The sequence below is a fragment of the Corvus cornix genome, chromosome 3 (genome assembly GCF_000738735.6).
Source record: "Corvus cornix cornix isolate S_Up_H32 chromosome 3, ASM73873v5, whole genome shotgun sequence".
NCBI lineage: Eukaryota > Metazoa > Chordata > Aves > Passeriformes > Corvidae > Corvus > Corvus cornix.
Window position 1 is genome coordinate 71,708,856 of NC_047056.1, and position 72,089 is coordinate 71,780,944.

At 36.9% G+C, this 72,089-nt stretch overlaps 1 long non-coding RNA gene across 2 annotated transcripts; it reads right to left on the minus strand.

Moving 5' to 3' along the window:
• Positions 1 to 8,536: 8,536 nt before the first annotated feature.
• Positions 8,537 to 35,125, minus strand: LOC120411796. Of its 2 annotated transcripts, XR_005604325.1 has the most exons (3): positions 34,801 to 35,125; positions 17,227 to 17,304; positions 8,537 to 9,761 (listed from the first exon to the last, which is right to left on the minus strand). It is a non-coding gene; the product is annotated as an uncharacterized LOC120411796 (long non-coding RNA). The 2 variants fall into 2 exon arrangements; XR_005604324.1 differs by lacking the exon at positions 17,227 to 17,304 and having other exon boundaries at positions 34,801 to 35,123.
• Between the last annotated feature and the right edge of the window lie 36,964 nt (positions 35,126 to 72,089).

Consider the following 72,089-nt stretch of genomic DNA (forward strand, 5'->3'; position numbering starts at 1 on the left):
GGAAGATACCTTCTTCTGTCTTTCAGGTCTCTGCAGCTGGAGCAGCAGATAGCCTCCATCAGGCGTCAATCACATCACTTTCATATTTACAGAGATCTCCTGGATCATGAGGATGTTCTCCTTTCCTGGATTCATCAGTCTTTGCTGCTTTTTAGTTTTGGGAAAGACTCAAGTACATGAGACATTAGATACTTTGGTGTTTTTGCACCATGCTTCCAAGCTCAAAGATTTAGGTATTAAAGTAAAACTAAAAAAGTGGGATACTAAGACTAAATCTCTTGTCTGCAAATGTCTTTTCAGCCAGTTCCTGGCATAAATCAACTCACTGTGACAAAAACATTGTTGAAGTTTTATTTAATATGTGTTTCAACTAATACTTGTTGATTTAGTTGGTCCATTAATGCAGGTCTGAATGTGTGGCTGTTGCTCTGTCATTTCAGTGACATGTCTTGCAGCTTTGCGTGGACTTTAGTAGAAGATAGTTTAAAGTAGAAGGCTGGACTTGAGGCACTGAAGTACATAGGTATATGCATCTGTTGCAAATCACCAGATCACAGGCACAGTACCATCCAAAACTACAGCAGCAAAATTCACCAGATTTCAATTCTTACTTATCTAAGTAAATTGAAATTCAAACCTAAGTTGTGGCACAAAAGAGAATTTTACCAGTTAAATATCTGAAGAATTTGGAAAATCTTTGCTTCTTCTCTGATACTAAAAAAAAATATATAATAAAAGATTGTATCAAATAAGTCCTAGGAGTGAAAAGAATTGCCACATGGTGAAGGAAGACACAACCCTGATTAAGTCTGAAACGTTTCAGTTTCTCTGTAATCGTTCTGTTTTCGATTCTACAGAGGAAGTCTGAAGTAAATAATATTGGTAAAACTCCTTAGGCATAAAACCAAAAAGGCTCAGAATTATATTCTGTTTTTTTAAATGGTGCATTTTCTTTATGGCTTAAGTTCAGGAGGTACTTTATCTGCACATCATGTGAGTCATTAACCACAGCTGCAGTGATATAAGATATGACCACTGCCTTTATACAATCAAGTGCAACATCCAGCCAAAGTACTTGATTCTGTTATCATTGATTGTCATTTCCCTTCAAGAACAATACTGAGACCCCAGTGGCAGATTAAAAAAAATAGTATATCCACTTAGCGCACTTGATGCTGACTTTGACAATGTCTGATTACACTGACTGCCGAGTTTTGTTTTAGCAATGACTTCTGATTGCAGTATCTTGCCACAAGCTGCAGCAAATGATCATGAAAAGGACTGACCAGCTTATCAGGTACTGCATGACTCTTGCTGATCTCAGTGTTAAAATCTCTGGGACAATGAGTGAAATTGAATTTTCTCCCATCCCATCTGGTAAGCAGAAAAAAATTATGACTAGAAAATACCATTACTTTTATCCAACAGTCAAGAGTGTCTGTTTGGTTCAGTATTATCTATAAATCACCTTTGGGAGCCATGGACCTTTCAAATTACATTTGTGAACACTTAATTGCTTTCTTCTCCATGTTCCTAGCAGTTGCACTTTGTATCCTTTTATTATAGTGAATTATGCCTCTTGTCAAGGAGGCAACTGTTTGCAGGAGATAAAATGCAGAGGCACAAACATTCAGGCTGCTGAACTTCTTGTATGTGAAATGCTTCTTTGTCCTATTTTTAGATATTTTTAATATATTTTAAAGCAGGCAAGACAAACAAAAGTGGTATCAATAAATAAAACAAGAAAACAAAGAAAACCCTGAAACATTTCTGATGAATACAGCTGAAAATTCTAGTAAGTGAAAATGGGATTCTGAAGAAAATTGAGCTGTGAATTTTAGAAAGCTACTTCTTTTCCTAGAGCAAATACAAGTTGTGTATTATAACATTTACAAGAAATGCTGTGGGCTTATTTTAGTCTATGAATGATCACCGTTTCTTAGAGTTTATTTCCTGGCAGTATGATTTACAAGAAACAAGTTTTGTGGTTACTTTGTTACTGGTATACTTGTGCACTTCTCTGAAGTAGTGAATAGTCTTTCAGTTAGTCATAAAAATAAACCTAGGGCTAAAGAGTGAAACATATATTTTAGGCACAAAAAATTTTGGTTGTGCGCAGAAATCTAAAGATTTAGCTGTGAAATTGGGCTGTAGGGTTGTTTACTTTCATTTCTTGGATTGGGAAAATCCATGTATTACATCTTTCTCATTAATTACAGCACTTATAAAATGACAAAAAATCAGATCCTTGGAGACTTTAAATCATATAAGATATTTATCATTTGTTGTATAGAATGAATGCACTGATACCCTGTCTCCTCCAGTGAGGGAGGTGGGGTGAAAGGAAAAGGAGGCTTGTAATAATTTCCTACTGTGTTCATTTAACTTTATGATGGTTCCTCTCAGGAGACCATAATGAAAAGATGAGAGACTAATGATCCATAAATTTAACAGAACTCAGATTGAACAATCTTTCAGTCTGATAAAATTAATTAACATTAAGACACGTTTTCTTGAGATGAGTATGTGTATATGTGTATGAAATCAAGCCGCAAGATAAGAACATTTCTTAACTTTTCAAAAAGTTTGCTTTTAGACTGCCACTTTAACCTTCCAAAACTGACTCCTTTCTGCTTTCACAATCTAAATTTGCTATTTTCAGTTTTATTCATGCTTTGTTTTCAAAAATACAGTTGTCAGTGCTCATACTTCATACTTGATCTTTTACTTGGATATAGAGTCACAACTATTTATATAAGTAACAAAACTAAGGATTTTTTAATGATTCCTTTTATTCTGATTATATCTCTAGTATCACTAGTAGCAACATAACCAAGGTCTTGAATTTACTTGTGGTAAAGCTAAACCAATCTGTAACTTAAACATAGATTTTATATCAAGTCCCATCCCAGTACTGACAGCTTAAATTCTTGTATGGAGCAGTTTTTGAAGCTGAGTGGAATGGCCTTGTCACCTACTCTCTCATGACTCTGTCATATCATAGTGTGGACACCCTCACTAGTGAGTATGAGAGTATATTCAGAATTAAGTTTTCTCTAAAATTATTTTTAAAGGAGGTTAAATTTCCCTCCTTCTTCATAGTGAGTTGCTAACACAAGCATAGGCAGAGCAGCTGAGTGCTTGAGTTGCACCACTGAGACTGATCTTGACAATGTCTGCCCACAAATACAGGCTCACTCTATCTCATTATGATACATGCATCTGCATAAAATCGGTGTAACTGAGGAACTTAGGAACATTTGCCAAGATTGTATCAATGCTTGTGTGAATAACACAATTTGTGCTTACACTGTAAGTGATCACACCCTGTATTATCTTTTACTTAGGAACTTCTGATAGTAATGAATCCTTGAGGACTAAGCTTTGGGTTTAGGCACATACAAGCTGAACTGTCTTGTCTCATTCACAGGTGGCTCGTTCATACTTGCCTAGCTATATTCATACTCTTTTATATGCCTGTGCATGCTGAAATCAGATTTCTGATGACAATAAAGAAAAGATCTGTATTCTTTTTTACTTGTGATTTTGGTGGGATTTGTTTACATCTTTTTCTCTGTGGCAGAAAAACTAATAAGACTGTAAAAGTTATGTATTACACAGATGACAGACACAAATTTCACAGATAGGAATTTTGGTTAACAGACAATAATTCTAACTTGATCAATCAATAAGAGTTATTAATATGTTGTACAGCCCTCTGATTTTTTTTTTTTTTTTTGCCATTTTGTTTTGTTTTTCCTCTACATAGTGTGCTGCATGGCAGAAAACACGTGAAATTCTGATTCTGTCATTGCTTTCATGCCTTTTTCTGCTTGGTTTCTAAGGAGCAGTTTCTTTCAGAAAGAACCAGTTCATTTTGCTGTGTAAATTCATAGAATCTTATCAACATTTTGCTTATTCTGTCATCACTTTTCAATGTGGCAGCACTCCATATACATGCTGGAAGCACTGCTCTTCATAATCATTCCCTCTTCAGTAAAAGTCATTAAGCCTACATTGTCAAATCTTACCTTGATTACAAATGTACATATTTTCCATACTGCTAATTTAAAATAAATGTCACGTATTTTTATTTGCAGCTCTAGCAAAGTGGTTGATATTAAGGAACCATTAAGGAAACCTGAATCCCAGATCATTATTCATTCAACAGTCAAAAAAAGCATCTGTGCATTAGATGCTATTAGCACATGCAGAATGCCAGATATAATGATCCCATTAAATCAGACTTGATTAATAGTTTATAAATACTGAATTTGTGTTATTTTTGGAAATACAGTTTATATTATCCATTTGCATTATTTTTTGGAAATACCATTTCAGTGAAGAACAGCCTGAAGGCCTTTCCTTGGCAAGTGTTCCATCTATTCTGATCCACTTTCACCTAGACCAGGGAGGTAGGAGGTCATTATGCAGAGAAGATTGGATTTCTCCAAGCTTGTGTGTACAGAAATATGCTTTTATTACCTGTCACAGCATTAACAGTTCTATGTACTTAAAACTTCCTCAAGGATTCAGCAAAAGTTTCTACTTTCTCTATCTGATTGTCAAAAACCAATGTTATTGTGTTTATAGTTTTAGGAGTCCTGTATTAATTCAAGTTAATTGCAGACTCATCCTATGCCACTTGTAGGATCGAAATGAAAGAACTTAATTTCAAAGGGACTTAGTCCAGTGGGTATTTTCTCTTGCTGCTTGGCCTGCAACACCTGAGACAATGTCTCTGTCAGGATCTTGGGTTCCCTTGTTCCCACAGAATTCCCCAACCTGAGCTTTTGTTTACGATAAGTGGCTAAATTTCCAGGACTGCCAAGAGTGACAGAAAAATATCCTGTTTTTCTCTCTGGGCTAAAATTGTCTTTGCCTTTAGCAAATCACTTGGTGACTTTCCAATGCACCTTGGTCCAGATGAGTTGCACAGAAAATGTGAAGGCTTGATACCTGTTTTTGGTCTACCAGCCTTGGCCATTGCTACATCCTCCTTTGCTCTAGCTACAGCTTTGCTTAGCTCTGATTCTGTGTTACATGAGGAGTGTGCATAGCTTTAATTTCTCTCCAGAGCATGGTAAAACCTTTATCAAGTAATTCTCATTTTATAGATTGATATGAGGGATTAACATTATCAAAGATCTCATCTCTTCTAATCACAACAGGGAACATTTTTTTCCCCCTAGCAGTAGAAGGAATTGTAATTCCTGTATTTGGGAAATTATAGCTAATCTATACTCTGTTCCTTCAAAGGAGATCTTGATCTTTATCTTCAAGCTTAAACCACACACAAAGATTATCTGTCATTTTAGAGGAGCTGCAGTCTCAAATACCTGAAGAAGTTTCTAAGGGTTTTTTTTAATTCAAACTTCCTGTCCAAATGTTAAACCCCTTTGTATTCCAACAGATATTACATATTTTTATCATATTCTGAAAATACTTTTTCTTGTTTAGCTATTTCAGCTTTTCATTGTCCTGAAAGAAGTTGCTGCTAAGAACTGATGCAAATTTAAACAAAGATGCAGTTCATAAAAACAGCGGATGGACACTCTTGTCAAGGGGAAAGATGGACTGTTTCTGCAGGCAACACACCCCTGACTGTTTTAAGAACAAGCCCTTCAGGAGAACTCTTACTTTTTCTCACTGAACCACAAAATTGAAGTACCATGGAAGAAATCCAGACATGCAACAATGCCAAAATATGTATCACACTATACTGAAAGGCTTCAAAATTACTGTATTTACACAAGGGTATTACTGACAGAATGAATGAAAATTTTATGGTCTAAGAAAAGAAACACAATTTTAGTTAACTAGCATTTTTCTACTGCTCTAGAGCTTTTATTGGGAGCAGAGGGAATTTGTACTCAGTGAAGTAGATCAGTGAAATGATAATTTGTCTTTGAATGGAGTAGTTTTATCCCATTAATTTCAGCCATTATGGTATGAGATAAGATGTAAGCCAGTGACTAACTGAAAATTAAAGTCCCAAAAAAGAGGCAATGAAACAAAAGAGTATCTTATGCAGTATTATATGAAGCACATGGTAAAACTAATTTTTACTCAACCTTTTATTGTAGCCACTTTTAACCTCAATTCTTTATTCACTTAATCATGAATGCTTCTGCTATATTTAAATATGTTCAGTTTACTCATCAGATCTCCTTTTAAGAATATTTGATTAAAATCCTTTCTTTTGCAGTTAAGAGAAAAAGTGCATTGCAATGGAGATATGTCTTGGGTGAATGTATGGCATTGAAAATTTTCCTTCCTTTCCTATACTTCAAATGAAGGAATCATTAGTATATTACAGAGAAGCATACTTTAGCTTGTGTTATTTTCAAAATTAACTTGGCATTGTACACTGACTATTACTGACAATAATCCTTTTACAAAAAAGTGAAATCACTGTGATGTTTTGAAAGTACATTTGAGGGTAACAAGAAAAGAGGAAAGGATCGTGGACATAGGTTGTCAGAAGGAATCTCCAGAGTTCAACACATTTCGTTCCATCTATTGCACTGAAGCTGGATCATGTAAAACTACCATATGCTTGTCTAATCTGTTCTGAAAAACAGTGAAGAATGGTTCATCACATCCTTGGGTAGCCTGGTGAAGTGCCTCATTACTCTTCATTAGAATTTTTTTACTGCTCCAAACCTAAAGTCTTTGCTGATTTCTACTTGTCTTTCCCTGATGTGTATGGAGAGCAAACCATCTTCCTTTCCTCTAACTGCTTTTAAAATAATGTTTTCTACTAGCCAGACAATTCTTTTCTTTTGGACTGAGCACATCTCCTAATTTTCTCCTAAGTCATGCTTTCTAAAACCCTTTGCATGTCCACGTTTTCTCCCATTTTCCCTGCTGGAATCTACAGTTTGCCAGCATCATTCTTAAGATATCCAAAATGAGCTTGAATCCTTCAGGGACTTCTTACTACCAGTAAACAGGGCAAAGATAGCTACCTGTCTTGCTCTGTGTAGGACCTCCTAGGACACATCCTGAAGACACCTGTCTGTAAAACAGCACTCCCTTATGAATTTATAGTATGCCTCTGATCTTTCTGTGTCCTTAATATATTTTCTGCCTGACAGATTTTTTGCCACTGGGAATGATCATTTTGTTGAGTTGTGGCTATTATCTTCCTTGAGTACTTTCTGCTAGATTTTTGAATTTGTCCTGTTGAACAATCTCGTTAAGATTGTCCAGCTAAAATTTCCCAGTATCTATGCTTTGAAAAAGCAAGAGCTATCCTTTCCTAATCCTTTGGAGATTGCAAGTAAATCTTTTCATCTGAAAAGGTGAGAAAATTCAGTCTGAGCTTTTAGAGGTGCATCCTGGGATGTCCACCCTTAATGCCACAATTCCACCCACAGATTGTCTTTGCTTTTCTTCCTTCCATAGTCTGTCAGATCAAAATTCTACATAAGGACTCTACAGGTTCTGCTGTAATGGAAACAGAAAGAAAAAGAAATTACTTTAAAATAAAACAGGTTTCCCAGTTCTATGTTTTTCAGGTTCCATCAGATTAATTCTCCACTGTCACCCACAAAATTTATTTTTAAAGAGTGATCATTATTCAGGGATGCTCTTGGCAGAATTTCCATCTGCTCACCAGATCTTCCCACTGATATTGCTAGTTAGCTAAAATATATCATAACATCATCACCCTCCACATGTCTCAAGATGATCAGATTTAGGGTTCCCTGGATAGTTTCAATATTCACTGGCAAAAAAAGTGACGGTAGAAAAATTCAAGGCAGAACTGAGTACTGGGAGCTACATGACTCTGCAAGTGGACCACTTCCAACCAGACAAATGCACCTGGCTTGCATGCACACAGAAGGCAGAACAAGACTAAGAGGGTTTCTTGCCCTGTCCTCAGCCATTCACTCCTTTTTTCTCTGTCAGAGTTGCGTGTTGCTCCACCTTTGCAGACTGACCAGCTCACTGTCTGTGTTTGCACCTCCTGAGAGAGAAAGCATAAACTTTTCATAGAGACTGCAGCTTAATCAGAAGTTGGAAAGTTATTTTAAATTGATAATAAAAAGATAAATGTATGATCACTTGTTAAAGTGATAATCAGGAAACAATAAGCACTAATGCTTATTATCACAAAATCCAAGTCTAATCAGCTTTTAAACCAGCTTTTAAATGTATAATTAAATTTATATTTCAGTAATTTTCTGAATCTAGACTATGTTTTAGTTGGGAAACCCTGTGAGATTGCCAAGCTAAAAATATATCTAAGGGACTCAGAGCTGATGTGGAAACAGTACCGCTGCAAGGAACACAGAACACTCTATAGAAGGTTCTATAGAGGTCTATAGAGTTCGTAGAGGGAAGTCCAGAGCAGGGTTTTCAACAAAAATGTGCACATGCAGCTGCGATCTGAGTTGTATCACTGAATGCCAAGAGGCTAAAGCCAGAGCATGGGTTTTACAAGAAAAGCCATTTGTGTGCAGGATCAACATTAAATGAATTATTTACTTCTTCTGAGGAAGAAACAGAATAATAATGGAATCATTGATACAATCTTGGGAAAGGCTTTATTTTGTTTTGTTCTCTTTTTCTGCAATAGCTCATAAGTATCTTCAAGATGTATAATTTCCAGAAAAATAATTGAAAGGAGACTAAAGAAGAAAGAAGAAAGAATTGTTCTTGTCATAGCAGTAAAAGCAATGTTGTGGTGTATCCACCACAAAGAGTAATATTATAAAGCTCAATTCCGAAATATGGGGTTTTTTTTGGTTTTTCTTTTTTTTTTTTTTTTTTTGGTAAATGAGAAAAACCCAATAGCCTTATTAAATGCTTTACACTGAGTTTCAAAGAACTTTACAAATTAACCTGCTATTAAGTTAATTCTTGTATTCAGTATTGACTGGGAATAAGAACCCTCTAGAAAAAGAAGTAAGGGGACAGAACCAAAGAGAAGACATTATACTGCAGAATCTTGTGGTGTAAGGCAGAAATTAATGTAACTTATTTTTGGTGGTGGCAGCATACATGGTTTACAGTAAAACAAAAGGCCGAGCTGGGCTGTTTATTCTATCACATATAGTTCAGTCTGTTTTATTCAGGCTCTCTGATATGGGTTAGTTTTTCTAATTCCTCTCTTAGGTTTTGATCCTCACAAACAGATGAGGGAGTAGAGGCAGTATAGGAGGACATAAATGTGTGAAGATACTAGGTCTCCCTTTTTTTTGTAGACGCATCCACTAGGAATATCTCGAATCTTTCAATCATTTTTATTATTTTCCTTTTTCCTTTTCTTTTTTTTTTTTTTTCCCCCCCGCTGTCTACCAGCTGCAAACTCTGGGAGTGAAACATTTCCATTAGTTCCTAGCTTGAGTGCCTTGGCCCAGCTCTTGTTAGACCTGACCGTGTGTATGAGGTTGTGGAAGTGTCAAAACACAGTATTTGTTCTTATCCCAGTCATTCCCAAGAGAAGAAAGAAGAAGCAAATAAAAATGCACAGAAAAAGTGACCTGGGTGATTCTCAGTACTGTCCAGGGAGCAGCCGTAGTTCCTTTGCTGCTATGGAGAAGGAGAGCAGTCTGATCAATGGAAAAGGTCATTACAGAGTCAGTTACCATGATGCCTTACAGTCCAGCTGACTTCTATCCCCCTGCTGCTGACAAGTGAGAAAGTTTGTGTGGGACCTTCTTGAGGGTTGCCTTGTATATCGTCTCTTCTGTTCCAGGCTTGCTTTCCATTTATTTCTCTTATCTGATGAAACAGATGGGTACAATTACCTACAAGCAAAACAAAATTAATGATGAATAGCCATTAAGGAAAAAAAACCAAACAACAGCAAAATATGAAGAAAAAAATGTATCCCCCCAAATCCTATACTAAGATAAATATTTTTAATGCTTTGATATAACTGCTGCAGTTAGCTGACCTCTTAAAATTAAGAAGAAACATGTTCTATGTCTTAAAAAACATAAACCAAATACAGCTGTAAATGTATGAGTACATTGTTACAATGGGTTATGCAATATTTAATGTTTTTCAAAAAATGAGGAAGAGAGACATTTTCCTTACATGCTTCACATTATCTTAAAACAAAAAGACAATTCAAAAATTAAAGAAGTCTCTCCTCTTCCAAAAATGATGTCATGACTACATGACTGGAATATAAATTTATACTATGCAGATAAAAGATGGAGTGGATAGGGATCTCAAGCTAGGATTTATACAATCAAGACCAAATGTAATTTTTGTTTTTTGATTACACTAATTCCTTGCTAATAATGCTGCGGTCTTCTATGATTTCTCTTTCCCTTTTATGCCAATTAACTTTTAAATATAACAGAAAATTAAAAGATGGAAATATGCCATTAATAAAAATACTAATTTGGAAAATAAAAATAGTATTTAAATACTGACTGTCAGCATCCTCCTGGTATGCTTTACGATGAGCATTGTTTGCCGGTTGGAGCTGGTGATCCACCTACTCTATTCAACTCTGGTGAGACACATCTGCTGTGCTGGGTCAGTCTCTGGGCTCCTCACTACAAGTAAGATGTAGACTTACTGGACTGAGTCCAGTGATGGGCCATAAAGATAATTAAGGAATTGGAGGATGTCTTATGTAAGGAGAGGCTGAGAAAGCTGGGCTTCCTCAGCCAAGAGGTGGCTTGTGGGGGAGCTGTGTATTGTGTATAAATACTTTTATACTCAAAAGCAGTTGTTTGTCTAGCTCAAAGTAATATTCATACAAATATTCTGTACAGCATCTTAGTATTCATATGTTCTACTGCATTGTCTGTTATTTTAAAAATTTTAAAGTGCTAAAAAATTGGAATTAAGTGGGATTCTAAAATATAACTCCTGTGAATGGCTCAGCAATCACAGAAGTCCTCTCCAGAAACTCAAGAAATTCAGGGCAAGTCCTTCAGTGTGTTTCATACTACCCTGAGATCAGTAGGATGAGCTGGTTCTTATTCCACTCTTAAAATTAAGATACGTACAAATTTGTTTCTGGTCTTGGAGTATTTGTTTGTTTACTTTTTGGTTTTGCTATTTAAATTTTTTTTAATAAATTTTTTTCATCTTCCTGGGAGAATTGGTTTCTTTCTTTGTTTAGCTGTTGTTATTTTAGTTTGTTTTTGTTAGCTGTTGCCTCTGGAATACAAATTTGGAACAGACGAAGTAAGTTTAACTTAAGTGTAGCAAAGATTTTTAGACGTAGCTTTCTTCTGTCCTCTTAGGAATAGTCTGGCATCCAGTTCTTCATCTGGCAAAGAGCAAATATGAAATAGTGTGTCAGCCCTGTGCAGGTGCATGAGACACAACTATTTCACTAGAATAAAATAGAATGCTAATATCCATTATACTTTTTTAGCATTTAAGACTACAATCATGTTTGTCTTTAGACCTTATATTTTGAAAATATTTTTCTTTAAGCTCTTCTGTGTCATTTTGAATGTTTTATGTAGTATATAGGTATAGTGGCTTTCAAAAGATACAGAAGTAAGGTGTACACTCAAGTCAAAGGTCAGAACTCTCATACAGCAAAAGATTAAGTAATTAATTATGAAAGCTAGCACATCAAGCTGACATCAGACACTTTAAAACAGGACCTTATTTCATTATGCTGTGTTGTCCTTACTTATTTTATGCTAGAACTGTTGGACCCCTTAATTTAGCTGACATAACACACATAAATACTGAAGCATAAACATTTTATCATATAAACTTCTGGTATGAGACCTGTATAAATATAGAACTGAATAAGGGACTGAGTAGCCTGGCTTAATCTCCCCCCTCCCTAGCCTTTGCACTGCTTTTGCACAGAAGACAGGGAGCAGAGCTCTGATACACAGTCTGTCTTCTGGGCTGTACCTGTGGCTCCCAGTAACACAACACCTCTTTGCTGTGCTGGTGGGAAAACTGCAGCTGGTCCTGTAACAAGGTTGATGCACCAGGTTCAAAGCTTTCCATAGATAGGAAATGAGCTCATTGCTAATGGAGGAAAAAAATTAGAAAAATGGTCTGAAGGAGACTTCTAGGAGGAGGGCTTTCTTGTCAAAGTTTGGGCATGGAAGGGGTGATCCTGTGGAAAGTAAAGCACTTTTGAAGCAGCTTTCATAAATTTAATTTTCAGCCTATGTCTAGATCAGCCCTAAATCTCTAATGAAGGAAAATCAAAAATAGCATTCTATGAGCTCAGTCACAGCTGTTGTAAAGTTGTTTTTAGGTTCTCAAAGTTACAGAGACAAAACTGAGTCAAAGAAAGTTTCGATTGACAAAGAAGAGAAATGAGGTTTGTTAATGTTCCTAAGGCAAGCCATTGTGATAAATGAACAGTTTCTTTCCCTTATGCTGAATAACATTACATTTGTTGGTATTTTTCCTACATATACATTTTCTACTCATGTATTCAAAATGCTTCAGTGTTTTACAGGAATTAATGACAGTTTTTAGAGGGTCAGGACATTATTTGAAAAAAATAGTCAATGAGATGAAAATGAGCTGCCCCTACTGTCAGCTTCTGTGCTGTGTGTGGCCCCAGAGTGCAGAATGCAGCAAGCCAACACTGATCCTGAGTTGGGCATCAGCACAGCTCCTGCAGATTTATACAGCACCATCAACTCCTTCAGGAACCACACTGGGGTTTTGAACCAGCCATGGTAACACCTGATTATGTTGTATGTGGCATCCTACAGAGAACATCAGTCTGCTCTTTCATAGTGTTAAACTCTGGCCACAGCTTAGTGGCTGGGACTGGTTTCCAGACCACTGTTTTCTTTACACAATTTTGGTCTATCTCCTGGCCACCTTTCTATGTTCTTCTTAGGACACCAAACCTCTTTGCAAGGTACCATGGAGTCACAGCAGTTCCTTCCCATGGCAGGAGTAGCTCATTGCTGTTGTGTACAGAGCCAAACAGGGTCACTTTTGAACACGATCTGTTTGAATAGCAATTACACTTAGATGTGGAATAGCTTTTTTTAGTAAAAGCTGCCAACAGCTGAAACAGTAGATTGGTTTTTAAGTGTTTATTTTTCTCAATACCTGGAAGCTTGGGTAGTTTATGCTCATGCCTTGCAACTTTTAGTAAGATTTTTTGGTATCTCCAAAAGAATTATATCAACTAAATTTTAGAGGAGACAGTAAAGTTTCTCAGTGTCTTTTTTATTTTGATTTCATGAAAACACTGGAAAAGTTACATGAATATCAAACCAAAATTTTTTTTAGAGCCTAGAAATATTAAGTATTTCATCAAGCTTGCTTTTATGTGGCAGTATCGAAAACTTTGTTGATTTTAAATACTGCATTGTCCTAGAGGCAAAGGAAAAAAGGTTTTATTTCCTAGAGGAAAATAAAAATGTGACTGTGCAAATTTGGCCATAAAATTTTCCAAATAAATAAAATATTAAATTCAGTGATTTGATATGATGGCAATAAAGTTTAGGGATTTTTCTAAATTTTAGCAGTGAATGCAATCTTTCTTTCACTCCAGGAACGCTGTAAAAGCAGGTCCCATCACAGGCTACTTTGCTGACAAATTACACTTATGACAAGAAATCCATTATACAAAAGGTGCTTACTAACCAAAGGAGTGATTTAAGAAAAAGTAGGTTTTCCTCTTTGTACTCAAACCCATGATTTTGACACCTAAGGCAATCCTTTCACTCCCATAGTGACACTGAGACACAGTGAGAAACAGACTTAGGGATGAACCCCTCATTCCCAATATCCAATAGCTTGGTCACCCCAAAACCTAAACCAAGGCACCTGCCTGACGGGGCACTATATGGGTATTGAATGTATTCTCCTTACGTTGTAGTAGAGAGGCTTCAGTTTTGGGTGGCAGCTGCAGGGCTGAAATCTCAATGGCCAAGTTTCTCCCTGAACCTGCCTTCCACTGTCAAGCTTGACCTCTCTACTTGTGTGAAAACTGTGCTCTTCAGTAAGGTTTTTATCTACAGCTCACACCTCGGGCATCACAGGAAAAGAGACAAGCTGTGGGCAATGTGACTTAATTCAAATATAACCATATTTAAGCAATTGCCATGTCATGGGAAGTAAAGGACAGCAGCCTTGAATCAATCAGTGAAGTCTTTTTGAGCAGACATCAAAAGAAGGATTAAACATTTTCTCTCTGTTGATATGATATGATCGTGGATCCTTAAGAGACTTCTGCTGAATTTATGTTCACATATGGCTCACTAATGGGTTTGATTTCTCCTCTGGGGAAATACCTGCATTGGATTTCAGGGGAAAAAACCCCAAAATTTCCCAAGAAATCAACCTGTCAATCAGCAATTGCCTCCAGTGTGTGTCTTCTTTCTCCTGGGTAATGTAAGAATTGTGGGGTGCTTTTCTCTCAGTGTCCTTTACTGCAGGCAATTCAGGCTAATCCAAGTATAATTCAGTGTGTGCTTTTCTAATAATAATTCCTACTGGATAGCTGTATGCATGTAGAATGTCTAATTGCCATTTTTTCCCCCAATTTAGCTAAACATATGATTAGGCATAACTGCTAACTGTAACAAGCTGATTACTAAACTCAGGCAAACCAAGAAAAGAAAACCTTATTATTTCATTCCATACTTCAAAATCAGTAAATTTCTTTTTTCTGTCTATCAGTGGCTGAGACACAAGTTTAAGTCATCATGATCAAGCTTTGGCCCTATTCTGTAAATAGCAAAAAGTGTAGTACACTTGGACTTTTTTTTTCTTTTGGCCTGCTGACTCTCTTCTGTCATTTGCAAAGTTAATGAGTGTCTAATGAAGATACAGACTTGGAGTCCAATCTATGAGGAGCCCAGAAGGAAATTTAAACTTCAGCAAGCACTAGGATCTGAGGGGAGATAGCAATACTTTCAAGACCTGTTTGTAGTGGTAAAACTGATGTTTCTGGTCTGTCTCTGTCACCAAGAAACTTTGCTCCCTAAATGCAAATACTCTTTAGCTACTGCAAATTTACTGGTAAGTCTGAACACCTGTTTTACCAGAAGTTTTTTCCATGCAGTGGTAAATATGTGCCTCTAACAAGACCTCAGGTTGGGTTATGCTTCTTGAAGACACTGTTTACTTTCAAGTCAATAGGAGCAGTGATTCTAAAGCACATTAAAATGCCACAATGATTCTTCATTACCAGCTATCCTCACCATTAGCACATTGTTATTATATTTTGTATATGCCTGTATCCACTCATATATCTGCCAAACCTGACACGTCAGCATTCCACCTTTAATTTTTATGAATGAATTGAGGGATAGTCTAGTAGGAGAATAAGAGCAAGTGTGGAAAAAAGTAGATTCTCTCACACTTCCAAACCCTGCTGGGTAGTTTTTTTGTTTGTTTGTTTAGGTTTTTGTTTGTTTTTCTTCTTTTATGTACTTTTAATACATAGAATTTTTTGAATTGTGTTCCTGAAAATTAACTGAAAAAATTTTAGTGACAAAAATAAGTGCATTCTCCTGATTCATTTGAGTTTTTTAGAGCCGAACAGTCTAAAAGTATTTTTTGTTGGTTTTCTTTCAATTGCATTGATTTGGGAGTTCTTTAAAAATATTCAACAAAAAAGTGCTCTCAATCAGGGGAACAATGAAGTGACATTTCACTAGGCAATCATGCTTCATAGTCAACAATCAATCCAGAATATTTTGCTTACCAGATATCGATGATAGGTATAAATAACTAGGTGGGATGATAAATTATATATAAGAAAGCCACTGCTTTGTTTCTCATGCGAAAGATTCTCTAAAACATTCTAATCCTCTATGACCCTGTTCAGCTCCAATGCCATCTTCACCTCTAGATTTAGCATTCTTGCTGCACTGTCAGATGTCGTGCACATTTAGAAGGGTGTTCCACTAGGATTGTTTTATCACAGACTACCTTCTACAGTCCTCTCTGTTGTGAAACCCCTTAAGTCCCACACAGTTCTCCCCACACACTGCACTGCTTGAGGAGGTTTTATTGTCAGTCAGATCCCTTTCTGTCTACTTTCTGCTGCCAAGCAATAATGATGAAAATTGCATTTCAGATGTCACCTTCTCTTTTTTTCCTTTCTGGGAGAACTGTAAAATATAATATTAAAATCTGTAAATGCCTGAAACTGTTCTTTATCTGTGTTTTTTCAGTGCTCTGTCTTCTGCAGAAACACCTGTTTCTATATATGGGTCAATTTTTCAGCATTTCCAGACAAATTAAATGACCATAAATATTGAACTGGAAAAGCATTTGGTCTCACGTTTTCTTTTCTAAATCTAGTTTTAATTTTGGCAAATTGTAACATTGTTTACATTCAGGTGTTTCCACATTACTTCCAAGGCATGACAACAGAGTCACCTCTTGTATTTGCCTTTGAAAGGAATGTGTGCTATAGAGGTGGCTTGGTCTTATATTGACCATTTTTGCATTCACACATTTTAACATTACCTACTCCTTTTAAGTCTTACAAGCAATTTTCTGCCCCTCCTCTTTTACTACTCTCATGTTCATTGATGCAATTAGAAAGAACTAATTCCCTTATCTTTGGAATCCAGAATTGCAGAGGGAAGTGGAAGTGATTGAATGCCAGGAACAGAAAGAAAAGGCAAATCACCTGTGCTGAACACAGAGGTTCTACGGTTACCCCCCAAAAATAGTCTTTCTCAAGCTCCACTTTCAGTCAATCATTGAAAGTCTGCACTAGATTTTATCGAAGGTAAGGAGCAATAGATAATATTTTCAGTGGAAAGAGGTCCTGTGAGAAGTATGAAGTGATGCAATTTATAGTGTAGTTGTGGTGAAATTACCTATGTAATTTTAATCTAAAGCAGAGTTATTTCTGAAAAAAAAATGAGAACACAATATATTAGTAGTAAGAATGGCTAAGTTTTTTTAGAGCATGTTTAATTAAAAAAAAAAAATTGAAGAGCTATGCAAATGTAGAGGACTTATTACAGTGATACTGCATCATATGTCACTAAACTTCTGAAATCAGGATTTTCATTAAAGTTGTTTACACTATTATTTTTAGTGGTTTATAATTCATTAGTACAAATTCAATGCAAGTTAAATTGTAACATACAACTTTCTAATCCACAGAAAATATTTCTAGTAGACTGCTTTTATCAAGTTACAGGACCCATACCAATTTCTTATATGGACACTGATGCTGCTTGCTCTTGTTCTTTCTTTGGGACATAATATTTTTATATTAAGAAAAAAAAAAGAACAAAAAAAGCACAAAGAAATGCCTTCTAAAAACATTACCTCTATTTTCTCTCTTAGCTGATGTAGTAGAATAACTGTCCCTTGAGTGTTCTAGAAGACATTCTAAATCCCTCTAATCTAAAATTGAAATTTGAAATTTATTGTTATTTTAGGCAAACTGAAACAATAAAAAGAAAAAAAAAGGAAAAACCTCCAAACCCCCAACCAAGTACCCAAACCCAAGAACAGAAGCAAACTTCGTAAGCAGCAATTAGTTAAATTTCTCTTTTAAGTTATTGTATCCTCCAAATGAATCCACTGCACTTCTTGCAAAACTTATACAGGCAGGTGCAAGAAATGCAATCTCCATTGCCCTGATCTGGCAATTCATTGAAGGGCTCTACTGCTCCCATCTAGCCTACATGCTTGAATTTTATTGGTATGGAAACCAGGAGCTGCAGAGATGGAATGAAAGTCTGGACCACCACCGGTCCTTCAGACTGGGTTGCAAGCACATTGCTGTTGTGAGAGTGCCTGGACCAGACAACATGGATGTGCTCCTGGATACAGTATGATAGATGTCACTTGCAATGTGGAGGTTTTATTGGGTACACGAAAAAAGCCCATCCAACTGCTGTGAATAATTAGGATTAAATTGTTAAATTGTTGTGAATAAAATATATCTGCATATCGGTGCCATTCACCCTCTTAAAGAAGAAATCACTTATATGACATCAGGAAGAGCTATTTGGTTCACTCTGCATGTCTATTACTAGAATGCCATTCAAAGCAGATGCATTTTGCATTGTAATCTGGGAGTAATTAGGCTCAGTAATGAATACAGAACAGTGTAACAGCTTTCTCTCATGGGCCCCATCAGCCATGGTGTTTCCTCTCAGCACAGCTGCCGTGAACGCCAACAGAAAGGAATAATTCTTGTGATGTATCAGTCAAGCGTTTTCATTGCTATGAAGTCTCAAAGTCAATAACACATAGTCTGCATTGGATTTAAACTCCAAGACAGGATTTATGCCAAGCATTTTTTTTAAATACAAAACTTTAAAAATCATGCTGCAATTCATCACTTCTTGTTGCAATGAGCTACGTGTTTATGTTTCTCAGGAACAGGAGTTCACATAAGCAATGGAATTTAAAAGGGCAATTGTAAATGGCCTCATGGAAAGAAAAATGGTTTTAGGAAGAAGTAAAAATGATGAGTATGCATACTCTTAGCAGTGTAAAACTGCTAAGCTAACAGTAAAACTTGTTATCACAGCTCTGCTTTATGACAACATGACTGATGCAGCAAGAATAACATTTAGTTTTCATCTTTGTACATTTTACAGAGATTATGGTGTTAATGGCTATCAAAACACAGCTTTCCTCTCCTATACTGTAGTTTAAAAATGTGTCATAAAAGACACACAAAGAACATAGGGATGTTTGTGACATGGTGGGAATACTGTATGCGCTATTTCATAATTATTTAGGAATAATTCAAGCAGGAAAAGCTGCATGTAAGTAGAAGTGGAGAGGGTGCTCTGGTTATAGGTGCTCTAAGATTACCTGAGGGACTTCACAGAGTCAGTCTTTTATGGGTGTGATGGTAAATAATGGTAAATCATGGCAAATCTGAGTCTCTTGTCTTCAAAGGAATTTTGGCTCAAAATATTTATTACTTGCCAGTGAGTATTCTAAGAACATCCACATTTTTTAGCAGTGAAAATAAAGCTGTAATACACAAATGATGGTCTCGATGGTCTCAGAAGCATGCAAGCTAAATTCTTTTCGAAATATAACTTCTGCATTAGTTGCTGGCATAATAAGAAGGCCTGGCCTGTTGTAATGATTGCAATTCTTTAGTTGGGGTTGGACCAAAAAAAAAAAAAAGAAAAACCACTAACTGCACTCTTTCTTAAACAAGAATTTAGTAGAAATTTCCTTTTTATTCTGATATTCAGCTTGAATGTGTAACCTTGTGACTCTACAGAATATAATTTCAGGAAATAAAGACAAAACCTGTTTATTGCACAAAATTTTAAACAGGGATATCAAGTAACACACTGAAATCAAGGTGAAAATATCTTTTCTACATGTCCTTGAACTACTGTAGCATTTCAGTTTCTTTTGGTTTCCAGCTTTTATTTGTGGGGGGTTTTTTGTTTGGTTTTTGTTTGTTTTTGGTTTTTTTTTTTAATTTAATATTAAATGTGAATTTCTCCCCTGCTGCATCAGTTTCTTCTTCATTCTTAGTTTGACTCCTCCTTTTTCTCTGCTGCCTGTTTAAATTTAAGTGGGAGTCATGCTATAATAGATCTCACACTGAAGTGATTCCCTGCACCATTTTGACTAAGTGATAGTGACAAGAATTATCTAGTGCCAATAACTTTTATTCTTATTTACCTTATGACTGTTTCTTCAGCCAAGCAGCGTGAAGGAGCCTTCATGCAATAGAGAATGAGGCACAATGAACTGTTTTAAAATTGAATTCCAACACATTTCAGAGTACCTTGGTCAGTCTGCTCTCAATGCTTGTCATTTAGCACAAATCCCTGTCATATCCTTTCCCCTTCTTAGTGCCTCTTATGGTTAATTTTAATTAAAGGTTGCACTTTGTATAATAATTGAAATGTTTTATTTATGGACCAAGGAACACTGCAAAGCTGAGTTCAACATGTCCCAGTGTAAAACCCTTCCAGTCTGAATAAAATTATTCTGTCACAGTACAGAAATGTAAATGCAACTTTTACTAGACTCAAGCTTAGCCATTGCAGTTCATTGTTTCTTAGTAGCAAAAGAGGTTTGAAGAAACTGCTTCATTTTTAGGTTGGTTTTATAATATACAGATATTTCTTAAATTTCAAAGTCAAGTTTGTTTTTGTTAATCTATCCTAGATATCTTTTTCTGTTTTTCTTCATTACTGTTAGTGTCCAGTAAATCATGTATGATTGTAGAGGTCTTCTTGCATGGTAAAGCTGAAATGACTGGATGGATGCCCATTGAAGTGTGCAAACATGCATGTGAATTCCATCCTATTGGTGTATGCAATGCAAGGACTATTGGTACTGAGGAGGATTTTATCCCTGGTTTGCTAGTGGTCTGTTGAAAGGCTTAGGAGCATCTATTTCACCACTCATGTTTCCTTTTCTCAAAAGCAGAGCTAGTGCTGATATCTCCTTCCTAGAGCACTCTGATATCTGCTGAGGAAAAGTACTGTAGAAATGTATGCTTTTAGTAATATCAAAGGTACAAAGTAAAACAAAAAGTCCAGTTTTTTCTGGGCCTGCCTGACATGACAGAAAACTTAAGGAGGCTGTCCTAAGAAAAGATCTGCCTTATAGAAAATGGAAAGATTGTATAAATGAGAAGAAAAAGAAAGCCCATAAAACATGATAACTTGAAGACAGAGTCTGATGACTAGAACAAAATTTGAGGAGTGGTTTGCAATGTTCAAGTTGTAAGAAGTTGTTTGCTTCTTCACCAGATACAGGAAGACAAACAGAAAATTTGATGACCAGGGTGTAGGAGGGTACTCAGGGATGAAGAAGACACAGCAGATTTTTTTTATTAGTCTATTGTGTAAGTCTTTGATAATTTTCACTTCCCCATTATTCTTTGCAGCAGAGGGATTGGAGGAGTTAGAGAAATTTGTTGTGAATATGCGGGAGGAATTAGACCAAACAAAAGTTAGATAAGTCTCCAGAACTGGGTGACATTTGGAAGAAATCTTCGGAGTAACTCAGATGTGAAACTGCGAAGCATATGGCAAAGCCTTGTAAACTGTAGTTGTAAACAGTGCAGTGCAATTTTTACTGTTCTAGAAGAGTAACTCCCATTACAAAAAAAAGTCTGAGAACCACAGAGGAAAACCTGGTAACCACAGACCAGAAAGTCTGATTTCCACCCTGGAAAGTAAACATATCTAAAAGATAAGACTATTGAGCACACAGAAAAGCACAGGATGTTGGGAAAGACTCATATAGATTCAGTAAATTAAAATCCTGACTCACACACTTGGTGGAGCACTGTGAGACTGTCTGACTGAGCCAGGGTACTTATTCTTTTTTTATTACAAAAAAAAAGAGGTAGGTTTCCTCTCTTTAACTCCCAAAAGATCATTCCAAATAAATTCTATTCTTCTCCATGGTTCAGCACATCTGTAGGATGCTGGTATAATTCCTTTTTCTTTCCCTCCAAAGGATAAGAAACTTTGAATCTGAGCCTCCTGGTGTTTTGTAAGCCATTCCAGCTGCCTTGCAGATGGCCGTAGCTGGACAGATGATTTGCAGGGACATTACTGTTTCAACAGGTTTTGGGACATTGCCATGGCTGCCTGGTACCGGGTGTCTTGCTTGTATGCTTAGTTAAACTGAGACTTGGGTTTGTCGAGAAGGATTTAGGTCTTCACATTGGACAGATTTTTTACTGCCTTCCTCTGTGGCCTAGGTTGTAGTTTACTTTGTAGGCTACCTCGAGTGAGTAAATTCCCTATTCTTCTGTAAGCCTTCAGCACATGTACACTCTCACACATGCAGAAACACACATGTGCACATACAAAGAAACACACAGAGTCTCTCATTTTCTTGTATCCTGTCTTGGGTAACTTTTTGTCTGGACAAAAGGGCCTTGAGAAATCAGGTGCTGAGAGCAGGAGGAGAGGAACATGGGAGACTGGAGCAGGCAGGAAGAGCAGGCAGGAAAAGTAGGCAGTGCACTGACAGCTTGAATGACCTCTCCATGAGATAATTCTCAGAATGTTCTCTTGTGAGAATTCCCATTCTTCTACAGACTGTGCTTTAGTTTCTAGGAAGTTTTTTAAACTTTTGTCCTCCACCTTCTACTCCTCACACTACATACCATGCAATACTGCTGCTACTTTCCCACATGGTGGCAGGTGTGTTATCATAAAAATCAGGTGGATTTTTTTTTGCTTGGCTTCGTCTTTGTCATACACATAGCATTTCTTCTCAAGGTTGCAATTTGTCAGGTTAACGTTTGGTAATGTTTCTGATCTTAGAAAACCTATTGCATTGATTAAATGTTTTTCTGCAATATGAGATGTACTATTCACTTAAATCATCCTCAACATAAAGGAATGGAAGATGGCAAATGAGAAAATATATGGGGTTCTCTGGATGAATGAAAGTATGAAGCACTTTGCATATGCTTGTGGAGTTAACCTCAGCTGGCAGGTAAGGCCCCAATGAATCTTTGTTTGCTCCACCCCCATGGAATGGGGTGGGGAATTCAAGGGGAACAGTGAGAAAACTCAAGGATTGAGCTAAATACAAAGTGTAGAGGGGAAAAAAAAGAAAAGAAAAAACAATTAGTACAAACTTAACTTACCACCAGTCAACCAGTGCCCAGCCAGTCTCTAAGCACTAGTTACTTGGGAAAATATTTGTCTGGTTTTGTTGCTGAGCATGATGTTTTATGATGTGGAATACCTCTTTTCTCAGAAGAAGAGAGATATTGAGTCGTCTGCTCTGCCAGCATCCTCTCCCAGTCTCTTGCCGATCCCTAATCTACATGTGAGAGCAGAGTGAGAAACGGAGTCTTGGCATCATGCAAACAATGTTCAGCAGTGGCTAAAACGTTATTGTGTTATCAACATTTTTTTAAGAATGGAATAGAATGGAATAGAGTATTGCAGTGGGAAGGAACCCAGAACAATCATGTAGTGCAACCGTCAATTCTTTGGTCACAGATCTGAAACACAGAAACATATGGGTTGCTATGAAGAAAATTAACTCATCCCAGCAAGATCCAGTACAATATGAATAGAGTTTCAAGAGATGAAGAGTTTTTAAAATGGCTGAGGGAGAATTTAATAGAGGAGCATGCAGAAATGCAACAGGGTACAATTATTCCCCTTTTCTCACAACAGTCCACTGGAGCATCAGATGAAATGGTCAGGCTGCAGGTATAAATCAAAGGAAAGGAAGAGCTTTTACACACAGCATGCAGGAAAAGTCTGGAACTCATCACCAGCACTCCTGTGGAGGCTCTCTCTGTAAATGGGTTTGAAAAACTCTTAGGCAAATTTATGGAAGAAAATCAATCAAGGGCTATAAAACAGGATGCAGATGCAGCTTTTAGCTGAAAAAAAAAAAAAAAAAAGAATCCCCAAATGGCAGACTGCTGTGAACCACAGAAATAGGGAGAGAAAGTAGCAGTATCTGCTTTTGCTATTCCTGAGCTCTCTCAGCATACATTGCGTACAGGCCCATTTCAGATGTGGGATACAGGTTACATGGACCTCTGCTCAGATGAATTGCTTCCGTCTCTGCTCTTACATTTATGTTCTTAGCACTGGACTGCAGTTCATTCCATGTTATAGTTTTCCAGTGACAAACTTTGAGTAGAAGGGGCAATGGAAGATAGAAACCAGGGTTTCCTGACAAAGACGATTTAAAATGTTCCCTATCTACTCCATTTATTTGTGTTAGGTGTTCAAAAATAATTTATCATCCAGCAGGTGATTCCATTCAGAAACATCCCTGTTGATCTGTGTCTTAAATTCTTGTTTGAACCATTTGCATGGTTTCTTTGCCCTCCAAGTTCAGTGGTCTAATTTTTTCCACAGAAGGCGTTCACAGTTTTGTCAAAATCTTCATTCCTTATCTGGAGTCTGTGATGTTCCTTGACGACTTTCACCCCTCCTGTTTGGCAGGTTAACCTGATGTGGCAGGACATCCCCTCTCTCTCATGGCTGGGGCATTTGGAAGAGATAACTCAGGCCACATTAATAGCACAGTGAGGGGTCAGAGAGCCCAGCAAGGAGTCACCCCCCAGGCATGTGGGAGTCTAAAACTCCAGCCCCAGTACACATCTTGGTATGAGAGCAGATGTGGAAAGAAATAAAAGAAAATAAACATCAGTGACTGAAAGACATGGTGCTTATGTCTATAAAAGTCCACACAAATTAACGCAAAGGCAAAAGTCTCTTACACACTCCTCAGGAATGTGTGAGAGAATTTCTCCCTGGAGCTTGGACACAACTCCAGGTTACTTTCCTGGGAATTGAGAGAGAGGATTTTTCGATGTGTACTCCATCAAGATTGGATGGTGAGAAACCATTGAATCCTAAATGATACTATTTCTTAGATAGCTGTAAATTTAATGGTACCTTTAACCCTGCGTGTATAATACCAGTATGCCTTTTGTCTTATCCCTGTGTAATAATAGTCTAAGTCTTATGTCTGTTAGTTTTGTGTCTTAATAAAGGATTCAATTTATAATAGACCGAATCAGCCATTATTAAAGAACTTGCAGATCAGAGTGGGTCTTAGGGTAAGTAAAGATACTGCCTGCTACCTGAGGCCTGGGCAAAAGGCAAGAGCTGATTTAAACATACATCATTCATTCATAACACCTGATCAGACAAGGAAAGGTGATTCTGGTTAAAGATGCTCTGAAATAGCTGATTCTACTTAGAGAAGGTTAGAAAATACTCAATTTCATTCTGCTGCTTTCATTTTAGACAGGTTAACCAATATCTAAAGTAGAAGTAGCAGGTATCTTATCTGAAAATAAATTGTTTTTCCTTAAATCCAAACCTTAGTGCTTTGGTGTTACTTTCCCTGATACTTCATTCTGAGTTAGTGGGAATAGCCTCATCAAATTCTGTTTTGGAACTGTAAAACTTGCAGTACTGGTCTATTCTGTGAGGGTGGTGTGTGGGCTTCAGTGAGGGCTTTTAGACAATTGTTTCTAATACAGGTAATACATCCAAATAAAACACCTCTTACTTGGCAGCTTGTTTTCATTAGGATGTTCGAAACACAAAGACTGAAATGAGGCCCATCTTAAAAAGACTTTGACCATAATGATGTAGGATTATCAGCAAGGCATTTTATACATATGTCTTCAACTGTCATATTTTCTAATTTATATAGGTTTAATAATATCATATTGAATTAAATTAAAATTCTATTAAAAATCCGTTATTTTTTAACCAAGAAATAGTTGAATCTGAATTTAAGATCAAATTGAAATATCTAACAATGTGTTTAAGTCAGATTTTCTATTTTTGAATTTGTGCAATATAGTAGTAGTGGCATTTAGGTTCAGGGCTTTGCACCAGTAACAAATGCAGCGCTAAAGCATTTTAGGTATAAATATTTTGTTCAGAGAAGGAACCTATATAAGTCCAAATATTTATCCACAAACTGAGTCAATAACCCTATCATCTAAGTATTTGTGTATAAATGCAAATATGAGAAAGGTGCAGATGGTACCTTTCAATTGCTGCTTTCAGATATGTTTCTTCACTTAAAATTGGGATCCATAGTAACTCCAGAAGTAGAATTGTCTTTTAGAATAATGACACTGAAGACATAATATCTAAAACAAGCAGAGAGGGGTGGTAAAAATTATATCCTGCTTGATTTTGTAGCATTATCCTTAAAACAACTGACCCCAACTGCACATCTGGGTCCCAGTGATTTGCTCCTCTGCTGCGAAACAATGACTTTTGGGCTAGGCCAAATATGTTGCATTGGGTGCTGTTTTGACATGACATATTACTGTCATGTTAGCAAATGTGGTTTTAGAGGAAAGACTGAGCTGTTTCTGCACATACCTGTGCTCTGTGGACTATGCATTGCCTGGGGAAAGCGAGAGTCCAGAGCAGCAAACATCTCTTCTACAGACTATCTTCAATAAATGGTTTGAAAACCAGGACATACAGATTCCTCTGCAGTAAATTTTAGGAAAAGGCTCATCTTTAATTCTTAGATGTGTTGCTGAACCACTGTGCAACAGAGAACTGAAGGTAAGAAAAATGAGGAAGGGGGAAAACAGAACGCATTTGTGTGAGGTAGAGGCTGGGGCTCATAGTCAAGCATGCAGTCTTTGTCTCTCATGGTTTTTTCCTGAATGTAAATTGAAATGAAGTGAAACTGGAAAAGATACCTCAATCTGTTTTAGGAAATGGACTCTGATCTCTGTCGTCTTTACCAGGGGACAGGCATTCTCTGAGGACCTGGAGTGCAGGGGGTTTCCCATGAGGTTTAGTGAAACAGGGAGTGACAGCCAGGACCAGTCCCACCATCCCAGCCAGGAGCTGGGGAGCTGAAATGGGGTAGTAGGCTTTAGGCTTCTGGGGGAGTACTGGAGGGTTTGGGCAGGGACAGTGAGGCCCATTGGCACTCCCAGGGCCAGCCTCTTTCCCAGGAAAGCACTCACTTATATTGCTTTGCTCTCGTTCTTTCTATTTCCTTAATGAATCTTTCTTTCCTTATAATCCTGTGACAACATGAAAGATAAGAAGTGATTCAATACAAAACTTGTAACAGCCTACTGTAAAAGGACATCAAACCACAGGAAAATTAACAAGTTTTCTGTCAGGTGAGAATCTATTTTTATTTCCTAAAATGGCAGCAAATGCTCAGGATGATTCACTTCTTTTCTTGTCTCTGTTGAACAAACAACATTACACAGGCTGTTGCATCACTTGGAGGTTTTGGTGTCCAGGACATCATAGGTATCAAGTAAAGTGGAACTCAAGGTTGTAGTGTGATAAGTTAGCACAGGGTTAACTACATTGCAGATAACTTGTGCTTTTTGATTATGTACTATGACATTTTTTGGATGTGACAAATTTTTGAACTTGTGCTTTTCTAGAAGGTGACTGCTAAAGAGTTTCTTGTGGCACTTTAGAAAAGATATCTGATGATTACTAATTCATTTGGCACAGCTCTCGAATAATGTAAATCATTATATTCTTCTGTGGCATTAATGGATATAATCTCTTTCAAAAATCCCACAAAATCCTCTGTCTCTTGTCTCAGTATAGTCAAGTATATCTGCTTTAGTGTATCTAGACTTGGCAGTGCTCCAGTTTCTTTGATGTATTTAGTTAGAAAGAGACTTGATAAGTAGGTACCAGTGTTTAGGGATGAGTGAAGCCAGTTTAATACAGATATTTTGAGATTCAAGACTTTGTCTTTTTTCTAATGTCCCTTCCCTCTTCTGCTTACCCTGAAATGTAATTAGATTGAGGTTTATTTGACTTGGAAATAAAATCTTCATATCTAAACTTAAAAGACAACATAGCAACACTTTGCTGGTTTTGTGGGGAAAAAAACCCAAAAAAACAAGAGAAAAAAACCCCAACAAACAGAACCCAAAGCTTTTAGCTTTTCTCTCACGGTAACAGAAAGAAACAGATTTTGCATTTACAAGTTTTTGCCAACTATGAGATCTTATCCAGTAACAGAGAACGAGTGACTAGTTTCAATGATGGTTTAGAAGACACACTTTCCAAGTGTCTTACAATATTTGAAGTAGTGGCATTTCACTGTTTTTAATTTCTATGAAATTTTTTCATGGGCAGAAGTCCTCTTTGGGTTATACAGTAGCATATCTCTTTTCATACTGAGGTATTTAGTTATTAGGGTCACAAAACTGAGCAGCGACCACTTGATGTAAATTGTTTCTGCTCATACAATGTCATGACCAGGCTGATGGATCATAAAAAACTGAAGACATAGGTAAGAGAAATAGAACTCCATTTTGCTGTTCTTTTCTCTGCTCAGGTCGGAAGGCAACTGTGCCCCGAAACACGTCATGCAGCTTTACTGCTATACTCCTTATTATGGTACAGCACTAAATATGTTTACGTTTTTCTGAAAAGTGTGTATTTAATAAACAATGTGTCTTAGTGAATCAGAGGGAAGTGAACCTTAAAAATTTCTGAGGGCTGGATCAACTGTGCCTGTATCATTACAGTCAGAGGTTTGTTATTTTTATCTTAAAATCCTCCAGTGATGGAGACTACTCAAACTACTAAATAATCTACTCCAGTGCTTTGTTATGAATAGAGATATTCAGCTCGAATTATACATTTGTGGTTCTAAACTTTTCCTGTATTTAATAAAATTAGCTAGTTAAGCATGCCCAAACATTGTTCTTATGTTTCTTTATGGGGGATTTTGGATTTTTTTTTTAATAATTCAACTTCCAGTGTTACAACTCCTATTGAAATACAGATGGATATGTAAGGGCCATACATTTATTCAAACTTATCGCCTTCTTCCATCTAGTTGAAATGCCTTACTTTTTTCCTTCTTTCATCAATTATGCTTAGGGACTCAGAACTGGTTGAATTAAATTTTGAAACCATATTTCATCACCTCTAGAAACCCAGTGATATCTTGGAGGGTATCATGCAGTCTATGCCTTACAGAAATAGTAAAGAAATACTGTGTTTCTCAGGAAAATGTTTTTTGAGCATTAGAAATATGATTTGCATACATACTGGAGTTCTCACCATCGAATTCTAAACCTCGAAATTTCTGCTGAGAAAAGGTGGTTAATCACCCTCACTTTACACTTTTGTCTACCTTAACTTCCTTGTCCCATTTTATCCCATACCTCTGGCTTCTTTAAAGAGAATGTTTTTATATGGCAAGACTGATTTTTAAGGCTGTTTTTCATTGTTTATGTGTTGTTAAAAATCAGCATGTGAAATAGCTTTGCAGCCTAAGGCCAGAGAGAGGCAGCAGGAAACAGAGATGCAGGAGTTCAGCTTTGTTTTTCTCCTACATGGCTATTGGCAGTCCCTCCATATGCTGGGATTCAGTCTCCCCCAAACCAATGCCTGAAGCCTTCACAATGTGTTGCTGCAGTAGAGCAGCAAGCATTCAAGGGTTTATCTCTAAAAGATTTGATCACTCACTGTTTATGAAGCAGCACAGGTTGTACCGATAATGAAAGACCTCCTCTTCCTTCCCCCTCGCAATTAGCAGGTCTTGTCTGTCTCACGTTCCTTATGAAAAAGTTTTATGTCAATATTGACAAGATGAGAAAAGGAAAATGAATTGACTTTGCACAGCTTCAGTCTCATCCTGTGAAAAATTCTGTGGGAGCCATTCTGTCGTCTTCTCTAACACTACCCTAAAAATGCATAATACCTTAGATGTTGAAGATTACACACATGACACTGGCTTTAACATCTGTTTTGTGTTACTCTAGAGTGTGTTCAGGATGTTATGACTCACCTAACAAGAAAGTAAAAAAGCCCCAAAACCCCAACCCCTTTCCCATGAGAAAGAATGAAAAAAACACTCAACTTTTCAACTTCCCTTCCGAGCGAGGAATTTGTTTATCAGAGTTAGCAATGTGAAGAAGAAGCAAATGCTAGAAATCCCAGAATTTCAAAGAGGCTTTGTTTTGTGATGAAGGAACTGAATCTCATGAATCAGAGGTGTGACAGCCCATACAAAGTAGTTAACCTTCCTGGGTTTCCTATTTGCTAAAAGAGATTGTAATACTTCTACTTACCTTTCCTCTGTTTTGCCAAGATCAATTCCAGATGTTTCAAGAGGTGCTTCTTTAAGGCAATGGGTGTGTATAAAACCCAGCCAAAGTCAAAATGAAAAAAAGATGAGAATACTTTTAATCCCAGTCTAAACTGGGTATTTGCTTTTTATCAGTCATATTTAATGGGAAAGTGAATTTCAAGGAAATGGATGCCTACATTATTATCTTTAGTAGTTAAAAAGTGTAGACATAGAACACAGCAGTTAAGAATGAAAACAAGGATCAGTAAAATGTAATAACAATTTATAAAAGAGCACCATAAAGTCAATTTAGTATTTCGTAGAGATTCAAGTAACTGATTACAGAGTTATTCTGATGTGCTACTGTTCGTCTAGCACAAACTGTGGTGAGTCACACTGTGAATCATTTGCAGGTGGTATTTTATTACAGGTGCCAACAAACAAAGTTTTTGGTATCAAGTGAAAAGATTGAAAAACACTTTTTCTATAACAGAATGCAATTTTGCAACCCACTGTCGGTGACACCATTAGGCGCCTAATATTTTAGAGACTCACATTTGATAGACAAATTGTGTTAAGGTTTATTAACCTTTGCATTGATGTAGTGCACTTCATCTTCAAGTGGCAAACCAACCTATTTACTTCCTATTCTTTTATTTCACTCCTTCTCTTCTCCCAGTTATGAGTCACATATATCTGGTATCAAATGAAAAAAATGGCATGCTAAGAAATTATCAAAATAAAAACTTAAAGGACGTGGCCAGCACTTACAGTTGTTTTTTTTCCCTCAATTAATTCTCCAGAATTTTGAGTTATCTTCATGCCTACAGTTTACCCATCTGTGAGAACACCTTCTGGGTTTGTAATCCCAGTTTGATATTTTTAGCACAACAGTGAAACTGAAATAAAGATCCAAATCTGATAATTGCATTAAACTCAAGGAAAATGGATGCCACATGCAATTTCCTATGGGCTTTGTGGGAGACGGGGATTTTTCCAGAAAATGTATCCTTTTAAGGAGCAATGTCTGAGGAGAAGCACACACAGAGCAGTGCTCATCAGCAAAGATAAATATCAGGGCTCTTCACTTGGGTGTCATGTCTAGGGTTGCACAGGCAGTGGAATGCAATTAAATCTACTTCCTCTGCAGACTTAAAAAGCCTTCCAGTAGGCTTTTTGATATGGCACCTGGTTTTGAAAATGATCAGTATGTGCCACTTACTTGAAGACATCTCCACCCAGAACAGAGCTTAGACCAGCATGCATTTAAGTTGTTAAGTGAGAGGCCTCATCAAAAAGACAGTTAGAACAATGGATGCTTGAATTGTTCCAGGGCATGGCGAGGTTCTAAAGCAACTTTCAGTGGGTAAATGTCAAAACACACAAGTAAATAGAAAACTAACTAGTTTTGAGGGGTTGCCTAATAAACATGATATTGTTACCTTAAATACTCAAGGACTTTTTAAAAATGGGTATCTTCCCATAATAGTTTCACAGACTTATTTGACAGTAAGAACACTTTTGTGTCAGACTTTTTCTCCTCAGAGTCTGATACCTAACTATTGAAAATTTGAGTAAGAATATGTTTTCCAAAGCCTTCCACATGTACCACAATGCTGTAGAACACATCTGAAAGTATTGCACTTACACAGGTCTCCAAAAATGCTTGTTCTGCTAATAAGATTAGCTGAAATAAGATTAGTTTGTCAGGATGCCAGAGTTTTTCTCGTTATGAAATATTACTGCATCCTTTAGTATTTTTTCAGCAAAATTCATTTAAGTTAGCAAATATCTTTTGAAAGACTTGTGTATGTCTCATCTGTAGTGGTGGCTTATTAAATTAGCTTGCTGTTCACTGTGTTTGAACAAGAAAGCATCATATCAATTTCATTACTGCAAATACAAATTCTTGTTTTTACGAGATCAGCTTTTTCAACTCCCAGCATGGCTGGTAGAGATGTATGTGTCTCAGTCTGAAATGCAGAACTTCATAAAAATGGCCTCACATGTTCTAGAAGAAAAGATAAATTTGTAAGAACTAAACCAGAATCAGATTTTATCTAATTGCTGGAAAGTGATTGACTATATAGACGCCTCTTATTGGACATTACTAAGTGTTAGTTATATAGTAATGCTATATTTATTTAGTTGCTTGCAACTAATTTGAATGATTATTTTAAAAAATCAAACCCATATGGCCTATATATAGTTGTCTTGCAAAATGTAACTGACATTCTGAAGGTGATTATTTTTTAAACTCTCTGTATTGGGAAAACACCAGGAGTACCTTTCATTAGGGAACATAAAAGTAAACAATTTTGAAATATGGCATTTTGACATGCCAATTATTGTACAGAATCTCGTTGAAAGTTGCTAAAAATAATGTTAGTTCTTTAGCATATACATAGCTAGTGACTGTGTTAGATCCTTGCTTATATTTTATGAAATGCACAACTGTGGTGTTTTATAAGGAGAAAACACTTTAAAAGCACATATTTGCATTTGTGTGAGTGAACAGAAGGAAACAGAAGAAAATTCCCTCCTGACAATGATAATTTGTCTCTAAATGAGGAGATTTGATCCATAGCATTCATCACTGTAATTACAACCAGAACAAAATTGTTCAGATATAAACATAGCTTATTTTCTGATTTTGTGAGAATTTTAAGCAAGTCGATTTTATTCTACTACGTTGCACACATTTAATATTTCCTTGCATTAAATATTAATATTAACAAATGCTTACTAGTGCAAAATAAAAATATTAATTAGAAATTCTTTTAAATAATAAACCATAATAGACTTTGTTGCCATATCTCTGGTGTCTTTTCCACCATTTTTAAATGAATGAGAACTAAATTTGACTTGTAATTTATATATTTTGGAGTAAAATTGTAACAGCTCTTATGAAGGCTCTGTTATCACTGATAATAAGAATTGCACTTGGAGGCAAACATTACTTTCTTGACCCACATTTATGTGGGCGTTGCCTGACATCCTCATTTTATATGTGTATTACTTATGTAATAATGAATAAAAAAAATAAGTGAGTATGGCTTTGGTTTATGTTTTATTTTTTTAGAAGAAACATAGGACAAGATTGATATCATCTAATTTAACTGGTCCCATCAGACCTCTTAGTCTTTTTTTCAAATCTGGAAGGAAAAAAATAATGACATGGCTATTTATTTCACCTATTTTGAGCATGTATTCCATTCTATTTTAGGGTAGATTCGATGTGCCTCTTTCAAAGTGATCACAGCATTAAACCTGACAGAATTCAAGAAGCATTTGGACAATACTCTCAGGCACAAGGTGTGATTCTTGGGGCTGTGCTATGCAGGGCGAGGAGCTGGACTTTGATGATCCTTGTGGGTCCCTTCCAACTCATGAGATTCTATGATCTTTGAAACGGATTTGAGGTACCTATCTTTCAAATGAATGCTTTATATTAATGTGCCTAATTTGACGTAGATATAATTCCTTCATAATATTCACCAGGTCTGGATTTTCAGAGGTAAATTGGGATCACCTTTGACATATATCTTACATACCATATATTTTTACAGAAAGGAAGTGAATAGCATATTTGCTCCCTTCTGATTTTGTTTTTGTGCACTCTTAAACATAGGAAAATTATTCTCATCAAAAAGTCAATAATTCAGATCACCTGAATTTGCATAAGGAAAAAATATTGGGGTTTTTTTCCTGGTATTTATACTAAATGAGCCAAGTTTTGCTCTGACTTATAATGGTCTAAAGCCATTATAGACACAGTGAATTCATTAATTATAATTAATAATTTTTCTATTTCCATAGGATAAGTCATATATAATAGAAAAAGGAAGAAAACCCTCTTTCTCATTACCAGTGAATTTTTTTCAAACTAGTTGAATCATAATAAGTAGCATGGTCCTTTTTTTTTTTTGATCTGAGTAGTCTACTTTGGTTCCAAAAATAGAAGTTATTATTATCTCACACCTCAGATTGAAACGTTAACCACAAAACTGGTTTTATATGTTAACATTCCTTCTGGCAAGGCAGACTGAAGATTAAAATTCTTCTCTAACAAAATTCTTGTAATTTCAATTATTCAAGTATTATCTGAGATGGACAACTATAGTGATTTATTGTGGAAAAATTAAGAGGCCTATTACTTGCTAGGGAAAGTACAGACATACCGTTAATTTGACATAAACCGCATAAAGATACTAAATGTGACTCTAATTAGTTTTATTCACCACTCGAGCCTCTGCAGTTGGATTCCTTTGATGTCATCCTGCTTCTAACATGAGTAATGGGACTGGTTAGTGAACAATATTTCATACTGCCACATTCCAGTAGAAGTGGTTTCCACTAGTATGCAGTGTTCCAGTGGATGCACTTTGATAAAATGGTAAAAACGAGAAGCTCATATCTATCTCATTTCTTGACATAGAAAATACTGCAGATTGGTGATACATCAGTATGTACAAAATTACCCTTTGCTAATACAATGAACCTGTTTATTATAGCAGACTATGCTCACTTAATCACTGTTGTACAATAAATCATATTTGTTATGTACTTACATAATGCTACTCAGCAAAAAAGGTACATTGTATAATTCAAAATATCGTTAATTAAACTAGTTAAAACCAAATTTCCAACTTGTTAAAAAAAAAAAAAAAAACAACCTCAAAAAGCTAGAAACAGAGAGAAAGGGTCTGCACCTTACTGCAAAAGTTCTGACTCCTTAAGTATAAGCTATTTGTTGATGCAGGAATAATCTACATGCTTGCTCCTAAACTAGAATCTTAACTTTGGTAAGTTCCCTGGACCAAGGATATGTAAAAGCTTGCTGTAGGTTGACCTTGGCTGGTATCTATCTGGCTCTCAGACACCCACCCACCTGCTGTCTCACTCCCTTTCCTAAGCTGGACAAGGGAAGAAAACATAATGGAACAGCTCATGACTGAGATAAAGACAAAGATATCAATTACTAATTATTGTTACAAGCAAAACAGGCTTGGCTTGGGGAAAATTAATTTAATCTTTCGTCAATTTATTGAAAAGTGAAAAACAAAGACAAAACAATGCTTTTCCTCACAATCCCTCTTTTTCCTAGGTACAATTTCAGTCCTCTATTCCTGACTCCTCTAACCACTCCACCCCCACCAAGCAGAACAGGAGGATGGAGAGTGAGAAGTTGAGCTGTCTGCCACTCCCTCATCCTCACAGCTTTTTCCTGTTCCTCACACTTTTCCCCTGCTCTATCGTGGGTCCACTGTATGGGTTACAGTCCTTCCAGATAAACCTGCTCTGTCTTGGGCTCTTCTCTGCATGCTGCAGTTCCATCATATTTACCTGCTGTGCTGTGGTCTTTTCCATGGGCTACATGGAAATACCTGCTTCAGGTCCTGGAGCATCTTCTTTCCAACTTCTCTGAGCTTGGCGTCCACAGTATTATTTTCCTCACTGCTACGCATCCTTTTTTCCTTCTTAAATATGTTTTCCCCAAGGCACCACCAGGCTGAAGGGTCCAGCAGTGTCCTGTGGTGGGTGTGTGGGAGCTGGCATTGTTTGACACAGGACAGCCCCTGCTTTTTCCTCACAGAGGCCATCCCTGCAGCCCATCAGCTCCAGCACCTGGACATGGCCACCCCCCAAAAATACCTTTGACTAAAAGAGACTCCTAATTAGCCTGATGTTAAAACTTCTGAATGAGGAAGTAAGTAAGTAAATAAAATATGTTTATACTCTTTGTCTCTTCTCACAAAGAAGATGTTAACTGTATTTCACATTGTTTAGGACTTTGTGTGTGGCCTGCTGAATGAAAAAGACAATGGGAAGTGCTGTATTAAATTTGGTTATGACTGAAATTGGCCATCTGGATCAACATTTACCAGATATGACAGCGCCTGGGTTAGAGGGAGAGGGCTTAGTGGGAGGTTTTCTAGGATATAATTGCACTCAAATATTGATTAATTCTTTCATAAAATCATAGAATAGTTTGGGTTGGAAGGGACTTTAAAGGTCACCTAGTTCCACCCCCCCTGCCATGGACAGGAACACCTAAACCAAGTTACTCAGAACCCATCCAGCCTGGCCTTGAACACTTCCAGGAATGGGGCATCCACAGCTTCTCTGGGCAACCTGTTCCAGTGCCTCACCCCTCACAGTAAAAAACTTCCTCCTAACACATAATCTAAAACTACTATCTTTTAGTTTGAATCCATTCCCCCATGTCCTATCATTACATAATCTTGTATAAACTCCCTCCCCATCTTCCTTGTAGGCTCCCTTCAGGTACTGGGAGGTCACAATTAGGTCACATAGAAGCCTTCTCTTTGCCAGGCTGAACAAATGCAATTCTCTCAGCCTTTCCTCATATGAGAAATGCTCCATCCCTCTAATAATCTTGGTCATCTTCCTCTGGACTAGCTCCAACAGGTCCATGTCTTTCCTGTGCTGGGGCCCCAGAGCTGGATGTAGCACTGCAGGTGGGGTCTCACCAGAGCAGAGCAGAGGGACAGAATCCCCTCCCTCACCCTGCTGGCCATGCTGCTTTGGATGCAGCCCAGGACACATTTGGCTCTCTGGGCTCCAAGTGCACATTACCAGCTCATGTCCAGCCCTGCACTGACCGGCACCCCCAAGTGTTTCTCAGCAGGGCTGCTCTTGATCTGTCCATCCCTCAGCCTGTGTTGGTAACGGGGGTTGCCCTGACCCAGATGCAACACCTTGCACTTGGTCTTGTTAACAACCCACATGAGATTTCCATTGGCCCACTTCTTGAGTTTGTCCAGGTCCCTCTGACTGACATCCGGTCCCTCAGGTGTGTCAACAACTGCTTGGAGTCATCAGCAATAGAAATATGACTCAACTAAGTGGTTTTCTAGATGAAAAGAGCAGTCTAAATAAGTTAGTATTTGTTATTACTTTTTGTAATTTTCAGCACTGAAATGCATTTAGTGTTTTTTTTAGAAGCAATCAAAAAATATCAAAAGGAAAGGGGAGTTTCAATTGAGAAAAACAGTGATGGAAGCAGGACTCATGGTTATGCTGATTAGAGAATAGGTTCCAGTTTAGGCTGCAGCTTGGAAAAAGCACAAAAAAGTGTTGAAGAATTGTTCCTAAAGACACAGCAAGGTAAAGAGAATATTCTATGTCATGTATAAGAGCAATATGAAATTTTTCTGTTACAACCTTAATGCGTTTCTCCATTTTTTTTTTTTCCTGGCAAGCTGGGAAAGACAGTGCTGAAATGAGTTCTTAATTAAAATGAAGTGAATTGAGGAAACACTGATGATTCTCTGTTATCTTGAAAATTATCTTTTCCTTTGGAAAGGAAGATGAAGAAATGAAAGGTCTGTTTAGTCAAAGAAATACCAGGATAAATTTTACTTAGCTAATTACTATTTTTAGATATTTTTAGACTTGCGATATGATAATAACTAGTGACACATTTGAGAAAAGCCAAAATTTAACAAGAAACTGAAACAGCCACCAATATTTTGATATGACAATGTTTTAACCCGTAAGATAAAAAAATATTTAGGGAGTAGGTAGGTAAAATAAATAAAATACATATAAGAACTCTTTTAAAAGAGCATTTCCTTGTGTTCAAGTTGATGCATTTTCTCCTATACCTCTTCCCTGTTATGTGTTAAAACAAACAACACAAAGACATCAGCCTGGATTGAAGACTGCTTTGCCTTTAGAAATGAGGAAATATTAACTCTGGCGTGTGATTTCCACTGAAGTAAATTTTGGATTTCTTGCAGTAATTTCAGTATGACTAGAAAGAAATGAACTTGTGAAATTTAAATGTATTGATTAGGACAAATATAGTGTCAGTGTTATCTGTCTGTAAAAAGGAGATAAAAGATTTAAAAACCACAAAAAGATAATTGCATAAAGACATGCCTAGTTAAGATTTAAGTGGGTAGTCCTGCCAATATTTAATATTTAAAGGAAGAAAAAGAAAATGAAGACTAGTTTATGGTTGAAGAATGAGCCATAACATGTTAAATTAGAACAGTCAAAAATAATGGTTGGGATTTTCACTGGTTCTCCATTACACCTGTTTATCTAATTGAACATTAATGGGATTTGGGTATTTTGTTCCCTTGTGACTGAAAATTCCAAACATAGTTACTAACAGAGAGAAATAAAAAGCAGAACACAAGATGGAGAATTGAACATAAAAGTCAGAAAATAAAAAGAGTAAAACAAAAGCAAATCTTCTATATGCTGAAACCATAACCATGGAAAGTATAAGCAATACTTGGTGTTGAGCAGAGGTGTTAGAGGAGAATCAGGAATGCATTTTTTCCAGAGCTCATATGAGAAAGGAGTCAATACCTGCTGCTAGCTGTGGTGTGGATCTTACATTGACAATGTAATGTTTGGGAATATGTTTATCAGTGTCCCAGACTTATGCCTCACTGAGAAACTTTTTGCTATTATATCTCTAAAGCAAAGATACAATTTTCTCAGCAACTAGAAAATGTACCAGAAAAAACCCCCCCAGTTGCCCACAAAAGGCTAAAACACAAATGTTTTCTTGTAAAAGCATTTATGCTACTTTTCAGAAGATATTGTCTCAGTTTTGTTCATCTAATCCTGAAGGAAGTCATGTCCACTGGAGAAACATAAACTCCATCCAGCTAAAGCATAGAAACACAGACATGCTTAATTAATCCATTGGAGAGAAAGTGAGAAGCAGGGACAACTGAGCTTCAGAGGAGTTTTCCAAAGAAAAGAAATGGTTTCCCTTGGTGCAGGACTTGTGAAGCAGAACATCTTCAATTTACTGATGGGAATGAGAGCCTGCTTTGAAAGCTAATTAATTGTATTACTTAGCTGTAGCTGAGCAGACCTTCTCTGGAGCCATGTTTGGGAATAAGAGAACTTTCCATTGTAATGCATAACTCCGCAGCTGCAGATAGACTCTAGACCAGCAGAGAGGCTGCATTGTTACTTCTGTGGTTTGCTTGCTAAGTATCCACTTAGTATAACTGGTTTTAGATCCATGCAATAGTTTACATAGTTGGTGAAGTGAGCACTGGTAAAACACAGTCCAGGATTTTTTTTTTATTCCTTCAACAGGTTCCTGCCACTTTCACTATGCATCTATTTCTGCCATAAGAGGTGACAGTAGAGGCACTTTATTTCCCTCCTTATGATGGCCCACACCACGTATATTTGCAATCTGTATGAGTCTTTCTTCACCCCACATTTTCAGAAAGTTTGTAAAAATAGCTGTTGAATCTCCGTGTTTTCAAGACTGTTTTCACCCATTCTGTCATGAATATAGGCATATGATTTCAAAGTAGAATAAAGCAGCAACAGAAGGTGAGGCATCAGAACAGAAGAAGGTTGTTGACTGCAAAAGAAGGTGCTCTTTAGTCTCTGTCTTCACCTCAGAGTGAGGTGAGGATAGACAATCCCCTCAATGCCTGGGTCCCTGCTTAGACCCTCCTTGAATAAATAAAACTTTTCCACTGCTATTTGAACTGGCTACATTTCTGAACTGTCCAAAACTAACAAAGACCTAGTAAAATCTTCTGCTTAAGCAAATATGCTCACTTGATGACATTGCAGAAGCACAGTCTTAGTTACATCTCTTCTTTTATCAGCCCTCTGAGTGGCTGGTTTTTTTTTTTTCCTTGAGAAATTCCACATTAAAAATGTTGGCATTAACTATGAGAAATATCAAAGCCAAAACCGAAGTTTTTGGTGAGATACCTAAAAAGCCCCTGTATGTTGCTGGAAACTTTAGTGTGAAAAACAACATTTTATGAATGTTTATGAATTTATGAATGAATTATGATTTTTGTGACTTCTCCATCAGCAAATGTTTTCCTGTAATTCAGCTGGCAATATATAATAAGCATTTGATAATATTAAAAATATTTCTTCTCCCCTGAAAATGGATTCTGAGGCTCTTTCATGTCGAGGAAGCTGAGAGCTAAGTATTGATGTATATCTACGTATTTTTGAACCATCCATAATATCCTTACAAATTTAGTAAATGCATTCATCTATATAATGTTCTTTGGGTTCTTAACATCTAGTGCCACAGATGTTTGGAAAGACACACCAGTAATGCATTTAAGAACTTTGGCATGTAAAAAGAAGTTTCTATGAATTTAAATGTACATTTATTCAGCAGCATTTTAAACTTGGGAAATGTCTAGTACTTTTGTATAAAAGTTTTACCCCTAGGTATATGGGCTGCTTTTAATAATATACATGTTATAAGAATGCTCTGAATACATTTACTCTTCATTCTATTACAATGAATGTTCTAATAACCAGGGGAAGTAAACATAAGTGTTTTCACATTTCCCTGGTGCAGGATGGAAAGAGAAGCTGAAATCAGGACACTACATCAAGAGCCAGAAGCTGTACATTTGTCAAATTTGAAAGGAATATGTATATTTGAACTTGACTCATTTTGCTGCCAATAGTTCCCAAAAAAATAATTCAGATCAGAAGGAGTAATGAATCACAGGATTATAGTGAGAGCTATGCAATGAGATAAACTCCTAATAAGAAACGTGATGTAGCTGTCATTGGAGAGAGCATGCAGATGCAGGCAGAAACAATAATGACCTGGTATTTTAATAGTTGGCTTGGACTGCTACAGTAAAAACAGAGGTGGTGCTTCTTTGCCTATAACATTGATATTTTCAATGAGTATGATGAGTGGAAGCCATAGAGTAAGGTGCTTATTTTAATATTTTCTGAGATTAACCATCTTTTCCATCAGCAGCACATCCTATTCCATAATGATTCCTTTGTCCAGTGGTAGGATATTTGGACCACACCATTCAGCAGTGATAGGCCTTTCAGCTGAAATACTGGATGGCTTAGTTGGATCTCTGAGGTATGCTCAGATGAGTTTCAATCTACGCCCTAAAATATCTGTCCCTGAACATATTTCAGTGCACAGGATCACATGTCCTGTTGCTATCAGCTCAATATTTCTGCTTTAGCATTTTAGATGCTCTGTTTTATTGGCTGGTCTTCAGTTCAAACAATCTCCTGGAGTGATCGGAATCTTGAAGGCTTAGATTTTAAACTTACTGAGCAGAATATAACTATCCAAAAATACTAAAGTATAAGATCTTTATAACTTGGCACTTAATCAGAATTAGCCAGAGCCTTTTTTTTTTTTTTTATTTATTCCTGATATCAGAAAATATGCAAAGGTCCTTGAACTCTTATGCAGTAGATGAGGGAGTATTTACCTCTATGTTTAGTAGTCTGCAGCAATCAACTTGGCAACAGAGTTTGAGAATTCTTGGCTAGGAAAGAAATAAAACAAGAAAACACAGTTATGTTATTACAGAAATAAATGGTGAGCTAATGAATTGAAGGAAGAGGAGTTTAAAAAGGGTTATTTAATATGGATGTACAGTTATAACTTTTCTCTCAGTATGTTCTTTAGTCATAGACTGATACTAGCTGAGAAGAATCACGGGGGGGTACAACAGCATATTCACTTTTTCAGTCTTTTCTAACCTCTGTCAGAAATTACTTACAGAGAGCCCAAGGGAGGTTATATTCCAGTAGGGGCATCTGTAAACCTAAAATGAAGCATATTAACTGGTGCTTAATGATTGAAAAAAATGCTGATTCCTGAAGCCAAGCCAGTTTCTTACAGTCTGGATGGAACTGATTTCTGCTGTGCTTGTATATATCATAAACATGAACTGTAGGCTTATAAGATGTTATTTTTTAAAAATATATCAGAGTGTAATGATTCCTCTGGGAGAAGTTTAAAAGTCTGTAAATACAGTTCCTCAAGAGAAAGAAAGACAGAAACACAAAACTTCATGAACAGAACTCACTTTAAGATTTTAGACATCAGAAATCAGAATTCAGCAAATGCAAATAATCAATTAATTTGGATGCGTTGATTGAGTGCCTGTGGTTTTTGTCTTTGTGAGTTTTTAAAGATCTATATTCAAAAACAAGTTTAAAATCCAGGAAAAAAGCCCCAAATATACAGCAACCCACCAGGGCCTGCTTCTTTCCGGTCAATTTTTCTGAGTCTGTTGTCTAAAATGTCTCTGCTCAAAGGAATGTTTCATAAGAACACAAAGCTGGAGCATACACAACTTCCACATGTCAATGTTAATTTTAATGCATAGGCAAAAAAAGAAGAAAATTTAAAAAAAGAATGGGGGAGTAGAGGAAAATTAAACCAGTATAAAAATTGTTTAAAAGGAAAAAATACAGCAATAGACCAAACAAAAATGCTAGAAGAGGTGAATGGAAGGCCTGCCCATGAGAACTGATATAACTTATCATTAACTTATCATTTCTAACTTGAATGCTTGTAAAGGTCTTTGAAATTCTTGGTAGGACGTAGTATTAAATGTGCAATATGTTACTATCTCAGCACTATGAAGGACCAAGCAAGATTCTGTTCTTTTCCCCTGTTACTTCTGAACCACTTAGTTGTTCCATCAATACACTGCTGATTGTACAATGCTCACCTGCCATTTCATACAGACAAAAGACCTCTGGGCAGATGGCTGACTCCAAACTGCTGCTGGCCAATTTTAGAAAAGAGATGCAGTTCCTAATGAGAAGAGAGAATTTGCATGAGAATATTTCTCATGCAAATTATTACTTTTAACTAGTGCCCCCCAAATCATTACAATTGAATATTGGGTTCCCTGTAACAAAATAGAGTTGCTCGGCAATATGAGTAGTCAGCCCTTTTCTTGTGAGAGATGGCTTTAAAAAGTACTTTATGTATTCTATTCTGAAATTCAAACTATTTGTGTTTAAATATGTTTGCAGACATGTTAAACTAAGGTTTCATATCAGCCAAAAAAAGTAAGATGCATCACTTGAATTTTGCTTGTGAATGACAAACTTTTTCATTGTGGGACACATTTTCCACTGCTTTTTTTGCAGGCATAACCACCAGAGAACATTCATTAGCATGTTTTTAGGATGTAGCGGATTTTAATGGCATAACTGGAAAATCGCCCACATGTCCCTAGAAAATTATAAGCAGAGATTTTCCAGCTGAAACAAAAAGCAGATGGATAAGTATGAAACTAATGTTATTTCTTCTGGGACTAGAATGTCAAAGTGAATATCTAATGAGGCTGCTTTTTTTTTCTTGAGCACAAACCATACAATACAGAAATATATCAAGTATCATTTTAAGACAGGAACGTAAAGAGGGCTTGAAGTCATTTAAATGTATATTAGAAAAGAGTGAAGAGCTGGAGCTTTACTTAGAGATAAGAGTAAATAAAGTCCTTTACTCATTTTATGCATGCTGGGTTACAGTGTAGTCTGACTTGTATTAGAAATCAGTCTTCAGTCGTAGAATTCAGATCAGGATGCAGCTCTCTGGAGACTGGATTCTGGGTCATCTATCAAGGGCAGATGATTCAGGGGGGCTGCTTATCATTTCACACCCATTTCACAAAGTAGCAAGTAAATTATTATTTTCCTTAAATTACATATGTGAAAGTTGTTTGTGAAGACTGGTCTGGGAAAGGTTATTGTAAAGAGTGGAAATAAAAGTTCCTCTAAATTGAAAGGTTTGTCTCTGCAAAGTCAATTTCATGTGTGCAGTATTGACAATATTTCAATAAATAATATTATAAAAGTGTTGTGCAATGACAATGTAGATATCACAAAATACATTATGTTCAGCAATGACTCAAGCTTACAGGACCCAGATTCAGGACTTCATAGACTGTTGGCTAAAAGAACACTGGCAAGGACATGAGGATAAGCATGAATATAGTACTGCTGGGGGTCTTTTGACTTCCATCTGATAAGAAAGGCAAGCAGATGTGGCTTCCCTGTAACACCTCATTGAAAGGGTAAGTCTAACAGCACACTACCTTGCCAAAGACCATGGGTAGTGATTTGCTTATTTGATTTCACAGAAATAATTTTGTACCTTCAGCAACAAGTTAGTGAACTTGATCAGCCATATAATATCTACAAAATTGGTGTCCTTTGAGAAGAGATTATCTATGTTCATTTAAATAAGTGGTTTCAGAGAACACAGTAAAATTGAGTCAGTAATTACTTGCCCCATGCCCAGGCTATGAACCAGAAAAGGTTGCTGAGGGGATTTTTAATTATGTCTCTTTTAAATGGATTTGAAAAGGCTAAATACTAACAATGTCAATGTCTTGATCTTTCAGAGAAATGACCTGTGTCTATATCTCTAACACAGCTGCAGTAATGGGACAGTAAATATTTGTGATAGCAACATTACAACTTTTTTCCTAGATTCTTGGTATGTCAAAATCTGAGGTGACTGAGGTTGCGTATGACAGCAACAGTGTGTTTCATATTTCAATATCTTTGACTGAGTGTATGGTAAAATATTAGGCTTGCCCTTGCATTAAACATTGAAGTTTCTAGGAATAAAATATTATCTCTCTGTTCCAAAAACATCCACATTTAATTCTCCACCTAGCGCAAATACATACAACATAATTCAGTAATAATTAAGTTAAATTAAGTTAAATTAACCTATGCAAAGCATAGGCTAAATTACTTCTGATAATTGAATTGGCTTATTGATAGGTCACTTGTTATCTCTTGAGAATAATATAGACTTCTGTATAGTTCTTAGTGTCTAGAATTTATCATAGAAAACATCTCATCTTTAAATCACAAACTGAACTGAAAATAGCTGAAAATAGGGGAATCTTTAGATGTGCTTCCCTCATTTTCACTCTTAGAATCAAAGAATCACCATTGTTGGAAAAGACCTTTGTGATCATCAACTCCAACCATCAACCTAGCCCCACCACCATTAAACCATGTCCTAAAGTGCCATATTCATGTGTTTTTTGAACACTTCCAGGGATGGCCACTCTACCATTTCTCTGGTAGCCTGTTCCAATGGTTTGTGAGGAAATGTTTTCCTAATATCTAACAAACTAACCTTGTTCTTGTGCAACTTGAGGACATTTCCTCTTCTTCTGTCACTTGTTACATGGGAGAAGAGGCCAATGCCCACCTGGCTACCACCTCCTTTCAGGTAGTTGTAGAGAGCAATAAGGCGTCCCCATAGTCTCGTTTCCTCCAGGATAAGCAATTCCAGCTCCCTCCATGACTCCTCATAGGACTTGTACTCCAGATCCTTCTCCAGTCTTGTTGCCCTTCTCTGGACATGCTCCAGTGCCTCAATGTCTTTCTTGTCGTGAGGGGCCCAAAACTGAACACAGTACTCAAGATGCAGCCTCATCAGTGCCAAGAGAGAATGATCACTTCCCTAGTCCTGCTGGCCACACATTATGTTTGCAGTCAGGGACAGTATCCTGATCTAGATGGACCTTTAGATTTCTTGTTTCCTTTCACAGTTTGCGTTTACATAAACACTTTTTAATTTCTCTGTTTTTGTTTTGCCTCTGAATCGTGAGCTCTTTTACTCAGAGTTCAGATTGAAACGCAGGAGACACCTGGCTTTTCTTCTAATTGATGTTTATTGTTTTCTTATCTATAGCACAGCTGCACAGAGTGTGCCTCCAAGTTAACAAGGTGGAAAATGGCTCCGAGTTCTACCTTCCAAGGCCATGTAAAGGTCCAAATCAACCAATTAAGAAATGCTAAGTAATATGTTTTTATTTATAATCCAATAACTATCTATTCATGGCCCACAGTGCGGGTTTTTTGATCCAATACCAGAACAGCCAGATTTGTGAAGAAGAAGGAGAAAAGATGAAGAACAAATCCACACCCAAAATCCTCCATATCATTACATATATATATTGTTATATCCCAGAAACCTAAATTCTCTAAACCCAGGGTTCCAACAAACACTAACTGTTCAAAAAGAACCTGTGTATGGTAGAACATCGCTGTGGTATTGAGACTTTAAATATTTCCTGTTTCCTTTCTGTTTTCAGTTAAAAACCAAACATGTTTGATTGGGTAACTATTACTTAAAATATTACTTTATATATTTCTTTTCTAAATTTTAATTTTGAGCATCAAAAGTTCAAAGGTGTTGTATTCAGGGATGTTTCAAGACAGAAGTGAAGGATGGTATCTGACTCTTCTGTTAAATAATGGTGATTAATGTGGTGAAGCATTGTCCTCTCCATTCAAAATACCAGTAGTTCCATTTCTAGTAAGGAGAGAAGAATGGCATGCACAGTAGAACCCTTGATTTCCTTAGATTACATCTCATCCCACTAAATCTAAGAGATGGAGTTCTGTATTAAAGAATAAAATAGGAAAGATCTCCTGATGAATTAAGAAAAAACCTTCATAATCTGAAAGAATCATAGTTTGTTTATAACAGCAATTGACCCACAGTAGAAGAAATTGAAATTATTCAACAATTAAAACAGAAAAATTTGCACCTTTTTTTTTAAAGTTCTAGCATTGGTTGTTTGGCTTGTGCAAACTGATGGGTCATTAGCGTTTCCTTAGAAGGAAACAGTACATGAATTCTGATTACTATAGGAAAAATTTATGTTATCTCTGATCTTAACATGCTTTCTCTTTTTCTCCCATATGTATATAGTTGGTGTCTTATCAAGTAACACCTCTTAAAAAGTTTCTGTGCTAAGGGCAACTTCTTTATTCTCATTTTCATGGCTCCTTTTGCAATGCCTAAATCACATTATTGTTAGTGGAAATTTAATGCAAGCTAATACAATGACAGAGGCAGAAAGTGAGAGCTATCAGCAAAGGCAAATAATAGTAAACGGAAAATAAAGATAAATACATACACTCTTAGTTCAGTGTTCATGTGTTAAGACTACTAAGGAAGGAACAGAATTTAAACTTCTACCACAAATAACTAATCAGAAACATCCAGACTGATATAAGTTGTCATGGTGATCTGCCACTCTTTGCAGGTAAGCCCCTGACTGCTCCTCAGACCAGAGTACAGGCAGTAGTAATTCACACTGTTGTGTATAAAAGGGTCTCTCAAATATTAGGGAAGCGTCTTCACTGAGTTTTGACAGAAGTTCTCTCTCTTTTGTTAATGAAATGTCCTCTCTAATATGTTCATCTTCCCTTGTATATAATATGTGGCTCTTTGATTATGCATTACTAGGCTGTGGGAGAGAGTAAAGTTAGCCTCTTTTGACTCTTACAGACATAGCAGACACCAATGTTAGAAAGTGATAGTGTCTCTTTTTAGGGAAGAGACCTTGTTATTTCTAACTTAGTGTTTGGAAAAGTCATTGCAGAATGCCTGGCTTTGTTTCTGGTGGCCTCTATGCCCTACTGATGACAAGAACTAGCAGAACTTCCAGTGGGGTGGAAAAGAAAATGGCACATTTCTTTCTAACTTTTCCAGGTTATATGGGACATGATAAATGTAAGAAAACTGTATATGAATGTGCTTCCAGATCTCAGACAAAGTGTTCCTGTGCCAAAACATTATTCAAATGTGATGAAAATTGTCTACAAAGATGCTGTAGGTGGTAGAGAGACTGATAGCCCTATTCACAACACTTCAAATTCCCTACCAAACACAGTTAAAAATAACATGACACTGGTTTGACACAAATTGCTACAGACTATACCTTTGTCATTCCCATTACTAAACGGAAACCAGGAATTATGGGTTGACATGCTTATTCAAGTATGTCTGAGAGACTTAGATGAGAAAATAAATGAAACAGTCAATACTATTGATATGATTAATATAGGGTTTGGTTTGGGCTGACTTTACAAGTGTGCAAGAAATTGCTTGTTGGACATCAGAGTATTGTCATTGTGCAACAGTTAGGAGATTATGGCTGTGTAAAGCACTTTCAATGTCAGTGAATCTGACTGTGAGGCAGCATATTTGAGAAGCATTTGTGTTTACAGTGGAACTGAATATGCTCTTATATTTTTTGATTTGATATTTATAGAGAGCAGTTGAAGAGGGGGATCAAGCTCACTTTGTAACAGTTCCTGATGCTATAAATATGTTCCTCTTGTATTAACCACAAACATGTTCTGAAAGCAACTTAAACTGCTCTAAGTATGGATTCAAGTATAGCCCTGTAAAAAGCAGTCATGACTTTAAGTATTGATCTCTGCTAATACTTAAAAAACATTCATAGGTGCTTTATATCAGATAACTTGTAGAGTGCTCATTTTCTATGGCTTTGTGAACAAATCATATAGAAGCAGCAAACATTAAGTAAATTCTGCATAATACGGTTGAAAGACACATTGTGAAAAGGATCTATTGTCATTGCTAGTCAATTTTTTTTATAATCTAATCCTTTACAGAACAGTTATAAATGCCCAGGACATTATAATTCCTCTTCATAGTAAAAGAGAAATCAGTAACGTAAAGTATAAATATAACTTGTTTTATTTCCATCTGTATACACATGCTGGAGTATAGACCTAAGCAGTCATCACTTTCACACGTGTCAGCTTAGCATTCTTGAGAAAACCAGCCTTGGGACTTTACTCTGAACACAGTACAGTTTAGAGATGAGAACACATTCTACCATTAGGAAAAATTCTGCTACTTTGAATAAGCAAAACTTTGGATACTTTGGAATATCACTTTTCTCATAAAATCTTTGATCAAAATCCTAGAATACGAAAAATCAGCAAGGTAAATGTAGCAGTGACCCAGGATGGTATCCCAGACAATAACTGTAAATATTTACAACTCACTAGAGAAGTTGGCTTTGAGCTCTAAACTTATATGTATAATTTGCAAGAACAAAAACTCTATCAGAAAACAGGAATGTTGGCATTTTTGTTGCCTAGCTTTTGATGAGGTATCTTCACCTAGTTTTCTCACTGGGATCTTTCCTTCTAACCAGTGGAGAGAAATAGGATGGTTCGGACATGCATGATGTAAAATCAGTTCATTTAAAAAATGTCTGCTGTTATAATGGATGTTTGGGATGAAATAAATTTACATTCAATTATTTCCTGTGATTTTGTGCTTTTATATGTTAAACGTTCATGATTCTCTTTGTTCCTGAAAAATATACTGGCTCACAGGGGAATAAGATTTCTTACCCAGTGAATAGAAATTCATGCCTCATTCTTATTGTCTACAAAATGTAAATTTGCATAATGACCAAAACTATTTTTTAATGGAATCCAGAGCTTCTAGTAGAATTTCTTCTACAGATTTTAAGACCAGCCTGGAAGTGAATGCAGTTGTCAGGATAAGTTTGCAACAGGACTAAAATTTGTTGCCAGCTTGCTGGAGTGAAAGAGCCACTGGAACCCTTTGCAGTAAGATCTCATTTAGGACAATGCACAACAGTCTCACCACCAGCACCTCGGGTAGGGCCTGTTTACCCTGTGGCTTGGCTTTCCCAGTAATACTGATACAGGGGGCTTATGCTTTAAGGGTTAATTGCTGATTGTGGGAATCACTGGTATTGCTAAATTTTGTAGCTGCCTGCTAAACAATGTATATAGCATTCTCAATACTTATCACACTGGCCAGGTAAAAGGGAAGGATGCAGGGGAGGATAGGGGTAAGATGCCAGACCACTGATAAGAGGAAGACACCGTGACCAAAAGATCCTGCTTTCGGACCGTGAAACCAGCTTAAACCAGCCTTGAGGTTTGGACTTGGACCAGGAACTCAGTGAGCACATGCAAGGGGACAAGGTGAAAAGTTCAGCCCTGAAGAAGACTCATTTACTTCATCTTGAAACCCCTGTCCATGACTACCAGGAGGCACTGTGCACGTGCAGGGCATGTGGAAATAACTTTTGAGCTCATTATAATACAAAGCGGGGCTAGGTGGGGCTAGGTAATGAATATGTATAGGCATATTGTGTAACCTAATGCATATGTAACTTGTAACTTGAGATATACCAAGCTAAATACTGTGAACAGTTCGCATGTCTTTGGAGGAAAGATTCCCCATGCTACCTTTACAACTTTCGAGTTGTGGAGAGTCTTTTCTGCATATCAATACAGATCATCAGGTGAGGCAGAGTAGGACAGTTCTCTATCCCAACACAAAGAACTTCTGGAGAAAGAAATATGTTAGAGCTCTTTCAACAGAATGGAAAGAGCTTGAAAGGGAAGATCACATCTGACGGACATTATCAAGGTGAAAGAGTAACCAAAAAATGGAGTGAGGATTCAGACATTACCTGCTCAGTTACTCAGATTACGAGTTTTGTCCCAGATTTTTTTTAGAATGATTCAGATCACCAGACCAGATTAAATCCCAGTGGTGCAGAATTTCTACCTCCACAGGCTTTCAGGAAAAAAAAATTTAGCATTTGTGTCAGAGAACTAAAGTCTTAGACAAGCCTTAAGCAGCACTAATGTAGATGCTGAAACTAGAGCAGACAAAAAAGGCTGGATTTGTCTGACCAAATTACACATCTGCAATATGTGTGCTTATTGCCAAAGTATGTGTCTCAAGTCTCTTCCTTGTCAGAGAAAGAAGTTTTATAGGGTACATCACAGAGGAATGATCAAAAATAGGCCACTAAACCTCAGAGGCTGGGAGGGAAACCAGGCATTACCCATTCATATGTAGAGGCCTTTATTGTCAATGACTGTGGTCAGTCAGATGAGAGGACTATAACCCAGCGGTAAAGAAGGAGCAGAGAAGTCCTTACTCCCTCTTTGTCCTGAGCTGCTGCAAACAAAACAAACCATGGCTATGTCTAGCATAGCTCTTTGAAGCTGCTCAGACTTACCCTTCCCCTCTCTAGCCATTCCTTGGAATTCATCTACCTAAATTTTGACTAATTATAGACTGTAGACATACATTACATTCCCTGGTTTACTGCTTACTTCCAGGAAGAAGAAGGTGCCAAACTGGACAATTTTGTTCCTCCAGATCTCTGAAGCCCTAACAAAGGAGCAACTCATGCACCATTGAGTATTACTAAGAAAGGGAAAATTTTTTACCCTGAAATCATCAGATGTTATTTAAAAAGAAGATTACTAACTAGAGAAAGCTTTTTTGTTCTTACTGTGCACATTTAGTATGTATATTTTTATAAAAATAATATTTATAAGTATGTATTCACATATATTTAATATATTAATTTTTATATAATTACACATATTCATACAATCTAATTAATTTTCTAGAAATATATTAATAGAATGTGTTTACATAAATACTTTATATTTATAATATAAATGTAGTATACATAGTATGCATATTTAGTATTTAATGAGCATTTCACTCGTTAGTGAAGGCTCTCATTTTGTTAAAGTATGCTTCTCAGTACTGTACTATAAATCAACAACATTAAAAATACAATACAAATCCCGAAGTATCTTTTTCTCATTCTCTTATTCCTTTACCTTTCTTGTGGCACAAAATAGCCTCATGAGGATGTTAAAATCACAAGCAGATAGATTTTAGTGAAAAAACCCATGCTTTTATGTATATTTCTTGTTACAAAATATATTGGGGATAATCTTTCGCAGCATAGCATGTGTATGTATTTTTGTGTTTCTAAATTGCATATTGAAGACATACATATTATTCATTTGTACACAAATAATGTGTATATACTACCTAAACATTACAAGAGAAAACAAAAATTGAAAAGAACCAAGTGCTCAATTAATGAAAATCAACGAGCCTCCTGAAAGCCAGGAGCATCAGGTGTTCAAAGTGAAGTGCTGAGTTTGATTGTAACTGAGATGGAGAGTTTGCTTAAGACCCACCTGTACATGGCTTTATACATGTACCTCTTGAACGTGCATGGGTTCTGGTGGCATTTAATGCTTAAAGCTTTCTTTTTCTTCTCTTTGAAGAGCTCCATCTCTTTTCTTGTTCCTTTTTTTTTTTTTTTTTGTAAGAAGGATGATGAGGTCTTTTGAATGAAAAGGATGGCTCTACCAGAGTAGCTGTTTGATGAATGCAGACTTTTATTTCAACTTGTACAATGGTGCTCTCAGGGGTGAGGGTAGGGATTCTCAAAGGCATAAATGGGAAATAAGCAGAAAGTTCTATTGCCTTCCACTGGGTTCTTAAGAGCCTTTGTTGAGCTGTTTTCTTAAATTTAGGTAAGTGTATATGTTAGTAAATCATCTGTAAAAAGAATACAAACCAGCAATCTACAGAAGCAGCTGTTAAGAACGAGGTGTTTGGCAAAAAGAAGGGTATAAAGCAGCAGTGTTACAATGTCTGAGAAGAAATAAATAAACCCCAGCCTGGAAAATCCTGCAGGAGGGACTTTTTTTTGCTAGCTTCTCAACCCTTGTATTTCAAAAACAAAAGGAAAGAGAAAAATACGTTGGGACTAATCAGCATGAGGACTGTGTGCAATTCCTGTTATAAAGCACTTTATTTATGCAGCAGATCAGTGTAAATAATACTCACTGCCCACCTGAGTTGGTAGTAATTATTGTTTACGTAGCATTTAGAAAATTTGAAAATGTATAGACATCATCTTGCAGAATGTGGCAGGTTTTGGTTTTGATTTTGATATGTTTTGATATGTAATTTTCAATAGTGAAGAATTTTGAAAAAAAATAAAGGAAACCATGTCAGGCTGTAGAAATATATAATGGTTTTAATGTGAATATTGGAAAGGCACTGTCATTTGCTTCATAAGATCTTGGAATTTCCTCAAATGAAAAATCCTACATTTTGACAATACAGAAACCAGATGTACCAGAATTCTCTGGGGCATGCAAGGTGTGGACTGAGGGCAACCCCTCCCAAACAAAGCAATTGGAAAAATAATTTAAAAAAACGTCTCTCAGTGCTGTCCTGAAAGAAAACCACAGCTTCTTCTAAAGGAAAAAATGAAAACCAGGAAACAAACAATTTCCTCCCCATCTCCTCTCCAAATGAATGTAGGGTATAGTTTTTTTTAACAAAAAAATGTAAATTTACATGAGCATTTCCTGTAAGACAACAGAAACAAAAGAATTTATGTAAAAGGCATGCAATTATCTTTGCAATTAATTTTGCTTATAATTTGTTTCTCTCATGTTTAGGCCTTCAACATTTCATATGGAAAAAATGGAAGCTCATTAGCATTAGTGGACTGTTTACATTCTTAATGCTTTTTAGCTTAAAGCTGCCCAGTCTGAGAGATTTTATTTATTATGAATATTTATATTATTTTGCACCATGATAACAACATTTTATCACAGTACATCCTTCAAACAAAAGGGTAGGTTATAAGATTTTTTCCCACACATTTTTAGTAATCACTTTTCAAACAACTCCTACTATAAAACACTTTCTTTGTGTGGCATATAAGCTGTAAAATAATATTCACTGCATACCTGCATTTGTACTAAATATTCTTTATGCAGCATCTAGATAATTTAAAAATGTAGTGACATCATCTTGCAGTTCCATGAAGCAGTTAAATTCACCATTTCTCTATATTTTGTCTCATTTTAATCTGTAGCTGTAGACCTTCCTATTAGCAGCTTTTCCCTCTTTCTCTGAGCCTTATTTTATTTGATTAGTAGCTTTCCCTCCTTTCTTTCAACATGATTTTATTTTACTTTATTTTTTCTCTTTTCCATCTGATTTTGTATTATGGAGAAAGAAGTCTGGAAGCTTTTGCTGACATACAGTGTATAAAGAAACCGGATGGCAGAAGTAGTTGATCTCGTAGTGGTAATCATGCACAGAAATGGAAGAACTGCAGGGTGAACTTTTTGATCCATAGCATGGAGCTGTGCAATGATCAATTGCCTGTCCAAATCTGCTCCGTACTTATTATTTTCATGGAAATGTATCATCCCAGTTTCTGTTATGTATACTCAAGCTTTGCTCTGTCTCCACCCCTTGATGTTCCAACTACTTCTGTAAGATTTAATAAAACACCCTGAAAACATGAACACGGGGCCTTTTGAGAGACTGGATTTTACTCTAATTGCAGCTGGAAAATCGGAGCTCCAACTCCATTTTCTGAGAAGCAGTATTAGAAAATGCAGATTGTGGATAGCTTAATGGAACTGGCCTACTTTCTAGAGCCATTTGTTTTGATGAGAGTCTGTGTATAAATTCTGTGCAGAACACAGACAGCTATTATGCAGTTAATTATGCACAAAGTAAACATGTACAATTGCAAACAGCAGAATGCCACCTAATAATGGATAACCTGAGATTTATGGTATGCATGCCCAATCTGTAAAGGCTTCTACTCATGAATCTAAAATGAATGGAACATTACCCAAATGATCCAGAATGAGGGATTTAACGTATCACTCCACCCTTATTGCTGCTTATTCCCTGTCAGCAGATTTTTCATTTGGTTTTTATATATTGCACATAAACACTATGCAAATGATTTGGTCATATTTAAGAACATATGGTCTGTGCTTCTGGTGACTGGTTATGCACTTTGTAACCAATTACTTGTTAAAGTAATCACTTCTTTAATTACATTGGTCAGCAGATAATGATTTTGCTTTCATTTACTTGAAGACTAACTGCAGCAAAATAAGTTGTAGTGTGAACTTCCCTGGAAAAACAGGGCACATCCTTTTTGCACATATTCATTGTCTTTCTATGCAGGTGTTTTTATAAATGTGATTGCAGTATACATTTATACTTCAGGTTTTCAGTGCCAGAGACTGATCAGTGCTCAGATGCAGTAAGCACAGTTGTGACTGCATCAGAGCCCCTGTTAATGGGAGTGTTGGCTCACACACCATGATTAGCCCACATCATCTCTGTTGTGTCTTCTCTGCAAGGAGAAAAGGGCTTCAAAAATTCATAACTAATAGTAAAGTAGCAAGAAATCCAACTAAACTGCTAGAGCAGCTTGTCAGTAAAAAGGAGTTGTTATTGTCTCTTTCTGCAGTTGGATTTTTAGCTTGTTCTTTCTTTTCCTTTCTTTCTTTTTTTTTTTTTGGGGGGGGAATGGGGGGGAATAAGAGCAAACAAGCCCCCAGACCCTGAGATACCTTTTGTAGCTTTTCTGTAATGGATCTGTGACACAGGGGAAAAAATATTTTGTATGTTTGAGTAGGTCACCACATCAATGGAAATACTGCTGACATGGCTATCTGAGCCTCTTTTTCCTTTGGATTAATATTAATTACATGTAATGTCCTGCTGCAATCAGTTTTTTGTTCCTTTATACTTGCTTCCTGACTTTATTCTTTTCTTTGCTGACTGCTAGGTCCTGTTAAAAGATTCCACTAACTCAATTGCCTTGTGCAATCCCTTTGTCAGGGGTATTCTAGGAAAAGAAAAGACAAAAGAAGTGGAAAAATTAGTCAGGAATGTGTGCATCATAAGCTTTATCTACATTGCTGAATAAACCAGATGCAGGGAGTGGGGTTGAGGATGTGCTCTGTTCTGTCATCATGAATGTTATTTAAATGTTATGCTCCCAGTCATAGTTTTGGCACCAGAATTTTCTGAAACAATGTCTGGGTAAAATTTGGGGCATAGGATGAGTCGTGTAGCTCTCATATCCCCACCCATGAGAGATATGCAGTGTAGCAATTCTGCCCCGTGCAGTCCTCCAACAACACCCAGCAAGACCGGCATCCTCAAGCACTACCATGTGTCCACACTCAAGCTACACCCAGAGCCCCCAAAACATCCCCAGTTTCAGGCAGTGAAACACTGGTAGACTGCAACACAGATTTCTCAGTAGTCTAGACACGTTCAACTGGAAAGAAAACATACAGAGGTGATAAGCATGACTTAAGGTGACTGAGGCTCAGGGAAAGATGAATACTAAGTGCTGTGTGGTGTGGGTATAGCTAAGCCAAACCATTTGCCTGGAGACTGGACCCTGTCTTTGTTTTATTTAACAGCAAATATTGGGATTCCATGGAGAGAGATGGAAATGCATCATACTGTGAGATATTCTTGTCTACAGGTGGACGGATGGATGGATAGAGTACTTATTGAATGTAATGAATAGATTTTTCTGATGTTTAGAGAAGGAAAAATGATGTTCCCCTATGAAAAAAACATGAGGATTAATTAAAAGTCTTTTAAATTTTCTTTTTTTAATGTAGCATATTCTCCTTGCACATCACTGTAATTCTACTACAAAAGAGATGCTATTATTACTAGTATTGCCCAGGTGTGCTGGACTCTATAATTCTCTTCATATAGATCACATCAGGAAATTCATTTGAAATAATGAAGGAAGAACTGTGGTGATGTGAGATACATTGCTGTTGGCACACGAGCTGTCTAGTTCAAAGATAGCTTCTACAGTTCTGCCTTTGACTGCAATTCAGACATGCTTGGATACGTAACATTGCTGATGTTTGAACTACTTAGGCACTGTTGGCTTTCCAAACAGTTTGTTATGACAGCCTCTACCCCTGTAGGTAGGGGGAAAGATGCTGCACAGCCGCACTTTCTTTCAAGCTGTTCATTCTTATTCCACAAGATGTTACGTCTGACCAAACAAAAAAAATAAAAAAAGAAAAAGCAACAAAACCCCACACACAATAAACAAAATCAACTAAGCCCCAAACCACTCAGTTATAAAATAAGTAGTAAAAGCATATTTTGTGAAATTACCAGGAGAAGAAATGAAACAGACTGGAGAACTAGTAACCACAGAAAAAAAGAAACAAACCCCAAAGTAAGCAAATAGGTATGTCTCTCTTCTGGGCCATTACAGGCTGTAGGTCGCAATTGTGTATGGCGTTGCTTTGTTCATTTTTACTACTTTGATGGTCCTGCCTTCTTTGCTTGCATTTTTGCTGAATTCATCCTGACACCTACATTAAGGGCTTATTTCCTTACACTATGTAAGGGAGAGAAGGAAGCACCACTTTCATCTTTAGGAGACAGTACTTTTTTTTTCCTCCGTTTATTCTCACTTGGTCTGTAATTAAAGCTAACAACTCAATTGTTCTTTACCAGCATTTTTTGCTTGCATAGCTCCTTAAATTTTTTTTCTCCTTTCCATTAACAATTTTATCTTTGATTACTATTCCTTTCCTCTGGATCAGTCTGCTTTCACATCAGATATCTTGTTCTTGTCACTGCAACCTGCTGTGTGAATCAGGTAAGCCTGGTAAAATACCTTTACAGAGCAGCCTTGATTGTGTTTGCTGAACTGTGAGAAAAACAAGAAGCGTAAAAAAAAACAACTCAGAAGCTTGCTTGTGAAAGCATCAGCCCCTGCTGAACCTACAGTACAGAAAAAGAGAATTTTACACTTAAATTTAAAGAGACTTATTGAAGTTTCTTGCTGAGAAGAAACCATTTCATGTTGTTAGCTTGATCTTAGTAGTTTTCATCTGTCTAATGTACTGCTCCAGCAGTATGTTATACCCAGTTTGCATAGAGGTAAATGACAGCACGCTGCCCAAGGCGCTTGGGAGTCAGGCCCTTACTCTTTACCAAAGAGCTCTGGAAGCACAGCAGTCATCCCAGCAAGGTTGAGACTCCACTGCAGCAGCCAGGCTGACAGGAGGGCACACAGCTGCAGAAAGGCCCGGGGCTGGAGGGACCTCTGATCTTAAAGGCAGCTTTGCAGCTGGAGCAATTACTGCCACACATTCAGCTGGATGTGAGGGTGACGGCTTCCAGCCTGAAGCTTACAAACAAGCATCCTCTGCTAATTGGGGACAGAGGAAGAGGAGATCAGAGAAGTTAATAAGTGTGAAGTCAGTGCTGTGGCCAGTTAATAGCAATACTCTTTCTTGTTATGCCCATGAATGTGTTACAGAAAATATTGGCAAATCTTATCCTGCCTGGAGGGAAGTTGGTGGCTGACATGGAATAATAAAGACTCTTTTCTTCTAGCTGCTAGTTTGAAGGCTGCTCAGACTAGGAATGGCAAAACTGTACCAGATGATGGTCTCTCTGATGGTAATCAATACTCTTGAAGTATTTATTTGTTAGCAGGAGTCTGTCTCATGAAAATTCCCCTTTAGCAAATAGGATTATTTGCGTTTTAACAAGTCAGGCCTGGGGCATGTGTAACCTTTGTGAGGGTCAAGAATGAATGCTTCTGATGGTCTTGCTGTTTCTCCCCTTTTCATCCCCTGAGAGTCCAACAGAAGTCTGCAATAAGTCTTGGACTAGGACTGAGCTAGGAATATCTCCCTGCTATGAAAAGAGTGGTGCTATCAAGCAGTGGTGGAAGAGAGGGGAAAAACGTACCTTGAATGAGAGGATTTCGCAACTGCATTGAGGTCCTAGAACTGGACTCGTTTTGGTGTTGGGCCAAAATATTGTCAAGCAGTAAAAGTGGAAGAAGTCAGGTGATTGCTTAAACATGAGCTTTCTTGTACTGTAGCTGCCATCAAATTGTGCTTTGGGGCAAAGATGTTTTCTTTTATCTGACATTCCCCCGTGAATTCTGGGAGGTCAGCGTTGGACTTGAACGAATCATTTATTTGTTTGTAACTTCTGCTAGTTTCACCATCTGGTATGAATTATACTGCACTGAACATGTTCTGTCTTATCAAATTCTATTATCACTTTGTGCTTATCCTGTAGTTTATCACTTTGCAACTGCTTGTGTAAAAATAAGTAAAGCAAGAAAATAAAACTATTAGTGGTTTGAAAACCCTTTAAAATCTTGTTTCAGCCATTCCTGCAAACACCTGAGGCTTGGATCCTTGTTTCAAATACAGATAACTCTAATGTTCTTTTTGTTGTATGTATAGCTTTATTGTTCTGTAGTGTTATTTTGTGACAAATTAAACATCTTTGGTTTCACCAACCAATATATCCTTTTTATTTTTCTTCAACTGATTTGTCTCTAGTTCTAAAGGATTGCATTTTCCTTCTGTTATTTTTTAAATTTAATTTGATTATCATCAAGTTCTAGATTTTCTGCCTCAATTATTTGTTTTATTTAGGGTAGTATAATTTTTTTAACATGGTCTAGTGCTTCATATTGAATGCGTGCTTTTCATTTACACTTTATTTCAAAATCATATCTCTGATTTTTTTTCTTCTCTCCCTCTCTTCCTTTTCATTTATTTCTTGAATATGCTCTGTTTGTAGTGCAGAACTTAAGTTCTACTAACTACTTTCTACTTAACTACTTTCTTGTGCCTGTTAGCTAACTCTGGTCACAGTCAGTTGATTTATTTACATTTGCAGGTGTTTTTTCAGGATCAAATCCTTCACGCTGTATTAGATAAGTGTCTGAACATCATGAAAATAACAAACAGAAGAGATTTCACTCATAACCCAGAAGTGTTAGGGAAAACGACTTTCAAAAGGCACTTTTGTAAACCATTATATATAACAGGTTGAAATCTTTGAAACATCTTAAATCTGGTAGCTTTGAATTTCAACTCTCACTTCTAGTTTCACTTTTTGAAGCTTTTTTTGGCTTTCACATAGATGTTATATATCAATAAATATTTAAGTCTGACTCCTCGTGTAAAAAAAAAAATAAAACCCTTTGGCAAAATGTGTGAATAAGAGGTAGTTGATCTAACCTGATGATCAAATTGCAAACAGTAAGGACAGACCAAGGCAACAGACCTTGTCCATGAAACCAAGACAAAGGTAATAACTGAATATTTATTTATTCTCTCATTAAATGATGAAAATATTGTGCCAAGTGTGCTTCTCTTTAAAGTGTTTTGACCCACAACACCACATAATCTTGTTCTGCCCTGGTGAATTCAGAAGTGGAGCAGTTTTGGGGATTCTTGCCGAGATGGTCAGTGTACAGCACAGTTGTATACTTATTCCTCAAGTGAAAGTTGATGTTAGCCACAGACATTTTCTTACATGGCTGCAGTATTACCTTGATTTTTGCTGGAACACTGCAGAATAGAAATCAAACTATCTAAATCAAAATTTGGTAAATCTTCTGTCACATCCAGACTTCAGTTACTCTGGCCAAAACATAAAAATCCTTGGACTTCTACTGATAGCCTGGAGACTATGACCAGAGTGTAGACCCCCAGGAATGTGAATGGCAAACTGTCTACTTGCAGATAAATCCTGAAGGAAGCTATAAAAACACTTTACTTGGTTCTAAAGCAAAAATGTACAGAGCAGCAAAGTAAATAAAGCTGGATACTCTGAATCTTTATTAATTAATCAACAAGAATTATTACCAGTTCCTTCTGTCTAAAAGGACTTTGAAAGAAACCTTGTGTTCTACTACTCTTTAGTTGTTTTTACTGTCTACTACTGTTTAGTTGAAGTGGGACATCTGGTGCATAGAAATCAGGAGAATTCTTAAATATCTTGTGATTCTCCAGGTAAAATTATGTTTGAACAAAGACATAAGTTTATTAGTTTTAATCACAAGAAACAAATTGATTTACAGTGCAAGAAGGGGAACCCATTGCTATTCCACAAAAAGCTTTTTGTTTTCTTGGAGGCTTTTTAGTTTGTATTTTTAAATAACTTTCAGAATTTGAATCTCTTTGATCAGATTCCCTTTCCAAAACCAGTATCAAAGGGGTCTAAATGTTGCAAAGGATTTTTTACTAGAGATCTTGATACTCACAGCCAGCTTTGATTTTGGAGTTGAATCACATGAAACATGGATAAAGTGACAAGTCACTGGAAGTATGAAAACAGCTGTAATCTTAATAAAGCCAAAAGGAGACCGAAGGAATTTTCTTGGAAACATTAATGCTTATGCCAGACAAAATATTCTTAGAATGAGCATTTATACACTGTAAGAGCATATCAATTTTGTTTTCACAGCAAGACATGAGGAGTTAGTAAATAACAAGATTTCTACACGGAGCTCCTGAGTACTGAGTTGGACAATCACATTTTTGATTTGCCACCATGATGGCACTAAACCTGAACCTCCTTAATGTCATCATCTGTAATCATCTCTTGATTCGACACTCTGAAGCATCATAGCCAGTATCAGGTAGCCAGGAGAGACCTCTGATTGAGCAAATCAGTCTGAAAAGGGTCCCTGGAGAAGAATTTCATTTTCCAGGCCGGAATTATCATCTCAGTGCCTTTGAATCTATACTAATAACATAATGGGGGAGGAAAAAATGTTTCTCATAATGAAATAAAACATGTTTCCTCTCTTTCCTCTGGGTTAGGTTTATCAAATTATGAGCTCACAGCTCTTTTGCAGTGAGTGAAAGGGACTGATAGTAGATAGATATTTTTAATTCTTATGTTATCTGCCGTAGGACTGTTGACATACGTAATTATTTAGCACCATATTTGAAAATGCTTTTAAAACTCTTGATAACATGAGATAATTAGTGTCCCTTTACAGAACAGTAAATCCCATGCCAACTTCACACAACTGAAACTAATAATGTTATGGTAACTCTGATCTTGACAGATTCTGTTTGTGGCTGGAGCTGCAAATCAATGTTATCCCAGTCTTGTGATACTCCTCTGGAGAAAATAAAAACCAAAACAGACAACAAACCAAAATCCCTCTAACATTTACTTCAGCAAATTAAATTTTCTATTAAGCTGTTGATGGCAGTCAAGAAAGCTGACAATTTTATTTTGTTTGGACTAAATTATACCACTCTTATTCTCTAAAACTTGAGAGAGCGTACACTCAGAGAACTGAGATAAAACCATTGGGAGTCCTTGCAGGCTGAGGCTGGTATCACAGATGCAGTGGCACTGGTTTCATCCCATCAGTACGCTGCTGCACATAATGTCTCTATTTAAAAAGTTGAAAGTGGTAGAGTATCAGGCCAGTTGCCCCTTGAGTCTCCCTGTTTAATAGGGTAAAGTGGGAGGCTCTGGGCTCTCTCTTCAGATCTCATTGATAAACCTATTATTAAAAATCCTAAAAACATTGGATACTTTAAAGATAATGTAAATACTTATAGCCTTGTATCCGATCTTTCCCTAAGAGTTCATGGTTCCTGCAATATTTTGCATGGTATTTGACGTTACTTTCCCGTGTCTTTCCAAAATTGTCCCCATATTTGTATAGTCCATAACGTATTTTTCAAAGCTGCTTTTTAGATTTTTTTTTAGTTGTTTTGTTGTTGTTGTTTTTTGGTTTTTTTTTTTTTTTTTTTTTTTAATATTAAGTGATGTCTTTGATAAATCTCCTTAAAACCCTGACTTATAGGTTGTGTTTTGAGCCTATTTACTGGGTGGCAAGAAGCTGTATAATGCTTTACAGACATTTCTACATAGGAATGGAATAAACTCTAGCACATATTGTTAGCAATGGGCTTGGCAGATCTATAAAGAATGCAATCATGGCTACCAAGGAAACAGATAAATTCTCAACATGAAGTTATTAGTATCAATGCAATAGGAAACACTCATAGGAGGTGCTCGAGGTCCCACTCTCTTCAACCCCTGAACATGGAGTATGTATGGAGTCTGATACTTGGGAATGTCAGGCAAAGGATGATCTGCCATATGATGATCCCATATCAAAGGATATGGGAAATCCATCCAATAAAGTTGGAAATGGACACGCCTAGTGGTTGCTAACTGAACCCATGCTTTTCCACTACAGGAAAATTCAGTCAACTCAGAACAGTTTCGGATAGGTTTTTACACTCAATACTCTCTGTTCCTTAATCAACACGTTGATAATCCGTATTGAGTAGGATGTTACTCCCTCTCACTTAGCAATGTGCATTCCAAATTTAAGCTCCATCAATGGATGAGAAAAAGCAAACAGTCCAGTTTTTATCTGCTGGGAATTCTGGGATGGGAACCTTTTGTGAAACAATTTGAGTCATGACCCTTCTTGTCTGTTCATTTCTGCTTGTTGTTCTGGTGCCAAAGCAATTTGAACTGTGGTTGTGTTTGCAGCAGCACTATTTAAAAACATTTAAAAACGTGTGAGAATCGTCTGTAGTCAGTTAGTATGTGAATCCTCTGTGGCCAAGGAATTCTATAGACACCCTGTTCCTATATATAAGATGTTTTGGCATACTGAACTCTGCTTTTGCTATGTGCACTGCCTTTATCAGCAAAGTTTCATGGTTAAGTGTTCAAAAATTTTTCTCTAGGTATTTCATGCTTTCTGAACACAGACACAGGCACACACAAATCCCCTATGAGGATTTAAGAAAGCCCAAACATACCCTAGACAGGAAAAGTTTATGATCTCGAAGGTGCTCTTGGAGTTTTCATAAGCAGAAAAAACAATCCAGGTTTTATATCTGTTCCTCTTCACAATGTAGCATTAACTCCTAAGGTCGAAAGACAGCCTGAAGATCACACCTGACCTATTTAATGTCTCCATCCAGCCCATTGCTGCTTGCAGGGAAAATGACTGACCAGATGAAGCCCCAGACACCAGGACAGAGGAAAATCCTGCAAAAAGTTACTGGTACCCCATTACACCCCCACAGGGACAGAATCAATATCTGCTGTCTTCTTACTTTACATGTAGGAGATCAAAACATTATTAATTGAGTGCCACTGTACCAAGGTATTTAACCTTCATGAGAAAGAGCTGTTGGTGTGTGTAGGGAATGTTGTTGGGGAGGCCCCCAGGCAGGCTGTAGGTTTGGTCACAGCAGGAGATGTGTTGTTTGTGGCAAAGACTGCACAGTCTATAAAACTTCTCTGAAGGGTGACTTCAGTGAAAACGAAAGGTTTACAGGCAGTGAGAAGGAAAACAGGCAATTTGCTTAGAAATGTCTAGCAGAAGAGCATATCTTAGTTTTCTCCTATTGTGTGTGGGCTGGAATGAGATGAAATCATATACTGCTACTTTTTTTTTTTTTTTTTGTGAGAAGAACAGTGTGGAGGGGATGGATAAGAAATAGCTTTTGGAAAGTATACAAGATCTGAAAAAAATATGTGTTAAGGAAGCTGGTTTATTGAAAAGCAAACTACTTTATTGAAGGCAAAGAATTAACCTATGATGAGAATGAATTATCCAAAAAATCTCGCATTTGCTTCTACAGATGTTTAATCCTCATATTGCCTACAAAACTTTCAAAATTATTCAGTCTTTGTCAAATTTAATGCTGTCTTTGGATAAGAACTGTTCACAGAGTTATGGAAGAAAAATATTAACTCTAAAATCAACCCTTTGCTTAATATTATGGATATTGTGGATAACAACTATTGAAATACTAAAATATGCTGTAGTGAGAATTTGTCAAAGTGTTATAGGATTGTATTTTGTATCATACAGAAATGTAGAAAGAACTATCACAAAATAATATAATACAGTATGAGGTCACTAGCACATTTATGGTGCTCCATATAAGGCTTTCCAGGTGGTGATGATAAAACCAACATTAATTTGTCACTGTATGCTAGATTTATTCTGGCTTCACAGATGTAGAAAGCAGACATCTGTTTAAAAGAATTGCTGTACACAGACAGCAAGCTATTAAGCTACTCACAGCGAGTTGGACCCCTGGTACTAAATGCACAGGAATCTACACTGTTGCTAAATTATTTTACATTACTTTTGACCTAAAATATTTTTTCTAATGAAGAATAATTAATTTTTATTGAAACAGCAATAAGCTTACTCCTTATGATTACATAAGAAAGAAACAAATCCCTCAAATGCCCTGATTTTCAGCGACACACACTAGACTTGTATCAAAGTGAATTCCAAGGTGTTTCCAAGTTTTTCTGCAGTTTGTAATAAATACTCAAATTAATCTTGTCTAAGAGTTTTGCAGAAGTTGTGTGCCTCTGGTTCCCTGAATAATCAACTTGAGGCATGTTCTCTTACTATGCCACAAATATGAAAAATATGACAAAACTGTACATTGCATAACAGAAAGGGGACAGTATAAATCAGTTTAATGGAGCTGATGTTTATTTTTTGGATGAGAGAAAACCAAACAGACTTCATATTCTTGTAAATTCTATGTGGAAAAGTTATATGTTTCCATTTTGTAATTATATGTTTTCAAATTTGTTTTTCATTTGTCTCTTGCCCTTTACCCTTCTGTATCACTGTTTCATTTTATTTTGTTTCTACACTTTGCTATTGTGGGAGGCAGTTAGAAAAAAAGACAGTAAAGCAGGGACAGTTTGAAGAAATGTAAAATTAAAAAAGAAGAGGAAAGCAAATAAATAAAAAATGGGCTCAAGTTTCCAAGATAAAACACTGCTAGGGAGGAAAAAAATTCTTTTCCCATTCTCAGTGAAAATTACCGATGAATTTTGTTTTGCCTAAGCAACGTCAAGCTGCTGAAGCATAGAGCCACCAAAGGTGCTCAGCCCTAGAGCAAACTCCCTCACTAGAAAGAAGGAAGAAAATGCTACAAAGAAGGTCTCATCAGTGAAAACCTAGACAGAGTACTCAAGCTGCCTTTTTTCTTCTGGTTTCTTGGAATTGTTCCACTATTTTCTTTAGATTTGCTTGAAAGCACTAAAATAAGTAAATATTCATACTCTTACTTTACAGCCATTGAGAGTGAAGAGATATGCAGATTGGATCTAAACATCTGGAAAGAAGCATAAAATCCAATAACTGCACAGCCAGGACGACTCTATTACATCATAATCTCATAGTCACCATGCTCTGCAGAGCAGGCTATTAGGTACACATGGAGCTGTAATGTTGCCAGTCACCTCCTGTGCTGTAGGAAGCACTGAAGCTTCCTCCTTTCCCTGCAGTACTGAAATACAGTAAAGGCTAACTATACAGGTCTAGGTGTATTAGGAGAAATCAAACAGATCTGTGTTGTATTGTAGTAGTAATAATGAAGTAATTATTATGATATGGACACTGTACCAGTTGGATATAGCTATAAATAGGCTAGATGTGAAATTTTGTTTTACTTCTGCATTTTAAAATATTTTGTGTACCTGCTGCTTTAGGTGCAGTACTGCATGCTGGGTTTTTGCATGAGATTTCTTACCCTCACTTCCCCTTATTGAAGAATGGATAGATAAAGAAAGTGGATAAAGCTATTACACTTGAAATTGAAATCTATAGTATGGAAATATTAGTATGTGCAGCTAGTATAAATCCATGCCTCTGTTCTGTAGTATGAAAAAAACAGTGTGCTTCCCAAATCTCTGCACCTTAACTCAGCTAGCTAGGAATTTAACAGAGATTGCTTAGCTGTCTGTATGTGTTTGAGACTGTCACTTAATAATTAAGACTGTTTACTGCAGCTCATGGGACATGGTGTGTTTTAAAGTCCTCATAAATTTCATCTTTGTGAGCACTTGTTTTAAAATGACCCTGAAAGCACAATAATCTTTATAGTCAATGTATGTATAAAATGTGAAGTTTAAATGTATTCTACTCCAACTACAGAGAAATCCATTTACTTTGCTGCTTGACATGGGAAAAAAAAAGCAGATTTCAAAAAATTCTTTCCTTGTTCTGAAGGATTTTACCCAAATTTATCAGATTAGGGTGCGACAAAAGGAAGATACTTTACAAATGAAAATTAAATAGAATATTTTTGGTGTTAAAAGGAAATGTCAAATAATATCAAAATTTTTCAGGAATTAATAAAATCCTCTCGTCATGGTTTCCATTCATAAATATTCAGGACAGCTGCTGTCTACTCTTCACTTTTCACTTCTTTATCTTTTCTGCACTGTTATCTTCACAAGCTAAAGGTATTACAATACTGCTGATCTGGGTAATTTTTCTTACCATAACCTAAGGGTATTTTGTATGTCTAACTGGTACAAGCCAGCACGCCTACCAAAAAACCAGCTTCAGCCACAATGGGGACTTGTCCTTAATCCCCTGCTGCTGACAGTGGAGAAGCCACTGAGGGAACCACTCTGGGACTAAAACTCTGGGGAGAACAAGGGAAAGGAAAGCTTCACCTAGGTTACTTTCATGGTACGTGGCACTTCCCACGGAGCATATAAAAGAGTGTGGGTGGGTGGGCAGAGTCAGGAAAAGCAGATGAGGGAGGTAGGGAAGCCCCTGTTCTCATCAGTGTGTGCTTGCACAGGGTAAGTGCAGTCAGTGTGGCTAAAAGAGAAATTTTGAGGCATAATTTCAAATTATAGTATTTATCAAGTAAGAAAATTCTTAGTAATATTTTAATAAATATCATGGATCTGACTAACTACCTGTGTAATAATAACCTATTAGAAATACACAGTGAAATCGAAACAATTCTAAGAGGAAAGTAGGAGTAGTTAAAGATGGAATCACCTGGAAAGTATCTGAAGCACAGTGGAGGAGCTATTGTAGGATACTTTCTACTTGACAGCTCTACAGCTGGTCTTTTAGTATATAGTCTTTCCATGCCAACTATGCAGAATTACAGATAATATTAAATTAGGTCTGCCAGACTAATTAATAGGACTAAATTTCAGAAGATAAGTCTGAAATTCAGATGGATTGTTTTACAGAGAGATGTAGAGTAACTACTATAATTAGATCAACCTGGTACTCTTAGCCTGGCGATGATGAGAAAGCCTCACACATATTCCAAGGAAAGATTATTGTGTTCTTAGAGGAAGCGTGCATTTTAACGCTTGGTTGTTTTGACACTCTGTCGTGCATTTTATATGCTCCAGGTGAACAGGTAGCATTCTGTCCTGGAGAATCCATTTTCTGAGTCATTAATCAGCCAGAGTCTTTGGCTCCTGGAGAGTCTCAGCTCTGCTGGTTGTCTTGTCTTCCACAGAGCTGGAAAACAGATGGAGCTCTAGTCAGGGGATCTGGGCAGGTGGGGGTTCCACTCTTAAGACAGGGGAAGAATCCTCAACCTGTCACTTGAAAAGAGGAAAAAAGCAGTGCAAACATAAATCCCGCCTGATAGCATGGAAAAGTACCCTGACACACTGTACAAGTCACATTTTATATACTTAAGGGAGGAAAGTTTTGACAATTTGAGAAACTGCACTAATAAACATGCATACTAATAAACCAGGTTCACCAGCTCAAGAGCATGAGAGAATTGTCAAAAATGTACAGAAACACTCTAGACAGTGGGAGAAACCTGCCTCTGCAGAATGTAGGCCACCACTTTATACATGGGCCATTGCAGCTGCCAGACAAGGGATGCATTAGAGCCTACAGTCAGAATGCAGTGAAAGGAAGCAGAAAGTAATATCTTTCTATTTTCTTGCATGTTGTGTTATAGACAGGCTGTTCACTGGCCCTCCTCCACCCTGGATGCACTCAAATGGCAGTGAGTGTTTTGGCAGGGAACGTGCTGACTGCTGTCTAGCACACACTATCCAGTGAGAGCTATTTTTGTTATCTGCTAAAACTACAGCTTGGAAATATGTGCTACTGAGACATTTAGCTGTTTGAAAAGGCTCCAGGAACTAGTTCCATGGCTGTAAATCAAGAATTATAATGTCATCATAATACCAAAAAACTTTTTCAGTCCCAAATGTGAAGATGTTATGTTCAGCTGACATGAATACAATATAAACCATTGTGGGACATGAACTCTTTGATAGTTTTCCCATGTATGACGCTAATATTTCACCACTGAACCTTGGTTTCTGAATTTTTGTTTCACTTACATTTGCATGAAAATTTACACCTGTCCACAGTACTTAAAATGGCTGTTTTCCTGAAGACAGAAAAGGATATGAATTATTGATTCTGATTTAGCTTAAAATTTCTTAAACATTGACCCATTTAAAAAAAAATTAGCCTTTTATGTTGAGTTCTTTGGGGCTTTTTTGACTGTGTAATGCTCATTTTTTAAATCTGCATGTGAGAAACTAGTTTGCTTAACTCTGAAATTTGGCAGAGAAATAAGGAGAGAGAAAGCTCAATACTCTGAGCTCTCACATGCCTAGATACTTGGAATTTCAGTAGCAAGCTCCTGACCTGAGACTTGAAGGACATTCTGCCCCATCATATAACTCCCCTCTGGATTTATGACCAGGTTTCCAAAGAGATTCTCTAATGCAAGTCAGAAATGTAAATTATCAGAATGTGAAAATAACTTAGCTAATGCAGTATCAAATGGTACCATTAACTTTCACATGTGTGGCATTCAGCTGAAGTCCACAGTCCTGAGATGAACACTACATCCCAGACATGAGTACTGGCTCCTAAACAGCGTATTGAGTAAGGAGAGCAGGTAGATTACAGCACCAGCTTGTGCACATGTACGCATCTCTGCACCATTTTGCACGTTGGATGTGAGTTTTTAGAGATGTATGTTGAAGTACATCCTCCTCCAGGAGGAAGGTGTCTTATTGAGCCCTGCCAGTAAACTGTGCCTCACCTTTCAGCACCAATTGTGGTTGGGATCTGACCTCACTTCAGTCCTCTCCAGCCTTGACTGCCAGACAGCAAAGAGGCCTTCTTGGGATCATGCTTCCAATTTTTCCCTCTTTACCAAAGTGCTAAAGTTCCCTTGGGCCAGATGGTGATGGAGCAGAATGGTAGGAAGCAAAAAAAGCTCACTTTCAGGAAATCACTTATTGTAGATTTGTTCCAGGATAGTTTACATATTTAAAGCAGGATCTCCAGAGGGATGGGAATCCTAGGCTTTTCTTTCTAATTGATTGCTCTCACCTGTCCTGATCTCCTGAGCAGTCACATCCTTTGCTTTGCAGATGATTTGGCATGGATATGTGAACTCTCTCTGGAAATGTAGATGTGCAGTTTCTACAGGTGTTTTTGAAGGTTGGCATCCTGAACCTAAAGGGATCATTCATTAACTTCCTCTTCCACTACATACACACATATGTGCACACTTGCCCTATCAAAGCAGTCCTTATACCCTCAGAATGCCTGGCAAAGGATTTAAAATGAAGCAGCAGTTACCTCAAGCCATGAATTGTTCTTTTAGAAACCTCAATAACTGAACTTATGGTGTACAGATGGCAAAGTCATGGCTTATAGAACTCAGTTGTGCTGATGTGTGAAGCAGGTCTCAGATAGCTCAGCTGGCAGGAGTGGGTGCTTCAGCCATTCACAAAACAGTAACCAAAGTACTTAAACTTTATAGCCATGCTTAAATTACTAATATGAGCAGAGCCAGAGCAGAAGACTGGTATTTGCTCATCCTCGATGTAGGAAGAATTCCTGCTACAGCTTTGGCTGAAGAATTTGTCACTATGCCACTAATTTCCAAGTGCTCCCTGGGAGCTCAGCACACAATCTGCAGAACATTCCCATGAGTGTCTTGGATGTGGCCACCCTGCCCTAGAGGCCCAGGGAGCTTCAGACCATGGATACTGCTCTTTTGTGACAGTCAGCTTCAGGCACATTTTGTTTCCAAGTCTGGTTTATTCATCTGTACTGTCCTGACCAGAATGGAAACAAAGAAATAGGGGAGTTTTAGACCCCAATTCTAAGCCCTTCTGCTTTACCTAAGACTTAATTTTGATGTCTTGAATTTTTTTTTCTTGTAAACTGAAATTCTTTCACTAGGCTCAGATAAATTGAGTCAACCAGGGTACCTAGTCGTTTCAACATATAGGACAAACAATACTATATCTTGTCTCTTTTTGGGTCTCTTTTTTGTGTCTAAATAAGAGACAGTGATAATCATTTAACCTATTTTTTTCTATCTGCACAGAATAAATTGCAAGACTGAAGCCCCAGCATTCCCTTTGTCCTCACTGTGTAACACAATTCCACGTGAACCAGCTGTTGAATATTTACCAGAAGAATTGGTCAAAGAAAGAAAAATAATGAAGAAAGAAATGAGGGGAAAGATTGAACTAGAACATAGTTCAAAATGTGTCTAATCATGTCAGTAAGGTTTATTACTCCTGATTGTAGGGGCACCTTCTCCTGGCAGGGGAAATAATTCTATTTATCAAACCTGACACACATAAAATTCCCAATGAAATTAATGAACATATTAAATTCAAAAGAAAAACATGAAGAAAGGGATACACAAAGATACATTTTTGTATCAGGGAGTACTAGATTTGCCCTCCAGCTTCAGCAGTCACCCCATGTCAAATGTAGCTCTTTCACTGTTTTTTGGGTTTTTTTTCATGTAAAGGGTGTGTTTGGTTTAATTTGGATGTGATCTCTGGCTACACATATTACCAGAATGGTACAGGTTCTCTTCATTATTTACAAGATATTTTATCTGTTATATAAAGACCTAAGTGCCTTTACATTTTCCTACCCTGAGGACTTCAGAATAAGAATTGGAGCACAGTTTCGCTGGAACCCATAGTACAATTGCTCAAAGCCTAATGCTCACTGTCACAGACAATAGCTCCCATGAGGCGGGGCAGCAATCCCTTATAAAAAACAGCCTTGTGCTCACAGTAAAAATTAATTTCAGCTCTCAGAAGAAACACATTTCAGGAAAAGCAAGGGATGTGAATTTCAATATTGGCAAATGAATTTGTATGGAGAGGTGTACTCCACCTCCCACTCTAAAATCCATTAGGCATAGGTAAATGTCTGTATACAAAAAGAAAAAAAAAGGTAGAAAAGATAAAGAAGGGAGAGAGATGTGCAGCCAAGAGACACACATGAAAAAAGCGTATATTAGGGAGCACAGAATGAAAAAATGTACTCAACGAGTTCAGAATAGTAAAGCAATGCCTGATACTCTGCTGCTCTTTGGTTATCTGCACTGATACGAAAAGTATAAAACTTTTGAGTAAGAATAAATATTATACACCAGCTTTATGTTAAGAGGATCAGACTACTCCTTCAGATTTACTGTTGGGCTGTGGCTTTCCTATTTAATCTATGGAACTTAAAAAGGTGTTTATTTCTGCTATTGGTGTGCTTCCATCTCCTATAATTCCTGATTTATAGACCCTAGCAAAACAAAAGTGGGCTGAATTATTGAATGCTTTATTATGACATAATGCAATACCTTTACTATGCAGTAAATACTTGTTTAATAGAGGATGTCCTTTATATTTCACTTGTAAAATCAAGAGATAAATTTTTTGGGCTTGGATTTTATGTTAGCACAGAGTGTATAAGGGTCTTTCCCTTAGTCTTTGCTGCTTGCAGAAGTATGATGCAGAATCATATTTTTCACATGCTGTAGGACATCAGAATCCTTTTAGTCCTTCAAATTTTATTGAAGGCTGTGAATCTCTAAGAAGTGGCAGAAAATTCTAGCAGAGACAGTGCCCACCTCTACTTTGCTAAAGGTATAAAATGGTAATTGAAATTTATGTTCTCTATGTTTTGCCTGACTTCTTTTGAGTTGCCTATAAACTCAAGAAAAGTCTCTGTTTCAGTTAACGTCTTGGAAGAACTGGGAAGAAGAGGGAGAGGGTTAAACTGACACCAGGACTTGTTGTTTAATCTCATTTTAAAATCTGTGGCTATATCAGCCTGTGAAAACTTCTGTCAGGTGCAGCCAGATAAAAATCATCCACAGAGGGAATTTATAATTTATTTTAGCTTGGCTGAATGATGATTTCTTTATATCACAGTTACTTTTTTTATAATGCATCTCTTCACTGTGAGAAGCAGATATTCTCCCTCTGGTATAAAACTGATAGGCAATAAATCTATTTAATATCTTGTAGTTCTGTGGGACTCCAGCTGAGAATTTTGCCAATACAAATGATGCTCCAGATCACATTCCATGTTTGCTCATACTCACTGGAACATCAAATTTCAGTGGCAACCATCTTTTAGTATACACACTATTGGATGAAAGCAGGAATGGAAAATATGATTCAGTGAGAATATAGTGGATCTTTTGCACAGCACTATCTCCCTACTTATCCCATATTTTATCTTTCTTCTCTCACTATAAGCAATGGTTACTGGTTCCCATCCACTAGGATAAGATTTTACTTTCTAAGATTATGTTAATTATAGCTTTGTGGTGTCTGTATTTGCAAATGTGTGTTAATACACACGTGCTGGCCTTAATTATTCTCTTTTTTTCATGAAAAACCCTTTTTCCCTCTGATGTAAATTTTTTTTTCAATCTGGTTTTGTGAG